The sequence below is a fragment of the Hylobates moloch genome, unplaced genomic scaffold (genome assembly GCF_009828535.3).
Source record: "Hylobates moloch isolate HMO894 unplaced genomic scaffold, HMol_V3 SCAFFOLD_14, whole genome shotgun sequence".
Lineage (NCBI taxonomy): Eukaryota > Metazoa > Chordata > Mammalia > Primates > Hylobatidae > Hylobates > Hylobates moloch.
The window spans coordinates 12,701,226-12,762,173 of NW_026652289.1; the positions used below are offsets into that span (position 1 = coordinate 12,701,226).

Below are 60,948 nucleotides of genomic sequence, written 5' to 3' on the forward strand. Positions count from 1 at the left end.
AGCCTCCGAAGTAGCTGGGATTACAAGCATGTGCCACCACACCGGGCTAATTTTGTATTTTTAGTAGAAGCGGGGTTTCACCATGTTGGTCAGGCTGGTTTCGAACTCCTGACCTCAGGTGATCTGCCTGCTTTGGCCCCCAAAGTGCTGGGATTACAGGCATTAGCCACCACACCTGGCCACATTCCTTAACTCATGCTCCCCGCTTCCATCTTCAAGCCAGCAGTGCAGCAGTGCAGTGATCTGCTGGCTTCAGCCTCGCAAAGTGCTGAGGTTATAGGCATGAGCCACTGTGCCCAACCTACTTTCTCTTATAATCCCAACAACATTTATTTCAAAGCTGTGTACAACAAGGACATTTTGGGGGTAATGGATATTTATTATTTTGATTGTGGGGATGATCTCACGTATGTTAAAAACTTATCAAAATGTATACTTAAAACATGCACAACATAATAGATACCAGTTATACCTCAATTAAGCTGTGACCAAAGGGAAGAAACCACATAGACACCTTAAAAATAGGGTTGCAAAATGCTCAGTCAGTGGTTGCTGTGGTAGTAGTCCATCTGTATGCTCAAATGTGACTTCTTAGAGAACCTTACTAAGAGAATTGTAACCTAGGGATGTCCCACCCTTAATCTGAATTGGGAATTCTGGGATTTCCTCCCACGGAAATCAGTTCAGGACCCATATGTAAAACTGATGCCCATTCGGCCGGGCGCAGTGGCTCACGCCTGTAATCCCAGCACTTTGGGGGGCCGAGGCGGGCGGATCACAAGGTCAGGAGATTGAGACCAGCCTGGCTAACACGGTGAAACCCCGTCTCTACTAAAAATACAAAAAATTAGCTGGGCGTGGTGGCGGGCGCCTGTAGTCCCAGCTACTCGGGAGGCTGAGGCAGGAGAATGGCGTGAACCCAGTAGGCGGAGCTTGCAGTGAGCCCAGATCACACCACTGCACTCCAGCCTGGGCGACAGAGCGAGACTGCGTCTCAAAACAAAAACAAACTGATGCCCATTCAATGCTGGTGGCTCTGACTCCCCAGGTAGTTCAAGGCCTAGAGAAATGCTAGTGTCACTTTGGACTTGGAGAGGCCAACAACCCAGGGATGTCATAAACTACCTGGGGCTCACCTGCCTCAGGCGGAAGGTCACTGGGACTGCTAAGAAGCAAGAATAAGCCAAGGGGCCAGAGCTCTTCCCAAGAGAGCTGCAGATGTCATACTCCAGTCCTGTGTTGAATGATTTTTAAAAACCAAGTATCAGGCTGGGCACAGTGACTCACACCTGTAATCCCAGCCTTTTCGGAGGCCGAGGTGGGAGGATCACTTGAGGTCAGGAGTTTGAAACCAGCCTGGCCAACATGGTGAAACCCTGTCTCTACTAAAAATACAAAAAGTAGCCAGCCATGGTGGTGGGCACCTGTAATCCCAGCTACTCGGGAGGCTGAGGCTCTAAAATCGCTTGAACCCAGGAGGCTCAGGTTGCAGTGAGCTGAGATCACACCACTGCACCCCAGCCTGGATAGCAGAGTGAGACTCCATCTCAAAAACAAAGCAAAACAAAACAAAACAAAAAAATCAGGTGTGAGCTGCTGCGCCCGGCTGGCCATCCATTGTTTAACAACACTTGAATCTCTTTTTCTGTTATCACATCTTTTGTCCCCCACCCCTTTTTTTTTGTCTTGCTCTGTTGCCCAGTTTGGGGTGCAGTGGCATGATCATAGCTCACTGCAGCCTCAACTTCCTAGGGTCAAGCCATCCTCCCACCTCAGCCTCCCAAGTAGCTGAGACTACACACGTAGGGGTCACCATGCCCAGCTAATTAAAAAAAAAAAAAAAAATATATATATATATAGAGAGAGAGAGAGACAGAGAGAGAGAGAGATAGAGAGACGAGGGTCTCACTAACTTACCCTGGCTGGTCTTAAACTCCCGGGCTCAAGCCATCCTCCCGCTTCAGCCTCCCAAATGCTGGAATTACAGGCATGAGCTACCAGTCTGGCTGTTGCCCTTTTTTGAGTGGGTTATTGTCTCTTCTAAAAATTGATTCATGTATACGTGCTCCCTCCCTGGGCACTTAATGCTGGTGACCAGTCCCTGCTCCAGGCACTCCACAGGGCAGGACTCACCTTCCTGGAAGCAGTTCCACTAACCTGGGGAAAGCCCAGATGGCAAAGGAAGGCGTGATTGCAGCCTGGGATGGCCAGAAGCACTCTTAGCTAAACCTGGCTTGGACTGCCTGACGCTATCTTCAGAGAGGCTTGGGAAGCTGGGCTCAGCCACGAGGCTGGCTTGGAACTAATGGGAAAAGGGTGGACAGGTGAGATTTATCTTCTCAGTCATGCTGTTTGGCTGACCTACACTCAATCCAGTCTGGGCAGCTTCGCGATCGGCTTGTAACTTGTATCTAACCCATTTAGTGAGAATAACCAGCTGGTTCATGTAATGCTTGCTGCTATGCGGTTTATGTGAGAAGACACTTTTACCAGTGGTTAAAGTCCTTCGAATTCTTCACTTTTGACAGAGAAGACAAAGGACCTGTGGTTATTATGTTATAACCACACAGTATCAAAGGTTACTTAGCTAAGTGTGAAAGTAACAGTAAGTGCGGCGAACATCAAGGAAACTCAGGAAACTCTTCCTCGAAGCCTTTTGATGACATTCAGCGCTGCGTAAAAATCAGACTCCTCTCAGCTCATACGCACAGGATGCCCAGAAGTAAGACTCTGCAGAATAGATTTTCTTGGTACCTTCTAAGGTTCATAGAAGAATAATTAGAAGTTCTCGATCAGTTATTTAAAGGGAAGAGAGCCTTTTACTGAGACCTAGGGTGGTCTAGGTGCACCCTGTTTCTTTCTGGAAACAAATACATAGAAACAGCTCAATTGACTTCTCATTAATAAATGTTTATAGAGAATTGATGAGGCAGCTGAGCATGGTGGCTCACACTTGAAATCCCAGCACTTCGAGAGGCCAAAGTGGGAGGATCACTTGAGATCAGGGGTTTGAGATCAGGCTGGCCAATATGGTGAAACCCTGTCTCTACTAAAAATACAAAAACTAGCCAGGTGTGGTGGTGCACGGCTATAGTCACAACTACTTGAGAGGCTGAGGCAGGAGAATCACTTGAACCCAGGAGGCAGAGGTTGCAGTGAGCCAAGATTGCACCATTGCACTCCAGCCTGGGTGACAAGAGTGAAACTCGGTCTCAAAAACAAACAACAAAAAACCCAAAAAACAAAACTAGGATGATAGGCTGGGTGCAGTGGCTCATGCCTGTAATCCCAGCACTTTGAGAAGCCGAGGAAGGAGGATCGCTTGAGGCCAGGAGTTCGAGACCAGTCTGGGCAATGTAGTAAGACCTCCCTCTCTAAAAAAAAAAAAAAAAAAAAAAAAATTTAGCCACGCATGGTGGTGCACACCTGCAGTCCCAGCTACTCAGGAGACTGAGGCATGTGACTCGCTTGAGCCCAGGAGGCGGAGGTTGCAGTGAGCCGAGATCATGCCACTGCACTCCAGCCTGGGTGACAGAGCAAGACTCTGTCTCGAAGAAAAAGAAAAAAAAAATTGATGCTGAGTAAGAAAAGCCAGTCGCAAAGGACTACATACTGTATGGTTCCATTAATATGAATTGTTCAGTAAAGGCAAATCCATAGAGACAAAAGGTACATCGGTGGCTGTCAGAGGCTGGGGGCGGGGGTGAGGGAGTAGGGTGTGGCTGCTTGATGGGGACAGAGTTTCCTTTTGGGGAAGTGAAAATATTTTGGAACTAGACACAGGTGGTGCTTGCACAACAGTGTGAATGTACCAAATGCCTCTGAATTGTACACGTTAAAATGGTTAATTTATGTTATGTGAAATTTACTTCAATCATTAAAAGAAAAAAAATGCCAAAATGACATCAGGCCCTGCCCCCTTGCTCAATTCCGCGTCCTTCCCTTCATGGATTTGTTACTCACTTGTCTTGCAGGCGAGGACAAGTCACGACTGCTGCTCAGTTTGCTGATCTCTGGAATGGCAACCCTGATGCCTGTAGACGGGTTAACCCCCTGGCAGGACACAGTGAGGGTTGGTTTCCTGTGTCCTCCTCACAGTCTGGGTCACGTGGCACTTCCTGTGGCTCACTGCCTCTCACTCTTCAATCAACTCTGTGGCTAAAGCACCACGCGCTGTGCTTTGCATGGTCCTGACTGGTTTGTCAGCGACTCAGGGGCTTTTCCAGATGCGGGACTTTCAGTGCTGAAACTGGGAAAGCCCGGGGTAAACCAGGATGAGTCAGCAGCCCTGCCTCATGCTCTGGATAAGTAAGGTGTGCAGAGGTCAAGGCTACAGCTCTCTCCCCAGAGGGGATCTTCCCTCACTTTCAGCACAGTCAGAGGAGGGGGCTTCTGTGTGCCAGGGGAGGAGGCTGGATCTGAAGGTGGGTGGAGCTGGGACAGTACTAGATTAGGTGCTGCCAGCAGTTTCTCCTTTTGTTTAGTTTGCTAGCTTTTGAGACAGCGTCTTGCTCTGTCATCCAGGCTGGAGTGCAGTGGCACCATCTCCGCTCACTGCAGCCTCAGCCTCCCAGGCTTAAGTGATCCTCCCACCTCAGCCTCCTGACTAGCTGAGACCACAGGCACTCACCACCATGCCCAGCTAATTTTTTGTATTTTTTTGGAAAGACAGGGTTGCTCAGGGTGGTCTCAAACTCCTGGGCTCAAGCGATCCTCCTGTCTCAGCCTCCCATAGTGCTGGGAATACAGGCATGAGCCATCACAGCTCGGCCTGATTTCTCCTTTTGGAGTGAAAACTGGAATTTTCTTTGAGGTCCTTTTTGAAGTCAAGGGCTAATGTCATGAGTGGCCTCTTAGGTGACATAGATGACCAACAACCTGAAAATGATGCTGATGGTGGTGGGAGCTTGGCAGGATGGTATTGGCTGGACAAGGGCCTGGGCTTAGTAGCATCTGTGGGTGAAATTAGGAGATGCCTCAACTTGGGTTATGTAAAGGGATCAGCAAAGCTACCAAGATGCCACGGAGACTCTGAGAAGAGCGACTGGGCCTCTCTGCTCTTTCTTTCTTCCCTTCTTTTCTTTACTTTTCTTTTTCTTTCTTTCTTTCCTTCCTTCCTTCCTTCCTTCCTTCCTTCCTTCCTTCCTTCCTTCCTTTCTTCCTCCCTCCCTTTCTTCTTTTCTTTCTTTCTTTTTTTTTTTTTGAGACAGGGTCTCTCTCTGCAGCCCAGGCAGGAGTGTAGTAGCACAATCTCGGCTCACTGCAACCTCCACCTCCCAGGTTCAAGCAATTCTCTTGCCTCAGCCTCCCGAGTAGCTGGGATTACAGGTGCCTGCCACCATGCTCGGCTAATTTTTTTTGTATTTTTAGTAGAGACGGGGTTTCACCATGTTGGGCAGGCTGGTCTCGAACTCCTGACCTCAGGTGATCCACTCGCCTCAGCCTCCCAAAGCGCTGGGATTACAGACATGAGCCACCATACCCGGCCTCTGCTCTTTATTTGAAGTTCAGTGTCACTGGAGGACGTCTGATGGATTGAGGGGTGGGGAGAGCTTGGCTGAGGCTGATACAGGAAAGAACAGTAAGGGCCCAGGATCCCCCCAAGGCTGGATGTCTGGAGGGGTTAGGACCAAGGGGAGCCTCAACAGTGGACCTGGAGCAGAAGTCACTTGGGAAGAGCATCATCTGGGCCAACCTGTGAGGGACATAGCCCTGCCAATGCATGACGAGGTGCCTTCCAGAAAGTGGCTGCTTGTGATTCGAAAGTGGGCCCCTAGACTGGGAGTGGTGGCTCACACCTGTAATCCCAGCACCCAGCAGTTTGGGAGGTCGAGGCCAGTGGATCACTTGAGCCCAGGAGTTTGAGACCAGCCTGGGCAATGTGGCAAAACCCTGTCTTTACGAAAAAAAGAAAAAGAAAAAAAAATTAGCTGGATGTGGTGGCTCATGCCTGTAGTCCCAGCTACTCAGGAGGCTAAAGTGGGAGGATTGCTTGAGCCCAGGAGGGTGAGGCTGCGGTGAGCTGTGATTGTGCCACTGCACTCCAGCCTGGGCGACAGAGTGAGACCATGTTAAAAAAAAAGAAAGAAAAAAGAAAAAGAAAGTGGGCCCCTAAAACACTGCTCATAATCGCCCCCAAAAGTGGCAACAAGCCAAATGTCCATCAACTTATAACTAGATACAAAGCATGCGACGTATCCAAATGGTGGAAATTATTTGGCAATAAAGAAAAGAAGCACTGCTACACGCTTCGACACGGACCAACCTCAAAAATGTGATGCTGAGTGAAAGAAGGCAGTCACAAAGGTCATGTATTGTATGATCCTCTTTACGTAAAATTTCCAAAATGGGCGCATTCATAGAGACAGAAAGTACATTAATGGATGCCAGGGGCTGGCAGGAGGGGAGACGGGGAGTGACGGCTAACGGGTACGGGACATCCAGCTCACAGATGCTCTGCTTAATTTTGGGGTCACACATTCCTCCAGCATCCTCCGGGGTCTTGCCATTTAATCTCTGTGGCCCCATCATCCATGGGTTTTGTTTGTGCTTTAAGACCAGCTCTGTGTGGAGGAGTCTCTGAAGCATGGGGGCGAGGCGGGAAGAAACCGGGCCAACCCGGCCAGAGGGAGGACCAACCCCAAAGTGTCCCCTTTGACCAAATGTGAATTTCCGGGAGCACAGACCTGGCTGCTGCCCCGGGCTTTGGCTTCCTGTCTTGCCAAGCCTCTGCCATCCTGTTGTGTGAGTCAGAGCGAGTCACAGCGGAGGGCGTGGGAGGCCTGAAGATAGCCCAGCCAGTGTTCTCAGCTCGGCTGCATGTTAGAGACACTGGGCATGTTTAAAGACTAGTGTGGTGGACAGTAAAACTTTCTACTCTCTGAAGGTTTGATAATTGAGTCTATGAAGTAAACTGACAGTGGACAGATGACAGTCTGTCCACTAAAACCATTTTAATTATGTGCATATGCATGGAAGTCCCACCAAATCTGAGCCTCAAAAAGGCCAGATGATTGAGATTTATACAGTATTCTGTTTGAGTTTTTTGCTTTGTTTTGTTTTGTTTCAGAATCTTGCTCTGTTGCCCAAGGTGGAGTGCGGTGGTGTGATCTCGGCTTCTCGCTGCAACTCGTGCCTCCCAGGTTCAAGTGATTCTCCTGTCTCAGCCTCCTGAGTAGCTGGGATTACAGGCATGTGCCACTACACCTGGCTAATTATTTTTTTGTATTTTTAGTAGAGACAGGGTTTCACCCTATTTGCCAGGCTGGTCTCAAACTCCTGACCTCAAGTGATCCAGCCGCCTCTGCCCCACAAAGTGCTGGGATTACAGGTGTGAGCCACCATGTCGGGCCTTATACAGCATTCTGCTCTACAGAAAGGAGTAGAGGCTTGAGGCTTCTGGGGATTAAGCAACAGCAAGTCATGGCAGGGAAAGGGGAGTAAGTGCTTGGTGAGCAAACCCTGTCCTGCTATGCAGAGAAATAGTCTCTGAGCTAATAGAGGTATTAAAAAAATAGAGATATCCCAGGCCTTCTGCCTGATACAATTTACTGATGTAGATTTCCTTTGTAGATGTAAATTTTCTTTACAAAAGGACAGCTTTTCAGCTGCTCCTGTGCCTGCAGTTTCTCAAAATAACCAGCTCAAAAGATGCCAAGGAAGTATATTTTGGCATGTTCTGATCTCCTACAGCCATATTTTGGGTGGTTTGTCCTGAGCCAAGGCAGGTGGATCACCTGAGGTCAGGAGTTTGACACCAGCCTGGCCAACATGGTGAAACCCCATTTCTACTAAAAATACAAACAACTAGTTGGGTGTGGTGGCGCCTGCCTGTAATCCCACCTACTTGGGAGGCTGAGGCAGGAGAATCACTTGAACCCGGGAGGCAGGAGAATTGCTTGAACCCAGGAGGCAGAGGTTGCAGTGAGCCAAGATCGTGCCATTTGCACTCTAGCCTGGGCGACAGAGTGAGACTCCATCTCAATAAAAAAAAAAAAAGTAACATACTAATTACATGTTAACACAAACCACATATTTTTCATGAAAAATATATTTTCCAAAACAAAAAAGTATTCTTTGATAAAATTGCTCAAAAAAAAGAAAGAAAAAGAAAGTGGGCCCCTGAAACACTGCTCATAATCGCCCCCAAAAGTGGCAACAAGCCAAATGTCCATCAACTTATAACTAGATACAAAGCATGCAACATATCCAAATGGTGGAAATTATTTGGCAATAAAGAAGCACTGCTACACGCTTCGACACGGACCAACCTCAAAAATGTGATGCTGAGTGAAAGAAGGCAGTCACAAAGGTCATGTATTGTATGATCCTCTTTACGTAAAATTTCCAAAATGGGCGCATTCATAGAGACAGAAAGTACATTAATGGATGCCAGGGGCTGGCAGGAGGGGAGACGGGGAGTGACGGCTAACGGGTACGGGACATCCAGCTCACAGATGCTCTGCTTAATTTTGAGGTCACACATTCCTCCAGCATCCTCCGGAGTCTTGCCATTCAATTTTGATTTATTTATTTTGAGACAGAGTTTCGTTCTTGTCGCCCAGGCTGGAGTGCAGTGACGCGATCTTGGCTCAGTAGAGCCTCTGCCTCCTGGGTTCAAGCGATTCTGCCTCAGCCTCCCAAGTAGCTGGGATTATAAGCATATGCCACCATGCCCGGCTAACTTTTTGTATTTTTAGTAGAGATGAGGTTTCACCATGTCGGCCAGGCTGGTCACAAAGTCCTGACCTTAAGTGATCTGCCCGCCTCGGCCTCTCAAAGTGCTGGGAATACAGGCGTGAGCAACCGCGCCCGGCCAAAATTGCTATTCTTTAAAAAGAGATTTTAAAAAATCTCTTTAGTTTCTGTCCGAATAGAAGGAAGCTGGGTTCTTACATCTGCTCTGCTCTGCACGGGTGCAATATCACATATGCAGCCGCTAGAAAATCCCATCGCATATCCCACTGAAAGAATGAGAGTGAAAAAGACAATTCATCTCTTGGTTGGTGATGAAAACAGTTTTGACCTTGCATACCCCCGAAAGGAGTTCTGGATACTTTGAGAACTACTGTTCTGAAACACTTAGATGCAATTAAAAGCTTTGCCATGGCCGGGCATGGTGGCTCACGTCTGTAATCGCAGCACTTTGGGAGGCCGAGGTGGGAGGGTCACCTGAGGCCAGGAGTTCAAGACCAGCCTGGCCAACATGGCGGAACCCCGTCTTTACTAAAAGTACAAAAACTAGCTGGGTGTGGTGGCGCACCTGTAATTACAGCTACTCAGGAGGCTGAGGCTCTAAATCGCTTGAATCTGGGAGGCACAGGTTGCAGTGAGCCAGGATGGTGCCACTGCACTCCAGCCTGGGCAACAGAGCAAGACTTTGTCCCAAAACAAACAAATAAACAAGACAGCTTTGCCAGTATCTGTGAGCTTGGGAAAGTGACTGGATACATGTCAAATGTATGCAAATGAATTGCTTTCCCATATACCAACATCTCTGGAATGTCCCAGGCTCCACTCAGTGTGTGTGTATACTGTATCGCCTTTATAGAGAATCTCAAATCTCAACAATCCAGATCCTTAGCTATGTTGCTGGGAGTCCAGGTTTTTGAAGGGCCCCTTCTCTTCAGCCATTTCTTCAAAGGGCTCCTGGGTGGGGAGAGAAGAGCAGACGGGAAGCCTAGGCAGAGAAGGAGGGCTCACACATATCCTCAGAGATGCACCTGCTGCAAGCAGCCCTACTGTCGGCTGTGCCATGCCTTCTCTGCTATGTTGCTGTTGGCTATGCCTTCTCTGTGCTGCTGACACTGCTGCTGACTGCTCCGGCTCTTTTGCCAGGTCTTTCAGACAGAGTCCCCACAGTTCTTTCAGCTCTGCCTGGATAGTCCCATCGCTCCTGGGCGCTGGAGAAGCAAGTGAATGACAGAGGTTGGGCCAAGGGGTAATTAGATGGGGTGTGTTCTTACAGTCTCCAAATTCTGCCACCCTTTCTATTGCCAGCCAGCCTCTGCATTCATGAGACATTTATCAAAAGGGGCTGAGTTTTCTCTTCCTCCCGTTAAGCTCCCTTGCAAGAAGGGAGCTGTACAGACGGGTTTCTGGACTTCATGTGGGTCAGGAGGTGACTGGTCATCTGTGTCTGTGAACTCGCACAGTCCAGGGACATTCAGGGCACCACATTCAGAGCAGGTGAGCACACAGTGGCGAACTATGAGTCTCATTTCATGCCTGTCAAAATGCTACGGTGACTGTGGTCACTGCCATGAGGATGGGAAATTTTTAAGAGCATGGGAAAAAAATCCCAGAAAAACTGGCAAATTGGAGAAAGTAGAGAAGGCGGCTGTGCTAGATAGAAAGAAGGAGAGTAAATAAGGAAAAGGGCAGGTTGGGCACAGTGTGATTGCTGGGAGAAAATGAGGGAAGGAGAGGTGAGCGGTGCCCACCTCTGGAAGGTTTTGTTTGTCCCCTACATGGGATGAGTGGCGCTGGAGCAAGACAAGGTGGGAAGGAAGCTCCCTCCTCCAGGTGCCTCCAGAAGCCCAGTGCTGATGCCGCTGAACATGAAGGGAGAGTGTCACTGTCACGGCACCAGTGGCTTCTTTGTGGCTAAATCCAAAGGGTGCATTTTAGCCCTTTCCTTCCAAAAGCAGTTGATATTTTCAGTGTCACTCAAATTTATAAGAAAAAAACTTATTACCTTTTGAAAAGATCATTATTAATTATTATTATTAGAGACAGGGTCTCGCTCTGTCACCCAGGCTGGAGTGCAGTGGCGCAATCTCGGTTCACTGCATCCTCTGCCTTCTAGGTTCAAGCCATTCTCCTGCCTCAGCCTCCCAAGTAGCTGGGATTACAGGCGCCCGTCACCATGCCTGGATAATTTTTGTAATTTTAGGAGAGCTGGTATTTCACCATGTTGGACAGGCTGGTCTTGAATTCCTGACCTCATGTGATCCACCTGCCTCGGCCTCCCAAAGAGTTGAGATTACAGGAGTGAGCCACCGCACTCGGCCGAAGATTATTTTTAAAAGATTATTTTCTTGTGTCTACTCAGGATTTTGTCTGTAATACTAATTTTCAAGTGTTTCTCGATTTTATCCTACTTATAATTGCACACTATCAAGTGCAGTTTTGTCTCAGCCGCGGCATTTTCTGTTTAAATATTCTTCCCGAAATAGAATGTTTTTACATAATCAACAGCTCATTTATTGCCCAATTAAAAAAAGCCTTATCTAGATATAATTTACATGCCACAAACTCATCCATCTTAAATGTATACATTAATAATTCTTATTAACTTCACAGTTATATAAATACTACCACAATCTAGTTTTAGAAAAATTTTTGTTTAACTTTTTGAAAACACCTTAAATACAATTAGCATTAGAGAAAAAAATATGTCTATTTTAAAAACCCTGAAATTTGAAATTTTTTTTTTTTTGAGATGGAGTCTTGCTCTGTTTCCCAGACTGGAGTGCAGTGGCATGATCTCAGCTCACTGCAACCTCTGCCTCCTGGGTTTAAGCGATTCTCCTGCCTCACCCTCCCTAATTTTTGTATTTTTAGTAAATATGGGGTTTCGCCATGTTGGCCAGGCTGGTTTCGAACCCCTGATCTCGGGTGATCCACCCACCTCAGCCTTCCAAAGTGTTGGGATTACAGGCGTGAGCCACCACGCCCAACCTGAACATATTTTTTAAATGGTGTGTTTTTTTCTTTCAATGACACTAGCTTAAACTAAGCCATTTGAACTCTTATTTTAATGGATCAACTATTTGATCATTTACTGAACATCATGTGATAGTTAATGTTATGTGTCAATTTCACTAGGTTATGATACCCAGGCATTCGGTCAGACATTATTCTAGATGTTTCTGTGAAGGTGTTTTTTAGATGTGTCCTAATTTTCTGAGTAGTGGCTTGGACCAGGGTAGTAGCAGTGGAGGTGGTAAAAGTGGTCAGAGTGGAAGTATTTTGGTAGCATGGGTGCGATTTCCTGACAGATAGAATGTGGGGCATGAGAAAGTCAGGAGTCAGGGGTGGCATAAGGTTTTTGACCTTAGCGACTGGAAGGAAGGAGCGACTACTTATGTTGATGGGAAAAGACTGAAGAGTGGGACTGTTTGATTTGGTTTCAAATCAGCATCAGTACCTCCCATTTTGTAATGGAAGACTTTTGTGTGTGTGTGAAAGAAAATGTGTCTTGGTTGAGTGCAGTGGCTCATGCCTGTAATCCCAGCACGCTGGGAAGCTGAGACAGGAGGATCGCTTGAGCCCAGGAGTTCAAGACCAATCTGGGCAACATAGCAAGACCTTGCCTCTATTGAAAAAAAAAAAAAGTGACTGAAGCACGTGACCCTAGAATCATCTAGATAATACTGCAACTATGAACTGCGCTAGAAGCTGCATGCTCATCATCATTTCTCTTTACAATGTCCCTGTGACACTGATGTGAGCATGAGCATGCCAATTTTATGTTTATTACTATAATTATTATATAATACTTACCAAGCACTTCTTGGGGTTTTAGGTACAGAGACATAAAGTTATTTGCCCAAAGTCACATGGCCAGTAGGTGGCAGGGCTGGGATTCAAATTGGGTTACTGTACCCTTCAGTCCCTATCCCTTCGACATTCTTTTGTGCCTAATTGAGAATCTGAACTTTGTACAACCTCCAAAAGAAATACTTGAGAATAATTCTGAATCATCCATTTCCACACTCTAGGAGGGTGAACTAAGTAATTTTTTTCATATTGCAACTGTTTGCTTTTAAGTTCTACAAATAGAAAAAATAAGCATTTCCCTATTGAAGAGGAAGTGTAACTGGACACTACATGCTTTGCTTAGTCAAGGGGAAAATTTAATATAAAAACCGCTATACATTTGAGGAAGTGGGTCAAGAGGCTGAAAGGCCAACAAAGAATCAGAGAAATGTATGCTTCTCCATAATAGTTTACAATTGAAGGAAAGTCCCCAAAGCAGTATACATCCCAAATTTCTACTTTGTCCAAGTCAAAGATCCTTGAACCTGGCAATGAGTAGATGTGCACCTTATAGGGCATACAATACACGCGCACAGTTTGTAGGATGAACAAATACACTCGGTCTTCTTTCTTTCAACTTCCTTTCCCTGAAGTGACAAACAGCAACAGAACTAGGAAGACCCAGCTTTGCTTCATGTATTTATTCTTGATGAGTATTGTCATAAAGATGTGAGTTTCAGGAAGTAGATACCAGCCAAACTGGTACAGAGCTGGTTACAGAAGGAAGCTTTTTGGGTACAATCCCAGTTTAATTTTAGAGGAAAACACATACGTGCAACACAAATGCTTTATTTTACCAACTTATCTCTTTAAAAAGAAAAACGACCTACTGTTTTCCATGCAGTTATGATTTTAATGAAATCAAATAAACTCTTCTTGCTCAGGGTGAATATATACTTGAACTTCATAAATAATCATTTCAGATGAATTCTCTCAGTTTCGAAGCAACTGGTCACCTGATAGCAGAGCCTGCTTACTATTCCCCAAGGGGTCTGCTCACCACACGGGCACCTCCTGCCTTTTGCTTTTCTCTCTACTGGTTCAGCCAACTCTGGGCATAAATCCCTCCCTTCATTTTCCAAAGAGATAGTGGTGACAAGATTAAGCTTTAATGTGACTTCCCTGAAGGTCTACAGGTAAAGGAAGGGAATTCCTACCCAGGCAGTCACTTGTTAACGCTGCCATGCTAGGGCCATGCTTGGAACCCACAGGAATGAACTCAGGGCCTTGAAGGGCCTCCTGTCTGCTAAGGAGCCAGGCCAACCTCTTCAGAATCACAGTGCTCTCAGGCAAATGTCTCACCCTGGTAGATGCCCACGCACCTTGAGATCAGAGGGAGGGAGAGGCGCCTTCCTGAATCAGGGGTTATGGATTCCTTCAAGTCTTCATTTCCTGGCCCGAAGTTCATTTGCTTCCCAGGAGGACTGAGGCTCATTCTCATTTCGTTTTTTTTTTTTTTTTTCGCAGCCTCACTCTATTAGCAGGCTGGAGTGCAGCGGTGCGATCTTGGCTCACTGCAGCCTCTGCCTCCGGATTCAAGCAATTCTTCTGCCTCAGGCTCCCGAGTAGCTGGGACTACAGGTGTGCGCCACCGCACCCAGCTAATTTTTGTATTTTTAGTAGAGACGGGGTTTCACCATGTTGGCCAGGATGGTCTTGATCTCTTGACCTCATGATCTGCCCGCCTCAGCCTCCCAAAGTGCTGGGATTACAGGTGTGAGCCATCGTGCCCGGCCCATTCTCGTTTCTTTTAGGAGCAACCTCTCTACTCCACCCACAAGGTGAGGCCTGGCCCCAGGGTTCCCCAAAAACAATCCTATCGCATCTGCACACCTGGGCAGTGCCCTCTGGAGCCAGTCCAGTGGTCTCCTTCAGCATTAAGTGAGGGCATGAGTGTCTTGCTACAGACCTGGGGGCTGCTGGCCTCTCTACAGTGACAAATGCTACATCCCATACTCATACCTCCCCAAGTAGAAGCAATCACTTTTAGTAGCAGAAAAATCTAAATACATCTCTCAAAGTAACAAAGTCAAGAGTATGCACACTTCGGCCAGGCACAGTGGCTCACGCCTGTAATCCCAGCACTTTGGGAGGCCGAGATGGGTGGATCACAAGGTCAGGAGATTGAGACCATCCTGGCTATCATGGTGAAACCCCGTCTCTACTAAAAAAATACAAAAAAAAAAAAAAAAAATTAGCTGGGCGTGGTGGTGAGCGCCTGTGGTCTCAGCTGCTTGGGAGGCTGACGCAGGAGAATGGCGTGAACCTGGGAAGAGGAGCTTGCAGTGAGCCGAGATTGTGCCATTGCACTCCAGCCTGGGCAACAGAGTGAGACTCCATCTCAAAAACAAAACAAAACAAACAAACAAAAGAGTATACACAATTCTGGGGGTTCCTGGTGATTTTCCAGAAGTGTGGACACAGACGTGTTTAAGGCATAGTCTCTCCACCTGGTCACTGTTGACGTTTTGGGCCAGATGACACTTGGGTGGGGAAAAAGGGACTGTTCTGTGCATGTACCCACTAGATGCCGGTAGCACCTACTCCCACCCTCCAGTTGTGACAACCGAAAACGTCTCCGGACAATGCGAAATTCTCGTGGGGGTAAAACTGCCACCACTGCTTTAATGCAATTAATTTGCAATCTCTCAGCTTCCACAAGTGCTTTTGCCTAAAATTCATCTTCAGGGCCCATGTTCTGAGGTTCTTCTCCACCTTCCCTTCCACAATCACCCTTCCTTCACTTCATAGAGAAAAGGATGCTCCTCTCTCCCACCCTTGGACTCTCACTAGGATGACCTGGGTGTGAAAATCTCTGGGGCACAAGCTAAGAGACAACTCAGTTGAGAAACAGAACGATTCCAGTGACTGGGTGACGAGCCCTTTAAGAAGGCTGGCACTTATTAATATTTGCTTACAAAAATAATGTAAGTAGGAACTACTCAAATTGCCTGCTGACCAATCAATCATTAAACAAATTTTTGAAGGTTTCATTATGGGAAATTTTATATGTTCCTGAAATTAGAAAGAAGTATAATGAGCCACTCAGCTGAGTTCCCAACACTCAGCTTCGATTAGCAACATGAAAATAAGGATTTTAAACATTTATGATGACTGTTATGGGGACCAAGGGAAAACTTTCTCTTCACCCTCTGAGGTTTTGCTGAAAAATCAATGGACAAAAGGCTGATTAAGGCTGGGCCTGGTGGCTCACACCTATAATCCCAGCACTTTGGGAGGCTGAGGTGGGTGGATCGCTTGAGCCCAGGAGTTTGAGATCAGCCTGACCAACGTGGCGAAACCCTGTCTCTACTAAAAATACAAAAATTAGCCAGGTGTGGTGGGGCATGCCTATAATCCCAGCTATTTGGGAGGCTGAGGCATGAGAATCACTTGAACCTGGGAAGTGGAGGCTGCAGTGAGCCGAGATCATGCCACTGCACTCCAGCCTGGGCAAGAGAGTGAGACTCTATCTCAGAAAAAAAAAAAAAAAAAAAAGGCAGGTTAAAAGGATAGAAGGCATTCAAATGTATTAACGTGCACACAGGAGAACCCCAGAGTGATGACCACAACTCCCCAGTGGGGCTCAGTAGCTTCCACGCCTTCCTGAGTGTACAGACAGAATGGGGACTTGAATCATGGCAAAACAGGTATGGGAGGGGGAGAAGAGGAGGTCTGGTTAGCAAAGGTGGTCTTGTTAGAAATTTTACAGATAGCAGCGCTAAGAGAGAATAGATGATGAATGCTTTTCAGACCTTTAAAGATGTCTGACTCTCAGTTAAACTTTCCTGGATAGGACAAGGGACGGCCTGAGAGGAAGCCTGGTTGCATCAGTGCAGATTTTCTCGACAGATGCAAATCTCCCTGACAAAACACAGCGTTTTAGTTACTCTTGTATTTCTAGCCCTTCTGAATCACCATCTTGAACTATGTCAAGGAAATATATTTTGGGGTGAAATATTTTGGCTTTCTTCACTATGGAAAATTTCAGACTTGTACAAAAATAGAGAGACTAGGGTTATGAACCTCCCTGTGCCTGTCACCTAGTATATTAGGTTCTGTTGCTGTGCAACAAACTCCTACAAACTTAGCAGCTTAGAAAAATATCCATGGATTAGCTCACACCCCGTGGTCAGAAGTCCAGCATGACTAAGCTCTCTGCTCAGCGTATCGTAAGGTTGAAGTCAAGGTGTTGGCTAGGCTGTGTTCTCATCTGAAGGCTCTGTGGGGGAGAATTCTCCTTCAAGTCTGCTCCTGTTGGCAGAATTCCATTCCTTGCGGCTGCAGGACCTAGGACCCTGTTTCCATGCTGACTGCCCACAGTGGCTGCCCCAGCTGCCACCAGCCACTTGCATCCCATGCACTGTGGCTCCCTCCACCTTAAAGCCATCAGCAGCCTGTTGAATCCCTGTGCCTTGAATTGCGTCTGGGAGGAGCCAAAGAATATGCTGCTTTTGGAGGGCTCATGTGATTTAGGTCAGGCCCACCAGAAAACTCTTCTCCCCGGCTAGCAGTCAACTGTGCCAAAGAAGCTAGTTACAGGAGTAAAATCTATTGCCAGACAGTACTGGGGATGATACAGGGTGTTTATATCAGAGGTGGGGACCTTGGGGACCATCTTTGAATTCTACCTATCACACTCAGCTTTAAGAATTATCCATTCACGGCCAGTTTTGTTTCAACTTGTACAGGATGAGTTCCCTGGGAGCAGGCTCTGAGATCCAGGTTAGCTTGCAGGAAGTTGAATAGGGAGTGCTCCCAGGATCAAATCTGTGCAAGGGAGAGAAGGAAGCAGGGCTGGGAAGAGTGAGTTCTAGGGGATGGACCTGGGAGCTGACTCAGTGGGGCAAGCCCTGATGGAGAAGACACTGGATGTGGGCTGTCACAGACAAGGGCTCAGCACAGGCTGGTGCTCCTCAGTGAGGTGCTTCTTGAAGATACTGACAGAGCCAGGCTGTCTCTTGGCAATGCTTCAGCAGGTGGCGGAATAAGGCCTTCCCTTGTGCACAGTGCATTACAGCCATTGCACTGCCCTGCATTTCTGTACCTTTCTTCCAGTGTTCCTTTGAAGTAAATTTCAAATATTATCTTACTTCATCTATAAACATTTCAGATGCATCTTATTTAAAGCATAAGATACCATAATATTATTAGCTGGCACAAAATAAGTTAGTAATTCATATTATAAAAATTGTGGGAGGTGCAGTGGCTCAGGCCTATTGTCCTGGCACATAATCACATAATAAGGTGAGGTCAGGTGTTCGAGACCAGCCTGGGCAACATAAGAAACCCTCATGTATGTAACAAAAGAAAACAAAAAAATTTAGCTGGGCATGGTGGCTCATGCCTGTAATCCCAGCACTCTGGGAGGCTGAGGCGGGTGGATCACCTGAGGTCAGGAGTTCAAGACCAGCCTGGCCAACATGACAAAACCCTGTCTCTACTAAAAATACAAAATTAGACAGGTGTGGTGGTGTGCACCTGTAGTCCCAGCTACTCTGGAGGCTGAGGCAGGAGAATCCTTTGAGCCTGGGAGGTGAAGGTTGCAGTGAGCTGAAATTGCACCATTGCACAGCCTGGGCAACAGAGCAAGACTCCGTATCAAAAAAAAAAAAATTGTTGGTGTTAAAAGTTTTAATTGTCTTGACACAGAATTTTTCTCTACCACTTTGCCAAGCAGGGACCTCCATGGCTGGGGACACACACCCCCACCCGCAACCTCGCCTGGGCTTTGCTCAGCCCCAGGCCTGCTGCTGGAGACATCCTGACCACTCGGCCCCCCCTGCATTATGGCTCGTACCTAGTTCCCAAGCTCTTGTCCAAGAAGAATGTGAAGAATGAGGATATGCTGACAATTCGAAGGGGGAGGATGGGCAGAGAAGAATTTTGTTGAGCAGAACAGCTCTCAGTGGAGAGTGGACGTGGGGGTGGTCCCTGATCCCCACAGTCAGGTGGTTTCTCTCTCCCAGTGTGGCTGAGTTTGGGGTCTTCATGGGCTCAGAATAGGAATGCTGATTGGTTTGTGAGTATGCAAAAGAGGCTAAAGCAAAGACACCACTCAAAGGTGGGCATGACAGTGTAGAGAGCCAATTACGAGGTATATATAAAACAGGTGAAGGGTGGGGCTCAGAGAAAAGTGCACCAAATGGGAAGACAGGTTCTCAGTCCAGTCCATGGATTTGAACTGTAGCTTGACTTTCAGGCTTTAAACTGTTTTCGGCTTGGCAGTGGGGTTTCACCAGGGACCCACTGTTATCTTCCTAGGCATTTGCCTGCCTCTTGCCACTATCAGTCTCATAAATGTAACTTCCTCTCTCTCTCATGTGCACACACACACACACACACACACACACACACACAATTGAAAACAGACAGGCCGGGCGTGGTGGCTCACACCTGTAATCCCAGCACTTTGGGAGGCTGAGGCGGGTGGATCACAAGGTCAGGAGATCAAGATCATCCTGGCTAACACGGTGAAACCCCATCTCTACTAAAAAATACAAAAAAATTAGCTGGGCGTGGTGGCGGGTGCCTGTAGTCCCAGCTACTTGGGAGGCTAAGGCAGGAGAATGGCGTGAACCCAGGAGGCGGAGCTTGCTGTGAGCCGAGATCGTCCCACTGCACTCCAGCCTGGGCAACAGAGCGGAACTCTGTCTCAAAAAAAAAAAGAAAACAGATAAGCTTGGCTGGGTGTGGTGGCTCATGCCTGTAATCCAAATGCTTTGGGAGGCTGAAGTGGGAGAATCACCTGAGGTCAGGAGTTCAAGACCAGCCTGGCCAACATGGTGAAAACCCATCTCTACTAAAATACAAAAATTAGCTGGGGATGGTGGTGGGCACCTGTAATCCCAGCTACTCGGGAGGCTGAGGCAGGAGAATCGCTTGAACCCGGGAGGCAGAGATTGCAGTGAGCTGAGATTGTGCCACTGCACTCCAGCCTGGGCGACAGAGCGAAACTCTGTCTCAAAAAAGAAAAGAAGAGAAAAGAAAAGAAAAAAGAAAAGAAAAGAAAAGAAAAGAGATAAGCTCTCCCTCTTTTTCCTTGCAATTGATTTGTTAATGAAACCAGCCCTTTCGTCATAGAGCCTTGCTCATAGTCTGGAATTTGCATCTGTACAGTATCATGTAACCTGTTTCTTTGTCCCCTGTATTTTCTATAAGTTGGCAATTTGATCTAAGGCCAGGTCAGGATGGTGTTAGAAACAAGCACTCAGTGCTGCAAAGAAAAACCAGCACTTAAAGACAGAAAATTTCTCAGCAAGGCACATTTACTTCTGCAGAAGGGTGCTGCCTGTGTCCATCTGCTTGCAAGAGCACACCAAACAAAGGAGAGAAGGGTTTTTACCCCGCAAGCAGCTTCTGTTCCTGTGTCCTTTCCCCATTGGTTGGAGCTGGACCGCACAATCTAAACTAACCCAATTGGATAAGACTTAAACTTTCTCTAAATACGGTAAACGTGTAGTTAAGAGAAGGATGGGGTAGGAGTAGTTTGTCTGTCAGAGTACAAGGCATGTCTGAACATGTCTGGGCATGTCAGGGCGCAACCAGAGCGGGAGAGTTGTTTGCAGGCTAGAAACGAGAGAGTACAAGGAGGTTGGGCTTCTGAACAAAGAGCAAGAACTTTACACAATTAAACCCTTTGAAGAGGAATTTATCATTCCTAACAATGGGTTTTTTCAAGACTACTCCTGATCTGTCCATCAGGAGATGTATAATGTTTGGCAGTTTCTGTTTTTATAATGTTAGCTGCTGGGTTTTTCTTTTCTTTTTTCTTTTTTTTTTTTGAGACAGGGTCTCAATCTGTCACTCAGGCTGGAATGCAGTGGCTTGATCTTGGCTCATTGCAACCTGCACCTCCTGGGCTCAAGTGATTCTCCCATCTCAGCCTCCTGAGTAGCTGGGACTCAGGTGTGCACCACCACGCCCAGCTACTTTTTTGTATTTCTTGTAGAGAGGGTTTTTACCATGTTGCCCAGTCTGGTCTCAAACTCCTGGGCTCAAACGATCCACCCACCTCGGCCTCCCAAAGTGTTGAGATTACAGGAGTGAGCCACCACGCCCAGTCAATGTTAGCTGCTGTTGATTGTAAACTGAAAAGTATCTGAGACAGGTCTCAATTGAGAAGTTTACTTTGCCAAGGTTAAGGATGATGCCCAGGAGACAGGTCTGTGCCTTTTCCAAAGATGATTTTGAGGGCTTCAATATAAGGGAAAAAAACAGGCTGGTGTGGAAAGAAGGAGGGTATGGTCACCTTATTGAATCCACAAGTTGCAAGAGAAAAGGAGCAGGCAGGGGAACAGTCAATTTCAATTATGTATTCCTTGGATGTTCAGAAAATTGGCACTTTACAGAAGATAAGGTGAACACAGAGTAGGTTAAATAACCCCCCAAGATACTTACCTTTACCTGTAGCTCTCTGCTTAGGAACAAAAGGAAGGGCAGCTTCTTCGCCTGTAGTCCCAGCTTTTTTTTGAGATGGAGTCTTTCTCTGTCACCCAGGCTGGAGTGCAGTGGCCAGATCTCGGCTTACTGCAAGCTCCGCCTCCCAGGTTCACGCCATTCTCCTGCCTCAGCCTCTCCGAGTAGCTGGGACTACAGGCGCCCGCCACCACGCCCGGCTAATTTTTTTGTATTTTTAGTAGAGACGGGGTTTCACCATGGTCTCGATCTCCTGACCTCGTGATCCGAGGAAGGGCAGCTTCTTGCACGACAGCTTTCAGCTTAATTTTTTTCTTTTGGCAGAGAGAATTGGAGTCCCAAGTTTTTATTTTCCTTTCATATCATGCTCAGCAACTAGATAGAGATAATTTTTGATAAACGTTCACTAAATAGCTTTTGACCTATAAATCAGAGAGAATCCAAAGACTCGATTGGAGGTGACACTTTGGGATTCCTTCCAAGCCCATCACAAAGCCTCACCCCAAAACATGGAAAACAGGAGCAGCAGAGGCACTAGGTCCTGTCTCCATGTGGCAAGAAGGCATATTCATCTGCGACACCTGCAGGCATTGAAGGAAGAGGGAAGAAGCTCCATTCAGTTCATTAAGAGATGTATTTCCAGGTGGGGCGTGGTGGCTCATGCCTGTAATCCCAGCACTTTGGGAGGCTGAGGCAGGCAGATCACTTGAGGCCAGGAGTTCGAGACCAGCCTGGCCAATACGGTGAAACCCTGTCTCTACTAGAAATCCAAAAAATTAGCCGGGCATGGTGGCGTGCACCTGTAATCCCACTTGCTCGAGTGGCTGAGGCAGGAGAATCGCATGAACCCAGGAGGCAGAGGTTGCAGCAAGCTGAGATAGCACCACTGCACTCCAGCCCTGGGTGACAGAGTGAGACTCTGTCTCAAAATAAATCAATAAGTAAATAAATAAATAAAAAAGACGCATTTCCAGTGAAATCAGACTTTTTATGCTGAAAAATTATTTATCAAAGGTTATGAAATATTTATTTTGATCAATTGCATACTAATAATTGCAGTAATAATCCAGAAAAGCTATTTTTCTTTCTTTTTTTTTTTTTGAGATGGAGTCTCACTCTGTCCCCCAGGCTAGAGTGCAGTGGCTCGATCCTGGCTCACTGCAACCTCTGTCGCCAGGGTTCAAGTGATTCTCCTGCCTCAGCCTCCCGAGTAGCTGGGATTACAGGCTCCTGCCACCGCGCCCAACTAATTTTTGTATTTTTAGTAGAGACGTGGTTTCACCATTTGGCCAGGCTGGTCTTGAACTACTGACCTCGTGATCCACCCGCCTCGGCCTCCCAAAGTGCTGGGATTACAAGCGTGAGCCACCGCGCCTGGTCAGATTTTTTTCTTTTTAACATTCAGAGACTATGATCATATAAAAAGAAATATATCAATTTATATACTTTTTTGTTGCAAAGATATACGATAGATGATCAATAAATCTACTGCATGAAGATAAACTTTTGTGGGAATAAGAATATGAATTCAAGGAGGAAAGGAAATGATGTAAAGTTTCAGAACCCATAAAGAAGAGTTTCTGGAGTTTCTTTTTAAAAAATTTTTTCCGAGACAGAGTCTTGCTCTGTTCCCAGGCTGGAGTGCAGTGGCACAATCTTGGCTCACTATACCTTGACCTCCAGGGCGCAAGAGATCCTCCGACCTCAGCTTCCCAAGTAGCTAGAATTGCAGGCACATACCACCACACCTGGCTAATTCTGTTCATTTTTTTTGTAGAGACAAGGTCGTCTCACTATGTTGCCCAGGATGGTTTTGAACTCTTGGACTCAAACAATCCTCTCGCCTCGGCCTCCCAAAGTGCTGGGATTACAGGAGTGAGCCGCCGTGTCCGGCCGAGTTTCTATAATTTCAAAGTAGACAATGATGGGTATCAGATTGCTTTGATAGGAGATTCCATTGAATGCATTTATAAGAGTGATAAAGCAAGTTTATTTTAAAATGTGAACATTTACAACCTACTGTAAAGTATTTCTTTTGCAACTATTTAAACGTGTCAGGAAATATTTTAGATGTTAATTAAAACATGAAGAAGTAAATTGATTTATAAAATTCTCTTGGGGGTAAACAAGCAGAAATCAAGACACGCAATGTTTCAAGTTTACCTCCATCCAATCTCCCTGCCCTACTTCTCAGTCTAAACCTTAGCGTTCCCATTTCTTCACTGATGCAGAGCAATGAGGAAGGACTTGCCTTACGTTGACATCAACACAAGCCTACGTGATTAACTGCACACTCACGACAGAGTCTCCCTCTGTTGCCCAGGCGACAGAGTGTAAACCCGGAAACCTGTTCCGGACCCCTTCCTCTGCACAGGGAAGGTCTCTTCTTTCTTTTGCCTGCTAAACTTCTGCTCTTAAACCCACTCCTTGTGTGTCCCCATCCTCGATCTCCTTGGCGTGGGGCAATAAACCTCACGTATTACCCCAGACAAACCATGCTGCTTCAGTCCCACAGGTTGAGAGCTCATTCCCACAAGACTGCCCCCTTATTTCCGATGCCAATTGCAAGCCCCAGGTTTTACCTGTGTTGACTGAACGACTATAAATTGAGGGTCCCATCGCCCCCTCCTTGTGTTCAACTGATTTGCTAGATTGCCTAACAGAACTAGAGGAAACACTAACTTATGTTTACCGGTTTATTATGAAGGCTATTACAAAGGATACAGATGAAGAGATGCATAGGATAAGGTATGTGAGAAGGACTGCAGAGATTCTATGCCCTTCCCAGCAGCCTCTTCGTGTTCAGCTATCAGGAAGCTCTCTACTAAAAATAGAAAAATTAGTTGGGCGTGGTGGCAGGCGCCTGTAATCCCAGCTACTCAGCAGGCTGAGGCAGGAGAATTGCTTGAACCTGGGAGGTGAAAGTTGGAGTGAGCCGAGATCGCCCCACCGCACTCCAGCCTGGGTGACAAGAGCAAAACTCTGTCTCAAAAAAAAAAAAAAAAAAGGAAGTAGTGACGCAAAACACTGTCTCTACACTCCACCCTAGTTATAACCTCCAGCTGGTACCCTGAATGGTCTGGCCTCTCCCTGGGGGCGGATAGGGCAGGAGACACTGAAGTATTAATTATCTTTTTTGATCCTGGCTCCAACTGTTCTGCGCCATCTTCAACAGGTGAGACTAAGGAGGGAATCACAGCTAGTCATCTCAGCCAGGCCAGTAGGGGGCGCAGTGCAGGGATCATTCCCTGGGGCCAAGGCTGTCTCCTTGCAGGTTCATCTCAGCTCTGCAGCAATGCCTACTTCTTCCCATCCGCTCCAAAGCTGTTACTAAGGATGTGGAGCTCCTTTTCAACAACTCGCTTACTACAAAGTCCTGCTCATTAAAAGGCGAAGGTGGTAGTGGTAGAAGACGTGGTGGGCTAAGTATTTGCTCAATTGCTTTATCTATCTCAAACCATTTCTGGGTGAGATCATGGGGACACCAGATCCTTCACATCCTTTCCTCATTTGCTCAAGACGAGATAATCACAAACAGAACTTTAAGAAACCACCTGTATAAACATACTTGGAGTATCTTCTGGGAATGGAATTATTAAATAGTAACCGATTGTCAGCCTGAACAGGGTGACTTGTTGCCCCCTAGTGGTAAATCCAATCAGTGTCTGTACCGTCAACGTCTCCGCTCACTGTTAAACACTTAGGTAACCAAGTGTCAGCCACAAAGTTAAAAAAGTCCTTGTTTTCATGGGGCTCGCCAAATAAATACAAGCAAATGGTATAAAATCCCTTCCCCAGGGAGCACGCTAGACACACCCGCAGGTACAGACACAGATGGGGCATGATGACTTCTACAGATGTATGCAGTGGAGGTCTTTAGGGAGATTTCAGAGTGGATGATGTACTTTTATACTACAACATTTAGAATCATCTCTTTCTCTAAGTACAATTCCAGAATATTAAAAGTATTATAAAATTTGGGAATAGACAACAGAGTCAAGTACACAAAAAGCCTATTATATATTTAAGGACTATGTTTAGAAAAAAGGGTCCTTTTACTGGAAAGATAGGAAAATAGGTTTTTCTTCTTAACTTTGATGTATCCAGAAAATCTGGGAGGGAAGCTTAAGGGTGGTGAGTCACTGTGAGAAGTAATGTTTAATTTAATCCAGCTATTGAGTGGTATAATTTTTCAACTTCCTCCTCTTTCCCAAGACCTTAAAAAAAAAAAAAAAAAAAAAAAACAGAATATCTTCTCTGCCAACATTTTTTTTTCTTTTGAGATGGAGTCTCGCTCTGTCGCCCAGCCTGGAGTGCAGTGGTGCGATCTCGGCTCACTGTAACCTCCGCCTCCCGGGTTCAAGCGATTCTCCTGCCTTAGCCTCCCCAGTAGCTGGGATTACAGGCACATGCCACCATGCCCGGCTAATTTTTGTAGTTTTAGTAGAGACGGGGTTTCACCATGTTGGCCAGGCTGGAACTGCCAACATTTTCTTCATCCTCATCATTAATCACTTCTTCACCCACAAAATGTCCTTTGCTAGAACATGAGTTCCAAGTGGAGACAGATCACAGAAAGGGGAGGAAAACTCAGAAATCCTTTGTTATGAGACACTATCGAATTCCCCTCTTGCCTTTGTTCCCCTCAGGTAAAGAAAAAGATTGCTATTTTTCCATCAATACCACACCACAAATATCCACCTATATTTATGTTGCCCTCAAGAGTTGTAATTCTATTATCATCCTACTCAATAAAAAAGGTAGTGAGAAACAACTGGAAGCTACTGGTATTTTGTCGTTACTAAGTAACAGGGCATTTCTTGGGCATCAGGGATGATTTATTTTTTGTGTCCTTGTCCACTGTAAAAAAGGGAAGCTTAAAAACACAACTGTGTGTTCAGGTTCCCAGCCTGAATACAAATTGTATTCAATTTCCGAGTGAAATGTGTCCAGATGGCAGGAGAGATCTACTTATCTGTGAGACTAAGAGCCTCCTTGGAACGAACTAATCCTGACAGAAGAAATACTTGTGAAGGGCAAACAGTTTAGTTCAAGAAAGCAAGGCTATGCAATACCACAGCAAACTTACATTCAATGAAGACTGTGCTCCAGCCATGTCTTAAGAGCGGGAAGAAAAAGCAGCAAACGGACTCTATCTCCACAGGCTCTGGGGACAGTGACGGCTGCAGTGGCTCCTTCAGGATGCTCAACCCTGGGCTCTTGAACACCAAGCACAGGCCTCAGCCCTTCCATGATGAATTCCTTTTAAAGGCATCAGATGCAGCACCTCTGTTGCATACAGATTCACTAAGTACAAAAAAACCCCTAGATTTTTGGGCCCATTGCTTATTATATAAAATTGTTTCCAGCAGTAGGGTTTAAGACAAAACACAAGTGAAATAAAACGTACAAGTTTGTTCCATAGAAACACTGAAAACACGGTTATGTCCTTCTACAATTCAGTAAAACAAACACTGCCACAAACACCCTCAGGTTCACAGTTTAGACTTCATTCATTCAATAATTATTTTCTAAGTACCTTCATTACTGGGGATGCAGTAATGAATAATAAAGTCCCTGTTCTCTTGGAGCCTCTGTTCTAGCAGTGGGGCAGGGGAGACAGACAGCAAACAAAATAAATCAATACACAACATGTTAGGTAGTCACATGGTTACTGGGTAGGGAAAGGAAAGCTTCTGCACACCCAAACCCCTTAAGAGCAATTTGAGGCTGCTGCAAATATCACAGCCTCTTTTAGGGGAAGATACAAACTCTAAGTTTTATATATATATATAAATAGAGATGGGGTCTGGCCATGTTACCCAGGTTGGTTGGTCTTGAACTCCTGGCCTGAAGTGATCCTCCTGTCTTGGCCTCCCAAAAGTGCTGAGATTATAGGCATGAGCCACAGTGCCTAGCCCTAACTTATATTTTTAAAAGTAACTTTCTTATAAGTTGCAAATTTCTGGTCAGACTCTTAAAAAGTTCGTAATTCTAGGGAGCTGTTCTAATTTTTAGTTACAAGCTATATGAGTAAGTACTTTAAGTCCATACTAAAGGAATAAGACCCACATCATGTGGGTACATGTGCAGGTACATATATGAATATGTTTACAGGCTCATGTCAGAAGTTACACAGGTACATATTATATATAATGTTAATCTGTATTATATATTAATATAAAATTATTTCTGGCTCTAATGATACAAATCTTTCATATAAATTCTTAGATTATACCTGGTCTCTCCAAGAACTATCAATATGCTAATTTTGAGGCAGTTATGTGGTACCCCCAAGTGCATGATATTTCTAAGTAAACTTCTGTTCAGAAAAAATACTTGTCACTTACAGCTAAGCATATGCTGATAAAGCAACATGTAGAACATAATGCAGAGTGGAATGCAACTGCCTTTTCATGTCTAGAAGACAAGCTAAAAACGAGGTTTTTTTTTTTTTTTTGCTGCTGGTGCTCAGTGCTTGTTCACTGAAAACCACAGATGGTCTCAAAACGTGAAGCCTTGTGCTCTAACTTCCTAGAGACCTAACAATTTCACTGGTGTCTTTTAATGTTAACATCTGTATTTTCCCTTCTCCACATCCTACAAGGGCATTGCTCCTTTTTAGGCTACCCAGTCTGACGCATGCTTTCCCAGTGGTGAACACAGGGCCAGAAGTCCTGGACAGGATCATTGAGTTGCGGTAGTGTGAAAAGCAATGGTGGCAGGCAGTCATCATATGCTCCCATCGCCTCTTCAAAGATGCAAAAGTCCAGAGTGACAAGGCTTTTCCAAAGGTCAGGCTGGTCATGCACGGTGGCTCACACCTGTAATCCCAGCACTTTGGGAGGCCAAGGCGGGTGGAGCACGAGGTCAGGAGTCCAAGACCAGCCTGGCCAACATGGTGAAACCCTGTCTCTACTAAAAATACAAAAATTAGTGGGGTGTGGTGGCAGGCACCTGTAATCCCAGCTACTCTGGAGGCTGAGGCAAAGAATTGCTTGAACCCGGGAGGCGGAGGTTGCAGTGAGCCGAGATCAAGCCACTGCACTCCAGCCTGGGCAACAGAGTGAGACTGTCTCAAAACAAAACAAAACAAAACAAAAAACAGCCTCTGGTCAGAAAGATGAAAATGTGTCACCGTGGGGTTCTCCAGCAGAGAGTGGGTCTCAGAGGAGATTCCTGGGTCTCTTCAATGGCCCACCATGCTCTGCTTGAAGCACTCCAGAAGCCAGGCGGCAGGTCCGGGGACATGCACGGTGTGGCCTGCAGACATGTGTATGTGCCAGGATGTGCTGAGCATCACAGCCCTCCCGAGGGCAGCTGCCTTCAACCTTTTCTTCCACCAGGATCATCTGTTTTTTTCAGCAGAAATGACTACTTAAATCAGACTGGCCTTAGCAATGGCCGCTCCCCAGCACACTCTGTCTCTTTTTCTCTTTCATTGGTCCCTGCCGGAACTGTGCTGTGAGAACACTGCCCTAGAGGCCACCAGAATTCCCAGACTTCCTGCCTATTAAGGATATACATGGGTAATCCCCAGTAGCAAGTAATTTAAAAATAGGTTGTAGGTGCCTTTGGAAAGCATTATGTAATTTCTTAAATTAGGTTTTTCTTCCTAGTTACATTTTTTCCCTCAGTTCAATGATTTGTATTTTAACGCCAAGCACGCTGAGCAGAAGGGGTATCTGAATACTGCTAGACAGTGCAGAGAAGCCAGCCTGGTATTCAGTGACAGAGACCACCCATAACAAGAGCGTGTTAATCACTGAGAGCTGATTAGGCGCTCGGGCTCCCAGTGGAACATTTTCTTCCTCTTGCACCAAAGCCAGCGACTTCTTTCCTATGGAAGCATTCTTCTTCTGTGTCAGTCTCCTATCATTGCCATTTTCTGGTCCCAAGACTTCTTGCATACACTATCTTCTGGCATGGCATGTACATTAAACCTTGTACACACTCTCAGATCTTAAAATACAACAATTATTTCTCTAATTAGATAGTTACCTATTTTCTATGACTTCAGTGATTGCAAATTCCAGCCAGAAGCTATTGTTCTAATAAGTTTTGAATCAGAAGTCTTAATGTGTAGTAAAAGATTGCCTGGCTTTAATCCTAAACCATGTAAGGGTAGATACTGTGATGTGGAAGCCAATGTTCTTGGGATAAATGAACAGAAGTCCCTCAACATTTTTAGGGATCATCTTTCTGGCATTTCTAGGGTAAGCTACTTTCCAGAAAACCAAGTGATAACGTGTTCAGACTTTCCTAAATAAATTTCCTAAGGGCCTAACCTCAGTGTTAAAAGACCAAATGTTTGAAATATCCCCCGAGGAAGAATGAAACAGAATGTTAGGAATGGCGAACAGGCAGGTGTGGCACATGCAGTAGCCAGCAGCATCAGTGATGGACAGGAACACAGACGTCATCCTTAGCCACGGTGCACAGCTAGCACAGCTGCACTTAGGCTCACAGGAGGAAGACGGGTGGCCATTGTTTTGATCTGACTCATCTCATCCAATTCAAGTCCGATGACAGGCTTTTTCAAGATTTTACACATGGAAAAGAATGTAGGAAACGTTTGTCTCAACTCTTTTAATTTTTATTTTCTTTTTTTTTTTTAAAGAGTCTCACGCTGTTGCCAGGCTGGAGTGCAGTGGCGCGATCTCGGCTCACTGCAACCTCTGCCTCCTGGGTTCAAGTGATTCTCCTGCCTCAGCCTCCTGAGTAGCTGAGACCACAGGCACGCGCCACCACGCCCAGCTAATTTTTGTATTTTTAGTAGAGACGGGGTTTGAAAATGTTGGCCAGGATGGTCTCAATCTCTTGACCTCGTGATCTGCCTGCCTCGGCCTCCCAAAGTGCTGGGATTACAGGCGTGAGCCACCACGCCTGGGCTTGTAATTTCATTTTTAAATAGTTAAGAGCTTGTCTGTATTTTTAGGACCTTTGATCTGAAGATGTTTTTTCTTCCCCCAAACAGGGAAATGTCCTCTTTGTAGTTACTGAGAGGAAGGTGAGGAGCTCAGCTCCCAGTGTAACTCCTGCAGAAAAACCTTATACTTGACACAGTTCATTTCCGGTCACACAAAGTCCTGCTGTAGTTCTTCACTTGTTTTACTTTCACTTTCATCTTCATTAGAATAATTTCCTGAATCTTGGCTAGTTTGGGAACTATATTTTTTATGATCTTCATCAGTTTGATTAGTTTCTTCTACTGTAGCAATTGTGCTTATATTTTCAATTATAAAACATTTTTCGATTTGTTCCTCAGAAGTTGAAAGCAGAAGATTCTTCAATGGCTGTTCAGAGAAATACTAATTTAAAAAAAGGGAAAGAGTAGAAATCAATTATTTAAAATAATAAAAATTCCTTTTCTAGTTATAATAGCTTTAGTTTCTTATGTCCATTACTGAGAAAACCTATCTTCCGGCATGCATATTAAAAAGTCGCCTAAGAACATACTAATTGCCTTATAATGTTTAAAAGCACCATTAGTGAGGTCACTCATATCTTAGTACCTTTTGTGGTGAGTCTTTGAAGAGCACCTAAGAAAGGTGCACTGTGCCATCAGGGGTAGGCGGGGAAGAACACGGGGAAGGACAGGAGCGGGCGGGCTCTGGGATCATGACTTTTTTTTTGAAATAATAAAAATGTTTGTATCCAACCCATATATATCCAGAAGAAGCACAGTTGAGAAATTATTAGCTATTGTAACTAGTTTTTAAGTCTATTTTAAATAATAGCTATCAATATTAGAGTACACAGGAATGACATTTAAAAACTCAGGGGTATAATAGTAAAATTGTTAATATTTACGGAGCATTTTTAGAGTGGTAAGGCTCTTATGGTTTATCTCCTTTGTTCTTCACACCTCTACGGGGTGGTTTACAGCCAAGGGTACTTGCGTACCTGCCCTTAGTGACCTGCTCAAATTCATAAAACCCACCCTAGATGAGCACATGGTTTCCCAGGAACAGATTCTATGCTTAGGCCTTCACCATTCAGTGCTTTCACTTAATACGCTAACTTCATAGAGGTGCCAAACAAAAAACTGTGATGTGCCATAAAAAACAGTCTCATGTTTTTAGTTACTTCGTTTTGTGTGATTTCATCCATAGAATATACTTTCTACACTGATAGAATATTTCAGTCTTCTGGATATACACAGATGCTCCTGACTTACAGTGGAATTATGTTCTGACAAACGCATCACAAATTGAAACAGCGTAAGTTGGGGACTGTCTGTACTGAGAAGAATCACATTACAGACTTTATTCACTTATTTAGAGACAGAGTCTTGCTCTGTCACCCAGGCTGGAGTGCAGTGGCACGACCTCGGCTCACTGCAACCTCCACCTCCCAGGTTCAAGCAATCCTCCTGCCTCAGCCTCCCGAGTAGCTGGGATTACAGGCATGTGCCACCATGCCCAGCTAATTTTATATTTTTAGTAGAGACAGGGTTTCTCCATGTTGGCCAGGCTGGTCTCGAACTCCTGACCTCAAGTGACCCACCCGCCTCAGCCTCCCAAAGTGCTGGGATTACAGGTGTGAACCACCACGCTTGGCCAAACAATCACAGGCTTTAAACGGTAAAACAAATGCCAGAGTGAATCTAGGAATTGCCAGAAAAATATGAAATTAAGGACAATCATTACTCTCTCATGCTATTACATTAAATTACTGTTTTTAAAGTTAATTGACTAAAGCTTTGAAGAAAATACCCAAATCAATCTCTATTATTTTCTGGATATCAAGAAAACCTATATATATCCTGTTGAAATCAAACATATTTTCTGTTCATTTCCTAGCTGTTGACAAAAAAAAAAAAAAAGTAACATACCTCATCTATATTGGAAGAAGGTTTAAGTGATGGAAAGAAGACATAATTGATGCATCTCAAGAAGACTTTCGCAGCATAAATGACAAATGGGAGAGCAAATAATGCAATACAAATTCCAACTATAAGCCAAATTTTAGAGGTATTTCCTAAAAAGATATACGTGATATTTAGCACATATTTTGACATACAAGTGCCTTAACAGTGCTGACAGCTGTGTGAAAGACTAGCCATATGAAAGGAAATATAAAATCTATTAAATAATACTCTTAAAAATATTTCTGGTAGCACTGAGTCCACAGCAACTGTAGGCAATGACATTTACATTTAAAGATTGGCGTGGGAACGGAAGTAAGAGATCCTCAGGGAGAAATACAATATTGATAGACAGGCCAAACATGCAAGTATCCTTCAGCACTTTTACACCACACAAATAGCAAAATTTAATAGATATTCTGTGACTAAGCCTCTACCGGTCAACACTAGAAACTGTAAAATAGAAAATGAGACTAAACCAATTCCCACATTAAAAAAACTCACAATTGAACTAAGTGATTTCTACATGATAATTATGTCAAGGATTATATTTTAAAAATTTAAAACTAATAGTCTTATTAAATGTTAAAGAGCAATAAATTAAGGAAATTAATTATAGGGATACTGGATGAAATATAAAGCATCCAACAACACCGACTTGAGTTAAGCATTACAAATATTTTCTAAACAGTCTACTTTTGATTCATGTAGTTCATGAAGAAAATATTCTTTCTATATATTTTTTGCAGTAAAGAGAAAATGTTTTACAATTTTCAATGTACAGTATAGAATTACTTTTATTATGTCTAGTTACATTTTTTAAAAAGACAATAAAAGATTCTGACCTGGTTTTGTTTTCTCACACACGATGTCACTAAAAACACTGCTTTTATTCAGCTTTTTATCCATGGTGTGTGCTCTGGCTTTCACACAATACACAGTCAGTGGTTTCAAATTAGGAACAGTAACATCAGTTTTTTTCTCGATAATTTTTCTCTAGAAAATATAATTAAATCATTGATAAAATTTAGTCACCTCATGAAATCAGGGAATATGTACTTTCTCAATTCTTTTATGTTCAGTCTAACATTGGCCTCTCCCACGTACTTGGTATGTGTGTTTTTTTTTTTGTTTGTTTTTTTTTTTTTTGAGACAGTCTCGCTCTGTCACCCAGGCTAGAGTGCAGTGGTGCAATCTGGGCTCACTGCAACCTCTGCCTCCTGGGTTCAAGCGATTCTCCCGCCTCACCCTCCTGAGTAGTTGGGATTACAGGTGCAGATGCCACCACGCCTAATTTTTTTTTTTTTTGGTAGAGATGGGGTTTCACCATGTTGTTCAGGCTGGTCTTGAACTCCTGGCCTCAAGTGATCCACCCATCTCGGCCTCCCAAAGTGCTGGGATTACAGAGTATATGTGTAAGAAATATAAATCTGTTTTAGACACACCACTATAACCAAATCAGAAAGTTAAAAATGCTGCTGCCAAAAAAGCATATGATCTATTCCTAAGAGAATTCTAATTGATTTACAAGTACATGCCAAGTCTGGGGTAATTGTCATTGTATTACCTCTGATTAGTGACAGAATGGTTAAGAGTAGGGGTTTTGGCCTCAAACTGACTTACTAAGAGGTAACACTTACAGCTGTGTGGTCTTGCAAGCATTATTTAATTTCTCTCTGCCTGATTCCCTGATCTATAAAATCGGAACAGTTATTGCTTCTATCTGTATTAGTCAGCTATTGCCAGAATAATGTCTAACAAGCCAGTGGCTCACACCTGTAATCCCAGCACTCTGGGAGGCCAAGCAGGAGGATCATTGGAGCCCAGGAGTTCAAGACGAGCCTGGGCAACATAGCTAGACACTGTCTCTACAAGAAATTTCAAAAAAATTAGCCAGGCATGGTGGTGTGAGCCTGTAGTCTCTGTTACTTGGGAGGCTGAGGAAATCCCTATTTCCAAAACAACAACCACCACCAAAAAAGCCTGGGCAACATGGTGAAACTCCATCTCTAGCAAGATGGCATGGTGGCATGTGCCTGTAGTCCCAGCTGCTTGGGAAGCTGAGGTGGGGGGATCACTTAAGCCCAGGAAGTCGAGGCCGCAGTGAGCTGGCATCACATGAGTGCACTCCAGCCTGAGCAACAGAATGAGAACCTGTCTCAAAACAAAAACAAAAAACACAAAACTGCCTTAACATTCAGTGGCTCACAACATGATTACGTAGTTTCTCACTCGCAAGTCTACAGACTGGCTGGGCAGCTCCCATGGAGGCTGTGCATGGGGTTTAGGTCAGCTCCAGCAGCCTCTAATCCTCCTTGGACCAGAGACTGTGGAATATGCTTTCTTCCTGGCAAACAGGAGCAGCGCAAGAGCCAAGCCAAACCCTGCAAGCACACTTAAGGCCTCTGTTCTCAGCACATCTGCTTGGGCCCCAGCATCTATAGTCTGGTGATGCAGGGATGAAGTCATCCCAAGTATTTGCCAAACAGCAATTTAACAAATCACATCATCCGGCAAGGTTGTTTTGAAGAATGACTGAGACAATTCATGTACGATACTTGGCATAGTACCTTACATATAAGTATTCAATAAGAGTTTCTATAGTAACAATTATTGATATATTATCCAGTATAGGTTAAGATGGCAACTACAATTTATTGAATCTCTACTACTTGTCCAGCAATGTGCTAGGTATTTTCATATTTGTTACTTCCTTTTAAACCTTATAAACATCCTTTTGAAAAATTTAGTTGTTATGATTAACACCACTTCAGAGAAGAGGAAGCAAAGTCTCCAAGAGGTAAAGCACCTTGCGTACGTAAGGTTACACAATTTAGCAGTGTGAGATAGAAATTTAGGTTTGTCTGATCTACAGACATCTGAAAACTGACCATAATTCTCAATGGGCTACATTAAGCTATGGTTACAGGGCTGTCAGACAGTTAAAAAGGGAAGCAGCCAAATCAATGGAATTTGCTTAGATTTCCAATAGAAAATGAAGTGAAGTTAAAGAATTTACCAGCCTGACTGGACAGGAGTTTTAAAGGTCGATTCTTGACTGTAATTCCACGAGGGAGAAGTGATCTGGGAAACATGTATATTATCTGATGGTATATATTATCTTTGTCAGTGGTATCTGAATTTTAGGGTTTAGACCAGTGTTTGTCAACCCTTTTTTCATTACCTCCCCAACTAAACAACTTTTTGGGCAATTTTTTCCTAATCCTTCCCCCATCATAAAATTAAATACTAAGGAATAAGATTTTTGTTGGGCAAAGCTGAACTTTGGAAGAATGCTTTCCAACGGTTTTGGAGGAAAACAAACAACTGTACTACATAAATTCTTTTGTCCCATAAGAACCAATTTTTGTCCCCTTAGAGGAGCCACCAGGGGACATTTGACAATATCTGAAGATGTTTTTGGTTGTCACAACTAGGAAGGAACACTACTGGCATCTAGTAGGCAGAAAGCAGAATGTTGCCATGCATCTTGCACTACACAGGACAGCCCCTCCCAAGGAACTATCCAGCCCAAACGTCAATAGTGCTGAGAAACCCAGGTTTAGATGAATACATGGGAATCCCGTTAAAAATGCAGATTCCTGAGTTCCATCCCCAGAGATAATGATTCAGTAACAACAGGCTCAGGAATCTGTATTTTAAAAGCAAACTGGGGCCCAGATGCAGGTCACCCATAACTCTACAGTGCAAAACATGAAAAATGCTCATGCTCTTCATTTTGTTAATATCTGAGTTAATCACATTTTTTTTTTTTTAAAGACAGGCTGTCAGTCACTCTGTCACCCAGGCTGGAGTGCAGTGGCACGACCATGGCTCACTGCAGCCTTGACCTCCCAGGCTCAAGTGATCCTCCCACCCCGAGTAGCTGGGAATACAGGTGCACGCCACCATGCCAGGCTAATTTTTTAAAATTTTTATTGAGACAGGGTCTCCCTATGTTGCCCAGGCTGGTCTCAAACCCTTGGGCTCAAGCGATCCTCTTGCCTTGGCTTCCTGAAGTGCTGGGATTACAGGCCACTGCATCCAGCCCACATAAAGTTTAAAAATTTCCCCCAAATTTTAAATTCAAGCTTTATTTACCCAAATCATAGTTATAACTCTAAGTTACAAAATTATACTATACAGTCTTTTTACCTCAGCATTTGAAGTGTTTTCCCAAAAAATAATTTCATAAATCAGTGGATAATCCTGGATCACAGGCTTGTTTCCAGAGTGTTTTGGAGCGCCGATATAGATATGGAATGAATCACTAAGGGATCTAATGTTAACGACTGGAGGAAGTAGGAAAGCTAGAAAAAATTTGTAAACAAATAATGTTCAATTAGAAAAACAATTTTAAGAACTTGCACCAGAAAATTACAATCTCCAGTAAAAACTACTGCCTTACCTTGTATTTCAGTATCAAACTTTATCTCTTCAGACCAAAAAGATGTGTTATTTCCATCAGATGCTTGTACGCGGAGAAGGTAAATTCCTTTTTGGAAAATGTTTTGAGGAAAGACACACTGGGTAGTTTTGACATTTTCACAGTCAGGTATTTGTTTCCATTTATACAAATGGTTTCCAGGATTCCTTTTTAAAAAGGCGCTTTTAACACAAATATTTTTAAAATTCATTAGATATTTATTAAGTATTTACAATATGCCAGACACTATGTTAGGGGCTAAGGTTACAGAAATAAATAGTATCCACACTCAGGAAACTCACAAACAATGGAAGAGATATGCATCTAACATAAAAGAAAACCAAAGACTGTTCCAGACTGTGATCATGTTGTGCACTGCTGGAGGTGGCTCATATCAATATGCAAGAATATCTGTTAGTTAGAATTTCCAGGAATGCTGCCAGCTGGCTTATTTTTTTTTATTTTTATTTTTTGAGACCGAGTCTCACTCTGTCACCCAGGCTGGAGTGGGGTGGTAGGATCTTGGCTCACTGCAACCTCCGCCTCCTGGGTTCAAGCAACTCTCCTGCCTCTGTCCCCTTGAGTAGCTGGGATTACAGGCACACGCCACCAGCCCTGCCTAATTTTTGTATTTTTAGTAGAGATAGGGTTTCGCCATGTTGGCCAGCCTGGTCTCGAACTCCTGACCTCAGGTGATCCACCTACCTCGGCCTCCCAAAGTACAAACTGGTTTTTAAAGAAAAACCATTACTAAAAATTAAGTTATGTAAATTGTTTTAAAGACAGAGGTAATAAACAAATTCATCTTGTCCTAATTATTTTACTACATTTTATTGTCTAAGCTCTTGGGGCTATCTTTATCTATTGTAGCTATAGGATAGTGGTGTGCTACTGTGCATATCTTCCCAACTCTATGTTCAGGGACATCAGGCTGGTGGCTTGAAAGTGGCCATGGTGGGAATATTTATATCACAAAAATCAGCAAACACTACAAAATAGGACTTTTTCTTTCTGGAAAGCCAGCTGCTAAACATGCTCCAGCATACCAATGGGTAAGTGGTAAAATAGAGACACACTGCAGGGTTATGAGAGCAAGTATAAGTACGAGACTAAAGAGGTTAAGTAACTTGCCCAGAAACCAACAGCTAAAAGCATCTCAGTTCAGGCCCAGAACTCTAATAGCCTCCTGACTGGTTTCCTTGTCTCTCTCTAGTGTCTCCTTAGTCCACTCTCCCACATACCATGTCGCCGTGTGAACCTTCCTCAAATCCAGAGCTCAGGTTAACTATCACCCCAACACAAAATCCCCAAAAGCCTACAGGACAGCCTGAGGTTGACCCTAATCTTGTCCCATTCTACTTATTCAGCTTTCTTCCCATTGCAACCTGGTGTCCAAATGTTCTGCTACTCTAGAAGGACATCCTCCCCACTGGAGAAGGCAAAATTCTGAGATGGCCCCCAAGATTCCTGCCCCCTGGTGTACACATCCTGTATAATCTCCTCCTCTTGAGCATGGGCAGGACCTGTAAATACGATGGAGGCTCTCCTCTCATAATTAGGTTACATTAAGTGGCAGAAGAGATGGTATTTCACAGATGTAATTAAGGTCCCAAATCAGTTGAATCAAATGAGAGACTATATTCTGGGTGGGCCTGACCTAATCAGATGAGCCCCTTAAAAGAGGATCTACGCCAGGCATGGTGGCTCATGTCTCTAATCCCAGCACTTTGGGAGGCTGAGGTGGGTAGATCACTTGAGGCCGGGAGTTTGCAAACAGCCTGGCAAACATGGAGAAACTCCGTCTCTACTAAAATACAAAAATTGGCTGAGTGTGGTGCCTCACACCTGTAATCCCAGAACTTTGGGAGGCTGAGGCGTGTGGATCACCTGAAGTCAGGAGTTTGAGACCAGCCTGGCCAACATGGTGAAACCCCGTTTCTACTAAAACTACAAAAATTAGCTGGGTGTGGTGGTGCACACCTGCAGTCCCAGCTACTCAGGAGGCTGAGGCAGAAGAATCACTTGAACCCGGCAGGCAGAGGTTGCAGTGAGCCAAGATCGTGCCACTGCACTCCAGTCTGGGTGACAGAGTGAGACTCCGTCTCAAAAAAAAAAAAAAGGATCCAGAGGTCAGACTCTCCCTTCCTGATGGCCTCTAAGAAGTGAGCCACCATGAGTTCTAGAAATAAATTCTGCCAACAACATGTGAGCTTGGGAGCGGCCCCCAAGTCTTCTATGAATGACTGACCCCTTGACTGCTTAGCAGAAGACCCAGCTAAGCCATGCTTGGACTCCTGACTCACAGAAACTTTGAGACAATAAACAGCTGTTTAAGTTGCTAAGTCTGTGGTAATTTGTTACAGAAATAGAAAACTAACATCTAATAGTTGTCTACTTAAAAAAAAATCTGAATTAACAATCAAGGCCTTGTTCATACCTCATCTCTTTCCTTATGGCTTCTTTGGTCTCTTCAGCCCCTATTCACCTTTACATTTTCAATTTCTGCAACCCTTATAATTTGTATTCCAGTCTTTAGTCCTAAACGACACAACATTTTGCAATGTCGGCTAACTGCTTTCAATTTTTGAACCACGTTTGATTCTGCTGACTCTTTCCATTTCTTCACTTCAGTGCTTTGTACAATATGGTAAGTACCCAAAAGAAGCTTAGAGATCAGCTATCAGAAATACCTCTCGTTATCTATTTGGTGACCCTATTATTTACTCACTTCTGAAAGTGAGGTATACACAAAAGATTACTGAACAGTTTCCTGATTGGTTTGTGAGGTTATATATGCATTGCGGGGCACATACGCACATAAACACATTTGCATTCTACCAGTCACCCTTGGTTCAAAATTAACACTAAAAGATAGAGAGAAATTGATCATAGCAGTACTCACACTTCCCTTCTCCCTCATTTTTTGTTTCTTTCCAGTTTCTTCTCACTTTTCCTTTCCTGTCTTAGCTATACTTGCCTTTGCTCTCTCTACTCCTCTGCCACCAATGTATATCTTTCTTTCATCTCTTTTCTCCCCATAACCCACTTTTCCTTCTACTTAACTTTCCTCTTCTCTCTTCTCTCTCTATTCATCTCCTACAATTTTCCAATCAATATAAACTACATGCACTTCTCTTTTATCGGCTTTTTTTAAATTTTAATTTTTAGAGATGGGGTCTCACGATCTTGCCCAGGCTGCAGTGCAGCGGCTACTAGCAGGTGTGATCATAGAACACTGCAGCCTCAATTCCTGGCCTCAAGTAATCCTCCTGCCTCAGCCCACTGAGTAGCTGGGACGACAGGCATGCGCCACTGCACCAGGCCAGTTCTCTTTCATTTATGCAGTGTCCAGCCTTCATCCATGTTCAGCTAGCCTCTGCTCAACCACATAGAACATAGTTCTTTGCAACTTTCTTTCCCACTGAGGTAACTACTACAAAATTTTGTCAAAACCACTAAAGTAATAAAGAAAACAGGAAGGCTAATTTTTTGAATTGAACAAGTGAGTGGACTGAGATCATTTTAAGGACTCATGAAGAAGCGAGTTCTTAAGAAAAAGATCAGGGTCAAGTGTCAAGTCTTCCAGACTGGGGAAATAACACATGCAACTAGTCACACTTTTTTTTTTTTTTTTTAAGCCAGTAAGAACCCCAGATATTAGAATCCATCCATTTTACAAGTGAAGAAATTGAGGCCCATGGAGGTTAAGTGATTAGCTCAATGTCATCCAGTTAGTTACTGGCAGAACTGGGGTTAGAAATGAGATTTCTCACGTTTCCAATATATCGTACCCATCTCCCAGTCGGTCATTCTGTGTGCAAGGACCTGGTGACTGACGCAGAGTGAAAAGAAGCATAATCAAAACAAACTGGGCAAAAGGAAATTTGTGGAATGGAACTTACTGGAGCCACTGAACTTGAAAGGTCATGTTTGCATATGTATAATCCCATTTAAGAACATAGTTCTGATTTTGAACACTGACTTCTATATTTTCTGGTGGAGGTAGTTCATTTTCAACTAGAAGCCAAAGAACAGATAAAAAAAGCACACATTTTTACTCAAGTGAGATAACTGGCAAGAAGATAAAGGCTCGCATTTTATCATTATAAGGTAATAGTTTAATACGGTTTGTATTCACACTATGTAGTACTATGCAGCCATTTGAAAGACTACAGGCCAGGCGCAGTGGTTCACACATGTAATCCCAGAACTTTGGGAGGCTGAGGTGGATGGATCACCTGAGGTCAGGAGTTTAAGACTTGCCTGGCCAACATGGTGAAACCCTGTTTCTACTAAAAACACAAAAATTAGCCAGGCATGATGGCACACGCCTGTAATCCCAACTACTCGGGAGGCTGAGGCAGGAGAATTGCTTGAAGCTGGGAGGCAGAGGTTGCGGTGAGCCGAGATTGAGCCACTGCACTCCAGTCTGGGCAACAGAGTGAGACTCTGTCTCAAAAAAAAAAAAAAAAAGAAAGAATGCAATAGATGGCTAAGATCAAATGAAGAATGTAATAGATCTGTATTGACAGATATAGAATGATATCCCCAACACACTGGGTTAAGTAAGCAAGCTGTAAAATACTTCTAGTAAGATTTTATTTTGTAATTTTAAAAAACAAAACCCAAGAAACTGTGGGTCTGTGTATATGCTTACATCAGTCCTGAAAAAAGCTGTGAAAGGATATACACAAACTGCTAAGCAACGCTCATCTCTAGTGAATGGAATTGGGGATGAGAAGGGAGGAGAAGACTTCACTTTAAACCCTTCTGTAATGTTTGATTAAAAAAGCATATGAAATTTACAATTAAAATAAACAAATCCCAGCTCCTGCCCTTGACCTTAATTATTGGAAAGACGTTACTGACTACATATATCAGGATACTTTCATATTTTAACATTCCACTTACAAAGGTATGCTTTCTGGAAGAATAACTTGTCTACTAGCAACTACTTCCCCACCTTTTCTTCCCACTTGCAGAACTCATAGTTCAGCTACCTCCCGCTTCATGTGGATTCTGAACAAATGAAAAGTTTTGTCATTACAAAATATTTGAACTTTTTTTTTTTTTCTAAGACGGAGCCTTACTCTTTGTCCCACTTTCTCCCCACTGGAGTGCAGTGGCACGATCTTGGCTCACTGCAACTTCCACCTCCCAGGTTCAAGGGATTCTTGTGCCTCAGCCTCCCAAGTAGCTACCACTACAGGCGTGCGCCACCACGCCCAGCTAATTTTTTATTTTTAGTAGACACAGGGTTTTCCCATGTTGGCCAGGCTGTTCTCGAACTTCTGGCTTCAAGTGATCCGTCTATCTCAGCCTCCCAAAGTGCTGGGATTACAGGCGTGGGCCACTACGCCGAGCCCGAACTTTTAAGTAGAATTAATTTTCATTACTATTTGAGACAAAAATCCCAAGTAACATTTATTTTGCTTATGTAAATGTTACAATGTTTTTAACATATATTAACCTATCATGTAAACTTCAGCAATATGGGGAAGATGCCAAAATTGACAATCTGTTTATATATTTATTGAATCTAAAACAAAACATCTTCCTTACCTGTGGTCTTTATACAATGTACTGGGCTATAGACACCAATTTTCCATGACGTAAGTAGTGCTGCTTTAACTTTTAAACAATAAGTAGTCTCTGGTGAGAGTTTATAAATTTTATGTCTGGAATAAATATTTTCAATCCTTTCCTATAATAAAAATATAAGTTGGTTCTTTAAAAAAGTATAAAGTCAAATTTTAGGATTAATTCACCTAATTTTTCTCTCATATTGATTAAACAAAGGTAAAAATAATGCTTACTTCTACGCCTGAAGAGTTTTTCCAGATAACTAAGCTATATGTAAAGCTTAAACCATCCAAAGCCCACATAACGCTATCGTTTGTTCCAGGAGAGATGTGTATCACTATTGCCTTATCTTCAGCTTCTAAATGTACTTCTGGAGGACCAATTTGAGCTGCGAAAAAATCAAAACAATTACTATGGAACTTTACTAATACAATGCCAAAACCTTCATTCAACAAATAATTCTGAGCACTTAACATGTGCCTGCCACTTCTGGGAGTTAAGAGCATACAGATAGGATAGAAAGCTGTAAGATCACCAGTGGAGTGATACAGAAAGAGAAGAGGTTCAACGACTGAGCCCAGCAGCAGTCTAACACTGAAAAGTCGGGAAGATGAAGCGATCGGTGAGCAGGAGGAGAACCAGGAAAGAGCAGTGCCCTAGAGATCCAGTAAAGGAAAAACTGAGTGATGACCATATCTATGCCACAGAGGGACGAAGCCAGAAGAGGACTGGGAATTTGCTTGGCATTGCGGAGGCTGCTGTGACCTTGAGAAGAGTGGTTTTTTTTTTGTTTTGTTTTGTTTTTTGTTTTTTTTTTGAGACGGAGTCTCACTCTGTCACCCAGGCTGGAGTGCAGTGGCACGATCTTGGCTCACTGCAAGCTCCATCTCCCGGGTTCACGCCATTCTCCTGCCTCAGCCTCCCAAGTAGCTGGGACTACAGGCGCCCGCCACCATGCCTGGTTAGTTTTTTTTTTGTATTTTTAGTAGAGACAGGGTTTCACTGTGTTAGCCAGGATGGTCTCGATCTCCTGACCTCATGATCCGCCTGCCTTGGCCTCCCAAAGTGCTGGGATTACAGGTGTGAGCCACTGCGCCCGGCTGAAGAGAGTGGTTTTAATAGTGATGAGGAACAGAGTTTGAATGGAGAGGGCTGACAGGGAATGGGAAGATAAGTGGTATAGAAAGGGAGTACACATGATTCTTGGTAAAGTGCAGTGGTTCTCAAAGCTTTTGGTCTCAGGATATGATCTAGCTCTGTTTTGAGATATGGTCTAGCTCTGTTGCTCAGGCTGGAGTGCAGTGGCACAAACACGGCTCACTGCAACCTTGATCTCCCAGGCTCAAGTGATCCTCCCTCTTCAGCTTCCTGAATAGCTGAGACTACAGGTGTGCACCACCATGCCTGGCTAATTTTTATGTATTTTTTGTAGAGATGGGGTCTCACTATGTTGCCTAGGTTGGTCTTGAACTTCTGGCCTCAAGTGATCCTCCCACCTCAGCCTCCCAAAGTGTTGGAATTACAGGTGTGAGCCACTACACTCAGCTCCTTTACATTCTTAAAGGAATTATCGAGGATCCCAAACAGCCGTTATTTATGTGGGCTGTATATTTTTATATTAGCACATTAATTAAAACTGGTAAAGTTTTCAATCCATTTTAACTAATTAATCCATTAAGAAATAACAATGGACTGGGCATGGTGGCTCACGCCTGTAATCCCAGCACTTTGGGAGGTTGAGGTGGGCGGATCACCTGAGGTTGGGAGTTCAAGGTCAGCCTGACCAACATGGAGAAACCCTGTCTCTACTAAAAATACAAAATTAGCTGGGCATGGTGGTGCATGCCAGTAATCCCAGCTACTCGGGAAGCTGAGGCGCGAGAATCACTTGAACCCAGGAGGCAGAGGCTGTAGTGAGCTGAGACTGTGCCATTGCACTCCAGCCTGGGCAACGAGCAAAACTCTGTCTCAAAAGAAAACAAAAAAAAAGAAATAACAATGATAAACCTATTTTATAGTAACAAACATTTGCCACAGGAACATAAAAACTTCAGAGTGGTGCTGTTTTACATTTTTTTCCAAATCTTTTGGATGTTTGGATTAATAAAGAAGGCAGATGAATTTCACATTGAATTCTACGTTAAATCAGTGACCATATCACCACATCACACATCGAACAGCCTCCTCTGGAAAACTCCACTGTGAATACAAGAAAGAACAAAAATAAAAAAGGCAAGTAAGTCTTAGATTTGTTGTAAACATAGCTTTGTCTTTACGGCCCCCTGAAAGGGCCTTGAGGACTACTCTTTGAGAACCACTACTACAGGGAAAGTACGACAAATGGAGCCATAGCAGGAAGAAGATACAGGTTTAAGGGAATTTTTGTTCTTTTTAAAAGATGTTAGATTTTGCATCATGCAAATTAATGGCTTGGAAAGTGAACTGCTCTGGTAATACTTACTAAAGAATATAATTCAGCTAGCAACTTTTTCTTACCTTTGAGAAATGGTGTAAATGAGTCAACCTCATACCACGAAGAAGTGTTTTCTTTTTCTGCTCTTATACGCAGTTTAATTTCTTCATAAACATTCAGCTTGAGTGAAGAAAAGTTGCATTTGGTACTAGTAATATTCTGACACCCAGGCAATTTTATCCAATTATCCATCCCAGGTCTTTAAAGTAAAAAAAACGAATGAGTGAGCAAACGTATAAATATAAGTGTCAAATACTTTCTATTTACTGGTATAAGAGTTATTTCTTAACTCTTAATAACTCTTGTTTAAGAGTTATTTCTATTTTTGGTTTAAGAGTTATTTCTTCTACTTGAGCTAATGTCCTACTAACATTTTAGCGTACACCCTTCCACTCTTTTTCAATGCATATAAGCCAAGTTATTACTTATAAAATTGTATTTTAAAATACAGTTCTTTATATAATTTTGTGGGTGGTTGCTTCAGGATTTCAAGGAAGCAGAGAAATAAATGATCCACAAGGTAAAAGTGGATTTAGTATGTTGGCTCTGTTAAAAATAGCTGTGTGACTTTTGGTAAACTATTTTGTGTTTCTGGATCTTATCTTCCTTATTGAAAGTTCGGAGCCTGGTCAACATAGCAAACCCTGTCTCTATGAGAAATAATAAAAAAAAAAGGCAAAGCAGGGCATGGTGGCATGTGCCCATAGTCCTAGCTACTGGGTAGGCTGAGGTGAGAGGGTCATTTGAGCACAGGGGTTCAAGGCTGCAGGCTGCAGTAGGCTATGATCATATCACTGCACTCCAGCCTCAGCAACCGAGCAAGATCCTGTCTCTAATAAAATAAAATTAAATAGAAATTGGGGAATTGGATTTGATTCCTTTCTGACCTCCTCCTATGAATAGACTTAGCTTCCCTAAGAAAGACTTTGGAATCAGTACGGTTTCAAGGTTTCCTCTGCCCTCTCCAAAAGCAAACCATCCCTTCTGCTTGCCTGTCTCCGTAATTTCTTCTATTACATCCTCAGAAACCACAAAACTTAAAATGTTTACATAAACAAATAAATTTTTGGAAGTGGAACTGGCCAATCAGAAAGCTGAAGTGATTGATATTAGATTCTTCCTTTCAAAAAAGAGGCAAACACGAAGAATCAAGTGGGCAGGGAATGCCTAAAGCAGAAAAGGACGTGTTGCCCAGAAAGGGGAAGAAGAGCTTGCAGGGAAAGTGAGGGATAGAAATGAACTTAGCAGATTTCTTTTCTTTTTTTTTTTTTTTTTGAGACAGAGTCTCACTCTGCTGCCCAGGCTGGAGTGCAGTGGAGCAATCTCAGCCCACTGCAACCTCCACTTCCTAGGTTCAAGCAATTCTCCTGCCTCAGCCTCACGAGTAGCTGTGATTACAAGCGTGTGCCACTCTGGCTAATTTTTGTATTTTTTTTTTTTTTAGTAGAGATGGGGTTTTGCCATGTTGGCTAGACTGATCTTAAACTCCTCACCTCAGGTGATCTGCCCACCTCAGCCTCCCAAAGTGCTGGGATTACAGGCGTGAGCCACCATGCCAGGCCAATTTAGCAGATTTCAAAACTTTTACCTATGTTAAGCCCATTGATCGTAAGTAGCAGAGAAACTATCTTCTGGGAAGGCATTTTTGTCAAGCCTAATTCATTAGCTGATTTATTTATTTTTAATAATATCACAGATGCCATTGTAAAGATGATTTAGATATTAGAAACCAGAGATAATACCAAAATAATTTTGTTGCTGAACCAAATACAAGTCTACCTTGTTTTTCAAAACGGAAACATTTTTAAGAAATTACCAAAAATATATACTAGCATATGAAATACTTCATTCTTGGCCAGTTTTCACTTCCACTTTACATATCTGAGGCCTGAGATTAGAGCTGGCATGAAAAATACCTTAAACATTCTTGAAAAGGTTCCAGATCAGAATCTATTTCTAAAAATCCAGAAACTCTCATTATAAACAGAAAACCTTATCAAAAATTTAAAACTTAATATAATTTCAACCCAACCTCACTGTTCACATCTGTCTTTCCTATTTCAGGAGATGCTGATGCATGCTCCATTAAAACTGTTTCACATCTAATCAAGATATTGCAGCAGAAGCTACTTTTATATTTTCTTAAAAAAATCATTGGCCGGGCGCGGTGGCTCACACCTGTAATCCCAGCACTTTGGGAGGCCGAGGCGGGTGGATCACTTGAGATCAGGAGTTCAAGATCAGCCTGATCAACATGGAGAAATCCCGTCTCTACTAAAAATACAAAATTAGCTGGGCGTGGGGGTGCATGCCTGTAATCCCAGGTACTCGGGAGGCTGAGATAGGAGAATCGCTTGAACCCAGGAGGCGAAGGTTGCATTGAGCGCCACTGCACTCCAGCCTGGGCAACAAAGCAAGACTCCGTCTCAAAAACAAACAAACAAACAAACAAAAAACCATTATCACATGCAATAATTAGCTCAGAACAGAATATGAAATATGAATATGTAACTAATGTAATATTTACTTCATGAAATCTGTTTCATAATATAACTTCATGCCATCTTTGCCTCTCCTGTTCACTGAGGCATTCTAAGCAGTCAGAAGAGTGTTTGGCATGAAATATATTCAATATTTGTTGGTTTTTTTATTTTTTTTTGAGATGGAGTCTTGCTGTCACCGAGGCTGGAGTGCAGGGGCACGATCTCAGCTCACTGCAACCTCTGCCTCTTGGGTTCAAGCGATTCTCCTGCCTCAGCCTCCTGAGTAGCTGGGATTACAGGCGTGCACCACTACATCCGGCTAATTTTTGTATTTTTAGTAGAGACGGGGTTTCACCATGTTGGTCAGGCTGGTCTTGAACTGCTGACCTCAAGTGATCCACCTGCCTCGGTCTCCCAAAGTGCTGGGATTATAGGCGTGAGCCACCATGCCCAGCCTTTTTTAACTTTTTAATAACAGCCATTCTGACTCGGGGGAGATAATATGTCATGGTGGGTTTTGTTTGCATTTCTTTGATGATTAGTGATGTTGACCATTTTTTCATATACCTGTTGGCCATTGTATGCTTTCTTTTGAATGCTTTCTTTTGAAAAATATCTATTCATATCTTTTGCCTACCTTTTGATGGATTTGGGTTTTGTTGTTGATTGTTTGAGTTCCTTGGATATTAAGCTCTTGTTGGATGTATATTTTGCAAATAGTTTCTTTATACAAGTAACGTTAAATAAGGGTATCTGAAATAATTCCTTCTCTACCTAAAATAGTTGTTCATAAGGAAATTCCAAACTAAGGGAAAAAACAAAACTGGTAACCAAACTCAAAGTTCAATTTAATGAAAATCTCTAGAGATAAAAAATTTTAAATGATCAATTCTGAGAAAAGTCATATATGAATTTGTGTGTGTATATACATATATATAGTGTGTATATGTATATATACAGTATGTATATATATAGTGTATATATGTATATATACAGTGTGTGTATTTATTTATATATGCATACACAATTACTGAAGCTGTGAGATTCATATCCCAGTTTTAGTTACAACTCGAGAATAGTGTCACAGCTGTGGCTGAAGTGGTGGGCTCCTGGTTCCGGAGGGCCTAATGCCTTATTTCTTCATTGCCTGCTTTTTCTTGGACAGGGGAACATGATTAGCAGGTGGGGCCCCAACACATAACCAGAAGGCAAAGTATTGTACTTCCTGATCTGTGTTCCCTTCTATATTCCTCCTTCTGCCTGCCTCTCCTCTTGAATAATTAAGCAGAAAGTACTAAGGAGGAGACATCCACACTCCAGAAAAACTGAGTTTTTAGAAATGCAAGGTCCAATATACTGATTTTTATTTTATTTATTTATTTACTTTTGAGATGGAGTCTTGCTCTGTCTCCCAGGCTGGAGTACAGTGGTGCAAACTTGGCTCACGGCAACCTCTGTCTCCTGGGTTCAAGCAATTCTTCTGCCTCAGCTTCCCAAGTAGGTGGGATTACAGACACGTGCCATCATGCCCAGTTAACAATATATTTACAAAGTGTATCTAGGCCAGGGCAGTGGCTCATGCCTGTAATCCTAGCACTTTGGGAGGCTGAGGTGAGCAGATCACCTGAGGTAAGGAGTTTGAGATCAGCCTGGCCAACATGGTGAAACCCCATCTCTACTAAAAATAAAAGAGTTAGCCAGACATGGTGGCATGTGCTTGCAATCCCAGCTACTCGAGAGGCTAAGGCAGGAGAATCACTTGAACCCGGGAAGTGGAGGTTGCAGTGAGCCAAGATTGTGCTACTGCACTCCAGCCTGGGCGACACAGCAAGACTCCATCTCAAAAAAAAAAAAAAAGTGTATCTAAAATTAAAATATAGTATATGATGGAGATAATAGGAAAGCCTGATCACAGGAAACCTGGTGGCCTATTCCAAGGTCTTGGATGGGCCTTTTGGGGTACTATGCCATATCCTCAAGATATACTCTAGCTCAGACCCCAACTTATATTGAAAGAAGCTGGAACACCCAGAAGAAGGAATGGCTATGGGTTAGAGACGCTGTCTACCACCCTCATCCCCAATTTTTTGCTTCAACACCCAAAGATGTATTTGACTAATTCTCTACAGAAACAAAGTTAAAAATATTATGTAAAATAGGTGTAACATTTCTAAAAAATAGAAAAACCAAATACTCTCCAAATCTGAAAATTATGGTGTTAAACTTGTAAAAATTATTCAGGTCATTCTGACAAATCAGTAAGTAGAGTCACATACTTTTGATAATCAAATGAAAAAGTCACATTCCCGACAGACTCATCGCTCCTGTTCCACCTCAGGATAAAGTTGTCATCTATGATGTCGACCTCTACTTTTTGAGGAGATTTTAGATTTTTTCCACCTATAAAGGCAACAAGAAATAAGAACATTATATATAAACTGTACAAATATTCTAAATGTTATGCTATCCCTCACATCCCTGATTAAAGAATGAATATAGTGAAATATAATGAAGTATATTTTAAAAATCTAAAAAAATCTAATGATTGCTCCCAGCACAGGGATGTTGGTAATTACATTTCTGCATCTGAGAGAGCTGAAAAAAAAAGTTGATTTTTTTTCCTCTTTGAAAAACAGTTGTCTTTTAACTAAAAAACAAATGGTCTCTGCATAAAAATAGAATTTTTCTTGGTCTTAGAAGTGACACTGATGAGTCACTCTTACGATGAGGTTCAACTGTTTTATGGCCTCAATTTGATTTCACATTGTATGTTCACAGATAGATAGAGATGCTTCTTGACTTACAATGGTGTTACGTCCTGATAAATAAGGTTGAGTCCTAGGGGCAATCAAGTGCTGGCTTCCTCCCTGCAGTACTCCTTGTGGTGACATCATCACAAATAACTGACCAGTGCCAGGAAGAGTCACCTGCCCAAGCAGTGCCTCTGAGCCCTGGGTAGTAACAACAGCAGCTGTACTCCCTGATGTGGTACCCCCTACCCCATTTCCCACTGCAGGGGTGGGAAAGTATAGTGTGTCTCAGCAGCTGTCCCTTCTGTGTTAACTGCATCATAACTGGTATCACCCTGGATCACCACCTGGGTCATGGACTGAGTGGCAGGATAGCCACTGATGGCACCAGTGCCCTCAGTCTGGACATCCAGCTGCCCCTCACACACCTGGATCACCCTGCGCATCACCTGACATTGGGGTCAGGGAAGGTGGCAGCTGACTGGATGCTGGCAATAGCCCCACTGGCTGGGTCTTCCCCAGTAGCTATTGCACCTGCCTGAATCTGCACTGTCCCCTCTGTCTAGTGCCCTTTCATTTCACCTTTCAGGACTTCCTTAAGCATTTCTTGCAGGGCAGGTCTAGTGGTAATGAACTCCCTCAGCTTTTGTCTATCTAGGAACATCTTAATTTCCTTATGCTTTTGAAGGGCAATTTTGCCGTATACAGGGTTTTGAGTTTTTTGTTTTTGTTTTTTTTAGCACTTTGAATACATTAGTCTCCAAAGTATCAGATGAGAAATCTGCTGATCATGTTATCAAAGATCCCTTGTGTATGACAAGTCACTTCTCTGTCTTTGGCTTTCAAAAGTTTGACTGTTTCTTGGTGTGGTCTCTTTGAGTTCACTATACTTGGAGTTTGCTGATCTGTCCAATGCTGAGAGTGGGGTGCTGAAGTCCCCAACTACTATCATATTGGAGTCTATCTTTCCCTTTACGTATAGTAATATTTACTTTATATATCTGGGTGCTCTGGTGTTGGGTACATGTATGTTTAGAATTGTTATATCCTCTTGCTGAATTGGTCCCTTTATCATTATATAATAACCTTCTTCATCTGTTTTTACAGTTTTTGACTTAATGTCTGTTTAATCTGACATAAGTATACCAATTCCTGACAGCTTTTGGTTTCCATTGGCTTGGAATAACTTTTTCCATCCCTTCAGTTTCAGTTTATATGTGTCTTTATAGGTGAAGTGGGTTTCTTATAGAAAGCATATAATTGAGTCATTTAAAAAAATACTCATTTAGCCAGTCTCTTTAAGTATGGAATTTAATCCATTTACATTTAAGATTATTATTGATATTTGAGCACTTACTTTTGTCATTTTGTTAATAGTTTTCTAATAATATCCTTTGCTCCTTTTTTCCTCTCTTATTATTTATCATTGTGGTTTGATGGTTTTCTCTGGTGATAAGATTTAATTCTTTTCTCTTTCTCCTTTGTGTATCTGCTCTATCAGTGAGTTTTATACTTTTCCATGTTTTCACGATACTGACTGCTCTCTTTTCACTTGCAGATGTAGGACTCCCTGGAGCATTTCTCATAAGGCTGGTCTAGCAGTGATGAATTCCCTCAGTTTTTGCTTGTCTGGGAAAAACTGTATTTCTCCCTCATTTCTGAAGGATAGTTTTGCTGGGCATAGCATCTTGGCTGTTTGAGTATATCATCCCATCCTCTCCTGTACTGTAAGGTTTCTGTGAAGAAATCTGTTAGCTGAATGGGGATTTTCTTAAATGTGACTTGATGCCTTTCTCTTGCTATTTTTAGAATTCTCTCTCTGCCTTTGACTTTTGACAACAGATAATAATGTGCTTTGGAGAGAACCTTTTTGAGTTAAATCTATTTGGGAATCATTGAGCTTTCTGGATCTGGATGTCTGTATCTCTCTCCAGACTTGGGAAGTTTTCAGCTATTATTTCATTAAATAGTTTGTATATGCCTTTTACCTTTTCTCCTCTTTCTGTAACTCACATAGTATGAATGTTTGTTCCTTTAATGATGTCCCATAAGTCTTGTAGGGTTTCACTTTTTTTCTACAATTGAGTAATATCAAATGATATATCTTCAAGTTCAGAGATTCTTTCTTCTGCTTTACCAAGTCTGTTATTGAAGCTCTTTATTGTATTTTTTAAATGTAATTCATTGAATTCTTCAACTGTAGGATTTGTTTGATTCTTTTTCAACATGTTTTAATTTTTTTGTTGAATTTTTTGTATTGTGAATTGTTTTCCTGATTTGTTGAACTATCTGTATTTTCTTGTATCTTGTTGAATTTCCTTAAGACCATTAGTTTGAATTCCTTTTCCAGCAATTTGTTGATCTTCTTTTCATTGGGCCACCATTAGAGAGTTCTTACTTTCCTTTGGTGGTGTCATATTTCCTTGCTTTTTCATGTTTTTGTGTCTCTGTATTGATAGGATAATTACCTCTTCCAAACTTTACAGACAGTGGCTTTCAAAGATAAAGTCTTTTATTAGCAGTTGGGTTTTAGTATGCTGGTTTCGAAGGGTGTGGTGACTGTTTCCTGACAGATGCAGTGGTATGGTCTGCATGCAGCTGCTTTACCTGTGTTCAATGTCAGTAGTAAATGGGTGCCTCAGGGGCCTAGGCTGCAGAAGTTTGTGGCAGTGGTAGTGTAGGTTGTTAATGTCCTCAGTGTTGAAGGCTTTTAGGATCCTCCTATTCTTGTCTTCCCCACAATGGGGAGACTTAGCCAAGGGGATACCTCTTGGTGTCAGGTCTGACGGGGGCTATATATATGCAGCTGCAGCAGCTCTTGATTCCAGGTGAAGGTACTCAGAGTGGCTACTGGGCAGAGGTCCTAGGCTCAGGATCTCACAAACCTATTGAGACACTTGGTTCCTGAGGCGGGTTTGCTCTCTGTGGCAGGGCTTGGATGTAGTTGCTTATAGAGCCAGGATTTGTGACCTGGAGGTACTTCCTGGCAGCTCAGGCCCAGGGAATGGGTTGTAGCTTTGATTCTACCCCTCTGGGGGTCAGGACATAGCACTGGCCTGACTATAAAGAAGGGGTTCTCTGGAGGTTTGGGCCTGGGGAGCAGGGTATGGTTTTAATTTGGGAATATGAGCTAATAGGGCTCAGTGGCAACACAGGTCCCAAGGGATGAGGCACCATGAAGTCATGACTCTAAATCTTGGAACAGCTGGGGATAAGCGGTACCCCAGACTGTAAGGCCAGGTGTAGCAGCAGCAGCAAGTACTACAAAATGGTGAAGTATAGCTGTTGTTTGGGCTGGGAATGGGGGGTAGGGAACAGCACAGTGATGACTCCACTCCTCAGAGTGTCTCAGCAGCTCAGACTCTAGAAGACTAGTCCAGATCCAGGGAAGTGGGGTACTACAGTTGTTTGGCCTGTAGAACAGGGTGTCTCAGCTCAGCCACTGCTCTGTTTCCCTGAGACATAGGGTACTACATTAGCTCAGCCCTGGGATGCATAGCTGCTTGGCTTGGCCAGGGCACTGATTCTGCAGGGAGTGATGTGCTCCTTCAGCTGAGGCCAGGGGAGTGTGACTGCTCTGGATGGTTCAGGCCCTGTTTCCCTGGAATGCAGTATACCACTTCAGCTTAGGCACGGGGGTGCATGACTGCTCTGGGTGGCCAAGGTACTGTGTTCCCAGGAAATAGGATACTGCTTCAGCTCTAGCCCAAGGGAGGTGGGGTAGGAGTAGGTGGAGTAGTTCCACCTTTGCTTGACCCCACAGGGAAGAGTGTAACAGCTGCTTAAAGTTTAGCTTAGGGATGTTGAGCCACCAGCCTGGGGTGGTTCAGATGAAAGGACGCCATGGCTACAAGTCCCTGAAGCAAGACATACTCCAGAAGTAGTTCCAGTTCCAAGGTGGAGTGGCACAGTAGCTGTGTGGGCCACAGCAGGTGGAGCACAGTGTTGGCTCCTTCTCTGGAGGGAACACAGCTGTGCAGACTCTAGGCAGCTTCCTCAGCTTGGCTTAGTTGCTGTCCGGACTCTAAGGAACCCCAGTGGTGAGATCTGTTGGTGCCCATGGTGTAGCTGGGATCTTCTTGTTTATCTCCTTGCCATAGGAAGAAGTTCCTCCTGGTTCCCAGATGATCCTAGGAATCCTGGCATTTCCTCCCATTCTCCATGTGGCCATCCCACTTTTCTCTGCTCACTAGGATTTCTGTTACTTCTTTGATGCACTCTAGCACTCTTAGTTAAGTTTGCTAAAATGTAGTTGTTTATTTGTTGTTCTGGCTGTCTTATGAGGGGATGAGCAGAAGGGTCTTCTAGTTGGCCATCTTGCTAACATCACTCTCCCAGACTACATCGTGTGTGTGTGTGTGTTTGCTTTGTTTAATTGCTGTTTAATTGTTGTTAATCCTGTGCCAAGGATCAGCTTGAGGTATAAACTGAAGGTCTCTCCTGAGCCTTTCCCTAGATATGTACAGTGACTTTCTAATTTTCCCCATAAATGCAGTTGTTTTTAAATGTCCTAGTCTTTAATATCTGGCTCCCAAAAGCGAAAGAGAAAAATGAAGCAGAGGGAGATTTCTAGCCCTTTAAATCCATGGGGCAGGGGGGGTGAGTGGGGAGGGTGTTGTAACAATGAGTAAGGTGTGACAACAACAACTGCCCATCTCTTTGCGCTTTTGTGATGAGAAGGAGCAATGAGCAATCAGAGCACAGATCCCAGATATCTGGATGGTGGGTTTCTTTTTGCCCACCCGTTTCCTGTAAGTTGTGTGCAGATTGCTCTAATAACGTGCAAAGCTGTCTGCTAAGGGTTGAGAGGTGGAAGATGGGTAGCTGCTACTGTACTAAGAGCTCAAATAGACCAAAATTAACTGCAATTTACCATCTAAGCCTGCCCCCTGAAAGTTGCAAGCCTTCAATAGACTCCAGAGTTCCAAAATAGTTACATCAGATTCTGCTAGTACAATTCTCATCTAGGTGAGGAGACAGATTCCTGGTGCTTTCTACTCTGCCATCTTTCCAGAATCCTCAAAAGAAGTATTTGTAAAAACTGCTTCTTTGTGTTAAACATAAATATCCAACTAGATTGCAAGTTCCTTAAGGGCAGAATCTATATCACTTCATACTTGATTTGCATTTTTTCAGAGTATCCAGTATAATGGTGGGTTCACAGGAACTCCTTAAATATAATAAAGGACTGATCTCTCACTTTGATAAGCGATATATTTTTTAAAAGACCAGCTTTTAAATTTATTTATGGTTCCTACAACATTTCTTTTACTTCTGCCTTGGGGCAATCATGTTATCTCATTGTAGACTTGTTCTACCACAGGGGTTCTTGTATAGAACTTTCTTAATTGAGACAGCTTCTTGCTCTTTCCAGTTAGCTCTTATAGTATGGGGTCAAAAGGGGAGACATCTGAGAAAACACTTTTTTTTTTTTTTTTAATTTAAGGTGGTACCTATCAGGTCTCCCCATCCTCAATTTTCTGTTTCATACTTGGAGTCTCTAAAACTTCATCCCTGAATAGAATACATCACATCCCCTTATCCCACTCTAGAATTCTTAACTTGCTTCTCATCCATTTGTTAGAATTTATAGATTCTATGCAGCCAAAGGGTAGCAACTGGGTTTACAGAGTTTAACAAAAGATCTGATGGCATTTGTAGCATTTACAATATCTTGTGCAGAATATTATAATTCTAGTAATTTTGGGCCTTGAGACAAGAATAGAAAATGTTATAGGGTACAGCTAGCGATTTCCTCGGGGAGAAAAAAAATCCTTTACTGCTAAAAGAAGGAGACCCTGAAGTTACAGGCATGTTGGCATTTGGAAGACCAACGAATAACTGACTGATAAATGGACAGGGGCTTGGAAATGAAGTTATTAAACAGGATTTTAGTTTTCACAGATTTTGCTCTATTAGTATTGGCAATCTCCTTTTAATAATTTTTTCATAAATTGTTATGTAACATTAATATACAATATATTAATTTACTAGTATATTAAAATGTTTTATATTAGTATATTAACAATTATTACCCCACATGTAAATGTATAAATGGACATTTAATCTAATATATATACAATGCATTTATAAATTTGGTTGCTTTCAACCGTTCACATTCATCTTCATGACTAAAATGGTTTAGTATATCTTTAAGTCTGACATAAATCCAAATATAGATTTCTGTACAAATATGTAAGTAAATGTCTTCCTATATTTTGGATAGTTTGCTTAATCTAGGGTCCTAGAATTGCATTTACTAGGCTAAAAGGTATATTTATACAACTTCTGAAAAGACTGAGCAACATTACAATCTCACTGAGTTAACTTTCAGGATCAGCTTGAGCTGTAAACTTACGGTCTTGAGTTTTCAATACTGAGTTTTGAACATGAATTTTTTTGGGGGAAAAAGTAGTTATGTAAACCAAAAATAAAATTCTAAGTCCCCCAACCATCAGAATGGACCCCTTCTCCTGACCAAGGGCATTCCAAAGCTAACCTGAAAAACTACTTCAGGCCATGATGGGAAGGGAGGTTTGGATATGCCTCATTATACCCTCCTCTCTTCTGGAATTCAGAAAAAGCTAACCACCATTAACATCAACACAGACGTTCAGTTTCACAAGAAACCGTCACAATCTATTCTCTCTGAAGCCTGCTGTCTGCAGGCCTCATCTGCATCAAGGGTGTGCACTCTTTTGGCTTCCGTGGGCCACACACTGGAAGAACAACTGTCTTGGGCCACACGCAAAATACACTAACAATATCTGATGAGCAAAAAAAAAAAAAAAACAGAAAGAAAACAAACAAAAAAAAACCCCTCATGTTTTAAGAAAGTTGATGAATTTGTGTTGGGCTGCATTCAAAGCCGTCATGGGCTGCGTGCAGCCAGTGGGCTGTGGGTTGGACAAGCTTGATCTGCATGATAAAATTTTGGTCTTCACAACCCCTTAGGATATCCCAGACATTCCTTTCTATTGATTCCAGGTTTTTAGATAATAACTCTTTCAACCAATTACCAATCAGAAAATCTTTAAATCTACCTATGACCTGGAAGCCTTGCTTTGAGTTGTCCTGCCTTTCCAGATCGACTCAATCAAATGTACATCTTACAAGTACTGATTGATATATTATGTCTCCCTAAAATGTATAAAAGCAAGCTGGACGTTGACCACCTTGGGCACATGTGGCCAGGACCTCTTGAGGCTGTGTCATGAATGCATCCTTAATCTTGGCAAAATAAACTTTCTAAGTTGATTTGAGACCGGTCTCAGATATTTTTGGGCTCACAGTTAACTGAAAGATACTGATAATTAGGCCCTTAACATACAAGTGGACAATCAGGAATTTAAATTGTTTGGCCTTTGGGAAAACAGTCTAGTCTGGTTAAGCCCCAAGGCTATTAGGCCAGACTCGGGGTTTGACTTCCCACTCCTCCACGGACTGGCCTATATAGCCTCAGGCAAGTTACTTGATCTCTCCGTTGCTCAGTTTCCTTGTCTGTTAACTAAGGATAACAGTATCTACACTGCTCTGAAAGCTTAATGAGTTTATACCTTTAAAACACTTAGATTAGTGCCTGGCACACACCTAAGAGCTTAAGAAATGATAAATGCCTATAAATTATATCTTGCCACCTGTCCTCTAACCTAATTTTAAATTAATTTCTTAATGCACACCATCCTGGAATGTCAATTTTATATGAAAATTCTGGGAAAGCTCTTTTCACATCAAACCAAACATAAGTTTAATGCAAGTTTTTCATAAACAGAAGACTTCAAAGAAATTACTACGGGATGCACCAGGACCCTAGTACCCACATCCTAGGAAAAGTATACTACATATTTGTGGAAAAGTTTGAGGAATAGGATATCATGTACCAAACAGGTATATGGTTTCCCAAGCCAACAGGTAAAGTATTTTGAACTCATTTGCAGGCTCACAGACCACCTGGACTCCTGCACTGGGATGCTAGCCCTGATTCTCTTTGGGTACCCCTCCTCACTACAAAATTATCTCTCACTCTCTATCAACCTTATAATAGTTGCCATTCCCCCCTGCATCCCAAGTAAGTATGAAGAATTTCAGCAAATTAGCCTGGTGACGCCCTGCCTTTGTATTTTTCTTTTATTCTTTTTGTAAAAGAAAAAAAAAAATCTCAGGACCTCTCCCAACTTTCTTACGCAAAAGGGAAGTTAGTTAAGCCCAGAGGCCAAGTGACTGCAACACCCTCTTCCAAATGAATGGCTGTTACTAGCATTATGCTTCAGCCAAATCCCCAAAGAAAGATAAAAAGACTCAGCTATCTGGGAAGGGCTACCCCCACAGATCATTCATAAGTCAATTCTTTGCTGGTCTCCCATAAACAAGGGGATGCCAACTGTAACTTCAGGTCTACAACCTAAGTCTAGTTCCTAAAACTAAAGTCTAAACCATAAATAGACCGGGCACAGTGGCTCACACCTGTAATCCCAGCACTTTGGGAGGCTGAAGTGGACTGTTTGAGGTCAGGAGTTCAAGACCAGCCTGGCCAACATGGCAAAACCCCATCTCTACTACAAATACAAAAAATAGCTGGATGTGGTGGCATGCATCTGTAATTCCAGCTACTCAAGAGGCTGAGGCAGGAGAATCGCCTGAACCTGGGAGGCAGAGGTTGCAGTGAGCTGAGATCACACCTCTGCACACCAGCCTGGGCAACAGGCTGTTTAAAAAAAAAAAAAAAAGTATAAATAAAAATGTCTTCCCATATTTTGGACAGTTTTCTTAGTCTTGGGTCCTAGAATTGCATTTACTAGTTTAAAAAGTATGACTATTTTTATAACTTCTGAAAGACTGAGCAACATTACAATCTCATTGAGATAACATTTCATTGAGTTTTGAACATGATTATTTCTTTGGGAAAAAAGTAGGTAGTTAAGTAAACCAAAACTAAAATTCTAAGCCCCCCAGCCATCTGAAGGGACCTCTCCTCTCAACAAATTGCATTCCAAAGTTAACCTGAAAAACTAGTTCAGGCCTTCCACACTGACAATGTCAATTACAAGCTTATCTTCTCAAGCGCAAAACAAAGTCAAGACTCCACCTACCCAGAGGCATCTGCACAGCTGACTCCCTTTACTCTCTTTTTCTCTTCAAGACACTCATGGTATCTTAAAATACAGATTTCTTGGGCACTAACTAAAGTCTCACAGAACTATTTGCCTTACTGCCTCCCTGCCCCACCTCCTGAAAACCTCTGGAAAACCAGTCACAGATGTGTCTGTGGCTCATGTTTTTCCCGGATGCGCCCTGAAGCAGGCTTAGTAAACCTCGAGGACTGAGAATTATGTATGCCTCAGTCACTCCGATTGTCATTTTTTATTGGCCTGTATGAATCCTGAGGGCAGAGAAATCCTGGCCACACTTGCCTCACTCCCCCCGTGGGACTGGGCGCCTATTTACCAGATTGAGGAAATGCATTTCGGGAAATGTTTTGTTTATTATCAAACAGGCCAGCGGAGCCTCTGTACTTTCCCGGAAAGAAGCAAACTTGACACAAAGCTCTGGCACCGCCCCTTCACCCGGGCGCGCCCGAGTACGCGTACACTGGCCACAGGCAAGCGGCGAGAGAGGACCCAGAACACCACTTTCTCCTGATTGATTTTCGAGCCCAGGTCGGGTTCAATCTTTGCTGCGGCAAAGTGGACCGAAGGTTTCCCAGACTGGGCGTCTGTCGCCCCCAGCACCGTCGTCGCCCCCGTAGCCCAGCTGCGCACCCTACCTCCGGCCCTGCGCCGACTCTCCTCCCCGCCTCTCACCTGCGGCTGCGGACAACACCCATGGCGCCACGGCGACGAGCACTAGGGTCGTCGCGCCCAGGAGGGCGACCATCATTTGGGAGCCGCCGCAGGTCCCACCAGTCACATCTCCGCGCACGCGCCGCTCCTCTTAGCTTCCATCGCCCCCTCCTGAGTCACACCGCCCCTCTGCGCACGAGCTGCTCCTCTTAGCTCGCTCACCGCCCCGCTGCGCACGCGCCGCCTCTCCTGGCTCGCACCGCCCCTCCGCGCACGCCCGTTGCTCCGTGCACGCTCCTTTCCTCCTAGCTAGCACCGCCTCTCCAAGCTCCCATTGCCCCATCCTAGTTGTACCACCCCTGTGCGCGGGCGTCTTAGAAATCGCAGGCCTCCTGCATTCTCTTCTTCCTCACTCTTTCCGGCCAGTGGTCGATCTGGAGCGGTTCACCATCGCATTCCAGGAAGACTCCGCCTCACGGGAGGCCTTGACCTTCACAGGATCGCTGCACACACCTGCGCAGACCCAGGGACTTTGGAGTTCCCGCGTCTGTTCCCCCTGTCTGCAGTCGGAGGGCGCGGGTGGGGTCCTGGTCGCGGCCCGGCGCTGTTCGTCCGGGGCGCTTGCTGACCCTAGAGCCTTGAACAGTGGCGTTGGGAGTCCCCAGGGACCTGGGAACCAGATGCGGCTGGAAGGAGGAAGGTGCTGAGCGACCAGACCGTTCCTGTGTGCAGAGCGAGAGCGGGGCAGAGGCGGTCGAGCGCTCGTTTTCGGGGCGACTTGGCTGAGGGGCGAGATGGTCCCTTGGAGAGAACCGCCACGGGCCCTGGGCCGAGGGGCTCCAAACAGCAGTCGCTAGGCTCATCGAGCTTTATCAGTAAACAATTCCAGCCCACCGTCCGAATGATTATTTAATTAAATTCCTCAGTAATAGATCAAGTGCATTGTGAAAATATGCGAAATAAAGTTTAAATGATGAGATAATTTAAGGAATCAAATACTTGGTTGTTATAACAACCAAGCAATTAATTAGCAATTACATGATTAAATGAAAGTTTGTAAAGAACAATGCAATGGAATTTTTTTTTTGAGTCGGAGTCTTGCTCTGTCGCCCGGGCTGGAATGCAGTGGCGCGATCTCGGCTTACTGCAACCTCCGCCTCCCGGGTTCAAGCGATTCTCCTGCCTCAGCCTCCTGAGTAGCTGAGATTACAGCCGTGCGCTATTACGCCCGGGTAGTTCTTGTATTTTCAGTAGAGATGGGATTTCCGCTGTGTTACCCAGGCTGGTCTGGAACTCCTGACCTCAAGTGATCTGCCCGCCTCGGCCTCCCAAAGTGCTGGGATTGCAGGCGTGAGTCACTACGCCCAGGGGAAATATGCCTATTTTAAAAACATCTTAGAGGTATAATTTACGTATCATGAAATTCATCCAGTTTGAGTGAATAATGATTTTTAGGCAATCTATCCAGTTGTTAGGTATCGTTTTAAAAACTTTGAATTATCACTTTATGATTCATCGATTTGGGGGTTTGATTCTGAGTGTGTCAGTACTTCGTTTTAACAACATCAAAGGTGGAAAAACACCCCATGAAGATACGTGGATCCAAATGGAAGAGGAAAAATT

The 60,948-nt window shown here is 43.6% G+C and overlaps 1 protein-coding gene and 1 pseudogene across 1 annotated transcript; both read right to left on the bottom strand.

Moving 5' to 3' along the window:
- Positions 1-22,430: 22,430 nt before the first annotated feature.
- Positions 22,431-59,508, bottom strand: IFNAR1 (interferon alpha and beta receptor subunit 1). Its single transcript, XM_032174501.2, has 11 exons — positions 59,347-59,508; positions 49,073-49,196; positions 44,337-44,512; positions 42,074-42,228; positions 41,820-41,961; positions 40,160-40,274; positions 36,240-36,439; positions 35,987-36,141; positions 32,677-32,827; positions 31,799-31,944; positions 22,431-30,272 (listed from the first exon to the last, which is right to left on the bottom strand). The coding sequence occupies exons 1-11, from the start codon at positions 59,420-59,422 to the stop codon at positions 30,039-30,041; spliced, it is 1,674 nt and encodes a 557-aa protein (XP_032030392.1). The 5' UTR covers positions 59,423-59,508; the 3' UTR covers positions 22,431-30,038.
- On the bottom strand, positions 49,556-50,150 carry LOC116482356 (upstream stimulatory factor 1-like; annotated as a pseudogene).
- Positions 59,509-60,948: the final 1,440 nt, after the last annotated feature.

What these genes read in the sequence shown, in the direction of transcription:
- IFNAR1 (XM_032174501.2), bottom strand. Translation starts at nt 59,422, where the DNA reads ATGATGGTCGCCCTCCTGGGCGCGACGACCCTAGTGCTCGTCGCCGTG. An exon ending in TTTCAAGTTCAGTGGCTCCA is followed by an intron (nt 36,440 to 40,159) that starts GTAAGTTCCATT and finishes TTGTGTTAAAAG; the next exon opens with CGCCTTTTTAAAAAGGAATC. An exon ending in GTTTGATACTGAAATACAAG is followed by an intron (nt 36,142 to 36,239) that starts GTAAGGCAGTAG and finishes AATTTTTTCTAG; the next exon opens with CTTTCCTACTTCCTCCAGTC.